The sequence below is a fragment of the Oryx dammah genome, unplaced genomic scaffold, assembly GCF_014754425.2.
Source record: "Oryx dammah isolate SB20612 unplaced genomic scaffold, SCBI_Odam_1.1 HiC_scaffold_9, whole genome shotgun sequence".
NCBI lineage: Eukaryota > Metazoa > Chordata > Mammalia > Artiodactyla > Bovidae > Oryx > Oryx dammah.
The window spans coordinates 13,381,180-13,452,106 of record NW_024070193.1 but is presented as its reverse complement, the minus strand read 5'-3'; the positions used below and the strand labels follow the sequence as shown (position 1 = coordinate 13,452,106).

Genomic DNA, 70,927 nt, shown 5'->3' with positions numbered 1-70,927 from the left:
CTACAATGCGGGAGACCCAGGTTCAATCCCTGGGTCAGGAAGATCTCCTGGAGAAGGAAATGGCAACCCACTCCAGCATTCTTGCCTGGAAAATCCCATGGACGGAGGAACCTGGTAGGCTACAGTCCATGGAGTCACAAATAATCTGACATGACTGAGCGACTTCACTTTCGCTTTCTTTTTCAAGAGTTAATAACTCTGACATGGATCGTAGTTTAAACTTTGCTAACGTTACATTCTGAGAAAGTTAAAGATGGGACCACCTGATTATTAAAAGAGTGAAACTGGGTAGTCACCAACTAGAGCTATTATACCTGAAGCCTTCCTTCACTGATCAAACTGACTTTCATTGTTGCTTCAAAAAAGAACCTTGCATGTCCTCTAAGCAGCCTGGAGCCTAAACTGTCAGATGTTTGTCCAAGTTGTTTTCCAAGAATTTGGAGTCAGCCCTCTGTGGTGGCTCAGGCAGTAAAGAATCTGTCTACAGTGCAGGAGACCCAGGTTTGATCCCTGGGTTGGGGAAGATCCCCTGGAGAAAGGAATGGCTACCCATTCTGTATTCTTGCCTGGAGAATCCCATGGTCACAGGAGCCTGGCAGACTACAATCCGTGGGGTCGCAAAGAGCTGGACACAACTGAGTAACTAACACTTTTCACTTTCAAGCTTAAGCTGGATAGGGCTGGTTAAGACTGCCGACCTTACAGCTGGGCATGGGCAAATACCCACTTGGTGACCTTTAAACATTAGAGGGCCCAAAACACCACCCTCAAAACATGTGAGCCCACCATTTTCTGAACATGTATCCCACGTAGAAGCTTACAGCTTACTACAATGATTACCTCACCTTTCTCTTATCTCCAGTCACCCTTCCCCACACCTCTTTGTCTCAGACTGCCATGCTTCTTTTTCAAAAAATATTTTTATTTATTTTATTATGTATTTGTCTGTCTTGGGTCTTAGTTCCTGACCAGGGATTGAACCCGGGCCCCCTGAATTGGGCACACTGAGTCTTGGGAAGCCCCTGTGCTGTGCTTAGTTGCTCAGTCGTGCCTGACTCCTTGTGACTCCATGAACTGTAGCCCACCAGGCTCCTGTGTCCATGGGGATTCTCCAGGCAAGAATACTGGAATGGGTTGCCATGCCCTCCTCCAGGGCATCTTCCCAATCCAGAGATTGAACCTGCATCTCTTACATCTCTTGCATTGGCAGGCAGGTTCTTTACCATCTGAACCATCGGGGAAGCTCAAGAATACTGGAATGGGTAGCCTATCCCTTCTCCAGTTGGAATTCGATTCCAACTCAGGGTCTCCCGCATTGCTGACGGATTCTTTACCAGCTGAGCTACTCGGAAAGCCCAGGGAATCCCCTACCTTGCCTCTCTATCCATAAGTATGCAAGCCCTCTTTTCTTCATGGTGGTGGATCTAAGGCTTTTTCTCCTGTCTCCTTGCTGCTGCTGCTGCTAAGTGGCTTCAGTCGTGTCCGACTCAGTGCGACCCCATAGACGGCAGCCCACCAGGGTCCGCCGTCCCTGGGATTCTCCAGGCAAGAACACTGGAGTGGGTTGCCATTTCCTTCTCCAATGCATGAAAGTGAAAAGTGAAAGGGAAGTCGCTCAGTCATGTCCAACTCTTAACGACCCCATGGAATGCAGCCTACCAGGCTCCTCCGTCCATGGGATTTTCCAGGCAAGAGTACTGGAGTGGGGTACCCTGTCTCCTTATTTGGCTGCAAATCTCGGTGTCTCAGCATTTTGGATGGCTGCTCACTGGGCAAAGGGATCTGGTTTATTAAGATGTATGAGAAGGGGAATGTATATATTGCATCAAACTAAATGACGTTGAGAGTTCCTTGTGGGGTTATGACAACCAGCTGGGATCTAGTGTGTGAAAGTCACTCAGTCGTGTCTGACTCTTTGAGACCCCATGGACTGTAGCCTGCCAGTCTCCTCTGTCAATGGAATTCTCCAGGCCAGAATACTAGAATGGGTAGCCATTCCCTTCTCCAGAGTATCGTCCCAAGTCAGGGATTGAACCCAGGTCTCCCACATTGGCAGGCAGGTTCTTTACCATCTGAACCACCCAGGGAAGCCCAAGAATACTGGAGTGGGTAGCCTATCCCTTCTCCAGGGGATCTTCCCAACCCAGGAATCGAACTGGGGTCTCCTTCAATACAGGCAGATTGTTTACCAACTGAGCTACCAGGGAAGAACTGGGATCTAGACCTTGATGAAAATGGAGTAGGTGCAGCTGCAGGGAGAGAATGGATCCTGGAAAGGGAGAGACGGGAAGGAGAGGAAAGGAAGGAGGAACCCGTGATGGTTTTGTCACCTCCAAACCATTTGAACTCCTGATGCTGCTGACCCCTGATAAAGAGTAAAACCACAGGCCTAACTGGGGTCACTTCTGCTAAAGGGCTCAATTCCAAACTTAGGTTTCATGCCTAATTGCAGTTTTAACCTTCGTTGGGAATGTAATCTTAACTGGGATTTTCTGGTCAGCCCACTGAGGTCATCTGCATGATCGCCCCTAAGCCTTCCCCCCAAGTAAGGTGACCAGGCCTGAAACAATCCTTCCTTTTCTTTGCGAATAGCTTCCTTGACACACCCTCCTGCTGCCTCTGCAAACTGTCCATTTTGGACAGCCTGCTCAGTCAGACCACTCTTGTGTTTACTGGACCAGATGCTGCTCGATAAAGGGATTTCTGAATCAAACCAATGAGATCTTCAAATTTACTTGGTTGAATCTTTGGTGTTTGTTTTTTTTTTTTTAACCCACCAAATGTATGATGACTTTTCTAGTGTTTCTTCAACTCTTCAAAACCAGCTGAGCATCCTGCTGTTCACTTTATTTATTTACTTTTTCCATAATTCACTTTAATTCTAACCTTCTACCTGGGGTTAGTCTCAGATCCCACCAGTTTAGCGCTCAATCCTCAAGACTGCCCCCTTCTTCCCAGGTCAGAGTTCCAAGACCTAGGTTGTCACTTCTGACCAACCAGCTGTGCATTTAGGAGGTTCTCACACCCCCACCTGAATGACTCACCAGTCTGACTCAGAACTCAGGAAAGAACTGTACTTACTGTCACCGGTTTATCATAAAGGATATTATAAAGGAAACAAATCAACAGCCAGACAAAGAGGCACGTAGCATGAAGTCCGGACCATAAGAGCTTCTGTCTCACGGGGTTGGGGTGGGGCACCCTCCTGCCACATAGACGTGTGCCCCTATCCAGAGGCTCGCTGAACTGTGCCAGTTCAGGAGTTTTATGAAGGTTGTGTTACAGAGGTGTGATCAGTGGAATCACTGGCTATTGTTGACTGACCTCCACCTCTAGCCCATCTCACCTGCCTAGAGATCAAGGAGGAAGGGTCATGGATTTTTCTCCTTTAATATCTTAATACTGTGAATTACACTGATTAGTTTTTGTGAGGTAAGACAACCTTGCACCTTAAAAGAAGCCATCCTTGATCATAATATATTATTCTTTTCTATATTTTCTCACCCAAATGTGACATGCAATTCACAAGTCCATCCTTCAGATAGTGAGGGCAGGTTTTTCTCTTCTTATAAAAAATTAAGTGACTCAGTTGAGACGTTTGAGAGAGTGGACAATTCTTGCCTGGCCCCTCTGCTGTGGTTCTGCCCCCATCCTAGGAGCCCCCAGCCACCAACCATCTCATTAGCATACAAAAGGCACGCTTCACTCCTGGGATTCCCAGAGCTGTAACACTAGTGGTAAAGAACCTGCCTGCCAACACAGGAGATGTAAGAGATGTGGATTCATTCTCCAGATTGGGAAGATCCCCTGGAGAAGGAAATGGCAACCCACTCCAGTATTTTTGCCTGGAGTACCCCATAGACAGAGCAGCCTGGCAGGTTACAGGCCACGGGGTCCCAAAGAGTCAGACACGACTGAAGCGGCTTAGCACATGCCCATGTCAGGAATTGGGAGATAAGATCAAATAGTTTTATTATAGCACCCACCTTCTCATCTTGCTAAGTTCTGACTTTAGCCTCTCCAGGATAGTTTTTTGTTTTGTTTTGTTTTGTTTTAAAGAAAACCCTCCTCAGTAAACTTTGCCAGGCCCAAATGACTCAACTGAGTCATTTAATTTTTTATGAAAAGAGAAAAACCTGTCCTCACTATCTGAAGGATGGACTTGTGAATTGTATGCCACAGTTGAGTAAGAAAATATAGAAAAGAATAATATATTATGATCAAGGATGGTTTCTTTTAAGGTGCAAGGTTGTCTTACCATACAAAAACTAATCAGTGTAATTCACAATATTTAGATACTCCGGGAGTTGGTGATGGACAGGGAGGCCTGGCGTGCTGCAATTCATGGGGTCGCAAAGAGTCGGACACGACTGAGTGACTGAACTGAACTGAAAGGGAGAAAAATCCATACAACCATTTGAATATATATAGAAAAAAGCACTTGGCAAAATCCAATTCAGGAAATTAGGAGTTAAAGGAAAGCTTCTCAATCTAATAAGAGCATGAAAAACCTACAGCTCACATTTTTCTTAATGGTGAAATGTTTTTTCATCTTTTTATTGAAATATGGTTGACTTACAACATTGTGTAAGTTGCAGTTCTGCAGGCTAAGCTCCCTTGTCCTTGGATTCTCCAGGCAGGAATCTTGGAGTGGGTTGCCATGCCCTCCTCCAGGCGATCTTCCTGACCCAGGGATTAAACCCACGTCTCTTATGTCTCTAGCATTGGCAGGTGGGTTCTTTACGACTAGCACCACCTGGCAAAGTGATTCAGTTATATATATATATTTCAGATTATTTTCCATTATAGGTTATTTTAAGATATTGAATATACTTTCCCTTGTTATATAGCAAATCCTTGTTGCTTGTCTGTTTTATATATAGTATTGTGTATCTGTTCATCCTATACTCCTCATTTATCCTTCCTCTGCCTCCCTTTCCCCTTTGCTAACATAAGTTTGTTTTCCATGTCTGTGGGTCCCTTTCTGTTTTGTAAATAGGTTCATTTGTTTCGGATTCCATGTAGAAGAGCCGTCATAGGATACTTGTCTTTCTCTGTCTGACTTCACTTTAATATGGTATTCTTTCGGTCCATCTACGTTGCTGCAAATGGCAATGTTTCATTTTTTATGACTAATATTCCATTGTGTGTGTATATGTACACCCATGCACTCACACACATACACACACACACATATCTATAGCAACTATATAGCAAATCTTCTTTATCTTAATAGAGATATATGCAATGCTACAATTGTGAACAAAGTACACAGATGTCCCATTTCACCACAAGTATTCGCCAAGGCCTCAGGGGTCCTAGCCAGTGTAATGAGGAAAGGAAAGAGAAATTAAAAGGCATAAATTAAGAAAGAAAAAGTAAAATTATCTCTATTTACAGATGACTTGCTTGTTTATGAAGGAGTTCAGAACACCTCACCCCAAAATATGCTGCTTGATTATTTGGGGCTGAAGGCACTCGAGACTGCAGATACAGAAAGGGCTCTCTGACCTCCGCTTTTTCCAACTGAAAGCAGGTCATAAAACTTCCCTGGTGAAGAGTGCCCTGTCTGCACCAGGAAGAGAACATTCTTATCAACAGAACTGGGATTTGAGGCCAGAGGGGACATGTACAGAAAAACTACTAACAAAGGCCTTATCTCCCATCAGTTTTCAGCAGATATTCCCTAGACACTGTTCCATCGTGTCCTGTGTCTTGATCAAGCCTCTCTATCTTGTTACAGCCCCACAGTTTATTGATTTTGTTTAAAAATATATATAAGCTTTGAGGCCTAGTGGCCTCTTTGGGTCTTTATTTTCCTCCTGAAGACTACTATGTACATGTAAGAACAGTGGGTAAAATGTATATATTTTTCTCCTGTTAATTTGTCTTATGACAGTTTAATTCTTAGGTCTAACACAGAACCTAAAAGAGTAGAAGAAAGTTTCTTCCTTCTACATTTACATAGAAAATCCAAAGAAATCTACAAAGCAACTACTAGAATGAATAAGTGAATTTAGCAAGATGGCAGGATACAGGTTAATATATAAAACTTAATTATATTTTATATGTAAGAGCAAACCATTGGAAGATAGCTGTTTGATTCCATTAGCAGTACTATGAAGAAGAAAAAGATATTTAGGGATAAATTTAACAAAAGAAATGTAAGACCTCTGTACTGAAAACCATGAAACATTCTGAGAGAATTTAAGTAACCTAATTAAATGGAGACCATGTTCATGGAATGGGTGACTCAATATTATTAGCATGTGAATTCTCTCCACATTGATCTGTAGATTCAACACAATTTCTGTCATAATTCCAGCAGCTTTTTTATAGAAAATGTTAAGGTGGTAATGAAATATTTATAGAAATGGAAAGGATCTAGAATATCCAAAAAGTATATATATATATTTTTTTTATAAATTTATTTTAATTGGAGGCTAATTACTTTGCAATATTGTATTCGTTTGGCCATACAGCAACATGAATCAGCCATGGGTGTCCATGTGTTCCCCATCCTGAACCCCCCTCCCACCTCTCTCCCCATACCATCCCTCGAGTCATCCCAGTGCACCAGCCCTGAGCACCCTGTCTCATGCATCAAACCTGGACTGGCGATTCGTTTCACATATGATAATATACATGTTTCAATGCCATTGTCCCAAATCACCCCACCCTTGCCCTCTCCTACAGAGTCCAAAAGACTATTCTATACATCTGTGTCTCTTCTGCTGTCTCGCATACAGGGTTATAATTACCATCTTTCTAAATTCCATATATATGCGTTAGTATACTGTATTGGTGTTTTTCTTTTTGGCTTACTTCACTCTGTATAATAGGCTCCAGTTTCGTCCACCTCATTCGAATTGATAAGTATATTTTAAAAACACTTAGAAGTTTGAAATTAATCCCCAAAATGAATATTAATAGATAAGAAGGTAAAGCAAGTACAATAAACAGGCAAAACTAGGAGGTAGCTATGTGGCTGTTCACTATAAAAGTCTCCAACTTTTCTGTACATTAAAAAAAATTATCATAAAATGTTGGCGAACACTTATATAAGTCTGTCCTGAAGACCGTTTGAAAAGGACAGCTTATGTCACACAGCAGATAGCAAAACCTAAAAATTACCTACTCATTTCCTCAAAGTCTCATATCTAGCTAATCATTATAAATATACATTATTCCTCCGTTCTAGAATGTAAGGAAATGTGTCTTCCCTTTTCAATAAAAAGGAGATCTCAAATGCAGAGAGCAAGGTAGAGGTAAGTGAAAGTACCCAAGGCAAATGACAAATTGCATTCTTACAGGATAATGGCAGCTTGTTTCTGACCCCAGGTGGTAATTTAGGTTTGGTTCCAAGTGACTACAAGGTATTTCCAAAAATCAAATTTACCTTCAAAAGTTGGGATCTTTCCCCACTGAAGAAATTTCAACTAATATTGCCAAGGCTAAGTACAACATTCGTTCATAAGGAAGCATTTCAGACATGTTGTACCAGTAACAGCATTGTTAGAATATTATAATAATCCCGTGAGCTAACTATTTGGAAAAGGACTATATCCTAGTGGAGGTATACATTAAAAGAGCCTTCTAAATAAACTGCATTTTTTTCATGCTCTAGCACAGAACAATAATGGATGTTCACAATGATAAACTTATGTTATCAAGATTAAATTACAAGTAATATACTGTTTACCACAGGCATGATACAGTTCTATCTGAAAGACTTCCAATAGAAAGAATAAGTCATATATAGCTTATATGTGGAATCTTAAAAAAAAAAAAGGTACAAATGAACTTATTTACAAAACAGAATCACAGATGTAAAAAACAAACTTCTGGGTGGGGGTGAGGGGAAGCTGGGGAATGGAATGGGGTGGGGAGAGAAGGCATAAATTGAAAGATTGATATGTACACATTACTATATATAAAATAGATAACGATTAAGAACCCACTATATATGGACACGACTGAGCGACTAAACTGAACTGAACTGATATAGCACAGGGAACTCTACTCAGTACTCTGTGGTGACCTATGTGGGAAAAGAAGCTGCTGCTGCTGCTGCTGCTAAGTCACTTCAGTCGTGTCTGACTCTGCGTGACCCTGTGGACAGAAGCCCACCAGGCTCCTCTGTCCACAGGATTCTCTAGGCAAGAATACTGGGATCGTTGCCATTTCCTTCTCCAGGAAAAGAAGCTAGAAAGGAGTAAATAAATGTATATGTGTAACTGATTCTCTTTGCTGTGCAACAGAAGCTAACCGAACACTATAAATCAACTATATTCCAATAAAAATTTTAAAAAGTAATACACCAGCTATGAAACAAACAAACAAAGAGCAAAGAATAAGTCATTAAAATCTCTGATGCTTGAGTATCAGTTATCTGAAAAATTTACTTCTGTGGGATGGCTCTGTCTCTTTCAGAATATCCGATATTTCTAAATTCACTTATGGATATATCTTGACACTTTGTTTCTTCTTGTCTGGGATGTGACCTTCAAGCCAAAACTCTGAAACGTTAGTTATCTGAACAGATGTACTGAGAGACATTGCACTGTGACCATCAGAGATCTATTCTCTAGCAGCAACAGGATGACTTAAAGAGAAAAAGACAGTTATGTTTATTCCTGCTTGAACAACTCATCAAATTGATAGTAAATCCAATGAAAAGACAGTATCTCTGAGTGTTCTGTGGAGTTTCGTACTTGCAACATATTCCTGAGAATAAAACAGTTGTTGCAGTGGCTGTAGACAATGTCAGTTCTCTAGAGGTTACCTTTTTTCATCCCAAGGATTCTGGTAAGGATTGAAGGGGAAGTGCTCACTTCGGCAGCACATATACTAAAATTGGTAAGGACTGAAGGGGAAGACATTTGTGATACACTTAACACAGTGCCCAACACGTTAGGTCAGTGCTTAGGAAGTGCAGGCTACTGGTACTTTTTATGGATTGTGCAGACAGCATTTTAAAAAGTGTAACATAAGAGTCAGGAAGGAGAAAAGAAAATTATGTTTCTGTTAATCAGTCCACAACCACTTACCATTTTCCAAAAAAAAGCATCAAAACATTTGGTGTTAATTACCCAAGGATTTTGGATTTTGTTTTCAGTTTAGTTCAAAATTTATAGTTTTACTTTCATTGATAAAACGAATACATAAAGGACTCCCGTGGCAGTCCAATGGTTAGGACTCTGTGATTCCACTATAGGGAGCAAGCTGATCCCTGGTTGGGGAACTAAGATCTCACAAGCTATGTGGTGTGGCCAAAAAGAAATAATAATAATATGCAATACAATTATTCTCATTTTCAAAGAAAAACTAAATTGAAACATGTAAGATAAACTGTGACTGTTCCCCTACTGCCTCCTCCTCTTGCTCCATGTCCTCTGGAAAAATGTCAACCTGTATCGGTTTGACTACCTGTGAAACTCTGTTCACATTTATGACATCATCATGGGCATTTCAACATTAGCTTTAGTTGTCTTAGTCATTGCATAACCACTTCAAGTCCTCCCACAAGTAAAGTTCCCTCTGTAGCTTTGATAATCATCTCAAAATATTTGAAGGGTTTTGACAAGGCCACACGCACCTCCATCCTCACAAATACACGTATCTCTGGGTTAATCTAGGGGTTCAGGAGATACAGATATACCAAAAGGTTTTGGAGACCCAGTTCCATCAAAGAGCCTGAGGAGGAGACTTGAAAGCCCCCTGCCATAGCCAACCGGTGAGTCATATAGTCAGTGGGAATCAGTTAATTTCTTCAGGGCCTGCTGTCTGTCTGTCTGTCTGTCTGTTCTGCTCCGAGGACTCTAGTAAAAGGTGGGCTACAATTTAATAAAAACATCCCAGAAAGATTCTGCAAGACTGGGAGGCCTCCCTTTCTCTGTCAATGCAAGTTATCACACAGGCCATTGAAATGTAGAGTGAGTCTTTCTTTCAAAATTCAATGATACCATAGTCAATATGCCACGTAGATGATTAAAACGCAGCAGGTTACATTTGCTGCCATTTTCCAGGTGGTTTTCTAGGCAGTCATTATATTTTGTGGGCTGTCTGTCCTGTAACTTTTGATATTCCAGAAGGATTGACGACATCCATTTCTTTCAAATAGGGCAGTTTTCAATTTAGCTACGATCAGCAACCTACAAATCAGTCTGCAAGGCACTGTGCGGAAGACAGCTTTCAGACCTCGGCTATATTGCAGGTGATCCTGCCAAGAACCGTGAAGTACAGATGCTCTGAAACCTTTGATGAGAACAACATCAAAAGTGAGTTTCCCTTTGAGCAAGATACTTGAAAGCGAAAACTTAGCTGATGGCATCATGTCACAGGGTTCTTTTTAAATAATAAAAAGAAATGAGGCCAGGGCAATATTTATTTCCTCATTGCATGAAATTAGATCTCAACTAAGAATAGCTGCATGACAGAGAAATAATCTGTACATTCTTGCAAACTTGAAAAATCGCAAAGTAAAACAGCCACAAAATACTCCCATTTCTATAGATTTTTGTTGTTGTTGTTGTTATTGTTGTTCAGTTGCTAAGTCATGTCCTACTCTTTTTGACCCCGTGAACTGCAGCACACCAGGCTTCCCTGTCCTTCATTATCTCCTGGAGTTTGCTCAAACTCATGTCCATTGAGTCAATGATGCCATCCAACCATCTCATCCTCTGTAGCTCCTTTCTCCTCTTGCCCTCAATCTTTCCCAGCATCAGGGCCTTTTTACATTTATTTTAAAATATTTCTTTATTTGTTTGGCTGCACTGAGTCTTTGTTGCTGCAAATGAGATCTTTAGTTACAGCACGTGGGATCTAGTTCCCTGACCAGGGATGGAACCTGGGCCCCCTGCACTGGGAGTGCAGGGTCTTAGCCATTGGATCACCAGGGAAGTCCCTGTAGCTTTCTTAAAGAGTTGGCTTTCTTTAAAAAAAAAAAAAAAAGTATGCAAGTAATGTATTCATTTTCTAGGGTCGCTATAACAAAGAATCACAAATTGAGTGGTTTAAACCATAGAAATATATTATCTCACAGTCCTGAAAGCTTAAAGTCCAAAATCAAGGTGTCCTTAGAGTTTGTTCCTTCTGAGAGGTGTGAGAGAAGGATTTGTTCATGCATTCCTTCTAGCTTGTAGATGGCTGTCTTCTCCCTCTCTGTTCACGTTATCTTCCTTTTCTGTGTATCCCTCTGCCCAGCTCTTTTTATAAAGACACCAGTCATAAATGATTAAGGCATGGTAATGACTCACTTCAACTTGGGAACCTCTGTAAAGACCTTATCTCCAAATAACGTTTTGCTTGTGGCCTCCAAGAGTCTCTATTTCCCCAGACCTGTGGAAGTTCTGTAATCAAATCCTGCTGACCGTCAAAGTGAGATTCCCTGGGGATTCTCAGCCCCTTTGCCGGATCCCTAGGTTGGGAAGTCCATTGTGGGGCCTAGAACTTTTGCAACAGTGTGAGAACTTCTTGGGTATAATTGTTCTCCAGTTTGTGTACCACCCATTTTGAGGCTCTGTGGCGGGGCTAACGGCGACCTTCTCCAAGAGGCCTTATGCCACATGCCGCGCCTCCCAGGACTGCTGCTGTCAGAGCCCCCGGCCCTGTGGCAGGCCACTCCTGACTCATGCCTCATAGGAGACCCTCAAACAGTCACAGGTAAGTCTGCTTCAGTCTACTGTGGAGGTCACTTCTTTCCCTGGGTCCTGATGAGCACAAGGTTTTGTTTGTGCCCTCCAAGTGTCTCTGGAGGGTAGGAGGTTTGACTTTAAAAGCGATTGCACCCCTCCTACCATCTTGCTATGGCTTCTCCTTTGCCCTTGAACATGGGGTATCTCTTTTTGGTGGGTTCCAACATTCTCCTGTTAAAATGAAAAGATGCTTGCTCCTTGGAAGAAGAGCTATGACAAACCTAGACAGTGTATTAAAAACCAAAGACATCACTTTGCTGACAAAGGTCCATACAGTCAAAGCCATGCTTTTTCCAGTAGTCATGCATGGATGTCAGAGCTGGACCATAAAGAAGACTGATTGCCGAAGAGTTGATGCTTTTGAACCGTGGTGCTGGAGAAGACTCTTGAGAGTCCCTTGGACAGCAAGAAGATTAAACCAGTCAGTCCTAAAGGAAATCAACCCTGAATATTCATTGGAAGGATTGATGCTGAAGCTGAAGCTCCAATACTTTGGCCAGCTGATGCAAAGAGCCAACTCATTGAAGTAAGCCCTGATGCTGGGAAGGATTGAGGGAAGGAGCAGTAGGGGATGGCAGAGAATGAGATGGTTGAATGGCATCACAGATTCAATAGACATGAGTTTAAGCAAACTCCAGGACATAGTGAAAGACAGGGAAGCCTGGTGTGCTGCAGTACGTGGGGTCGCAAAGAGTCAGACATGGCTGAACTACTGAACAACAGCATATCAGAACCTTAATAATGAATCTGTAAAATAGTGATTGGATCCCGTGGAATCTAGCAGGTTCCAGCTGACTACAAACACTTCATATCTCCCAGCTGTTTGGACTAACATAAATTATTTGGATGCATTGGCCTGTGAACTTTTTTTTTTTTCTGTAGAGTTTGAGGGTTAAATATGGCCATAAATCATCATTTTTTTTCTGCCAAAAAAATTGCATGAGACCAGATGAGAGGTAAATTTTGTTCTGTTAATTGTAGTTGAAAATGTATGGTGCCACTTAAATCATAAAACTTGAGTATGCAAAAGGAAAAAAAAACAACCCTGTTAACGAGTCCAAACTTGGTCTGCTCGCCACACAACAGACCAATTAACTGAGACACAAGGTTTTGAGGCAAGGACTTTATTTGGAAAGCCAACTGACCAAGAAGATGGCAGACTAAAAAATAGTGATACATTTTTTAAAAGGAAAAAAATTTAAAAAGAAGGAAAAAAATAGCAACAAACAAATAAAAATCTGCAATAAAATTGATCACAAAGGAGTTTCTAATCATCAGGAAGGAAGAGGGTGAGGGGAGGAGAAGAAGAGGGTACTAATTAACTGAGCCATGAAGGTTTTTATAGTGGCCAAAAGCCTCCCAAACTTCATAAAAGATACAAATATAAGCATCCAAGAAACGCAAAGAATTCCTAGTTGCTAAAGAATACAGCATCAGGAAGGCTTCCCAGGCGGCAGAGGTGTAGAGAATCAGGCTGCCATACAGGAGATGCAGGAGATTGGAAAGATCCCCTGAAGTACAAGATGGCAACCCGCTCCAGTATTCTTGCCTGGAAAATTCCATGGACAGAGGAGCCTGGCAGGCTATAGGCCATGGGGTTGCAAAGAGTCAGACACGACTGAACGTGCATGCGCACATATACCACACCAGGAAACATTATAATCCAACTGATGAAAGGCAAAGACAAAGAGCATTTTAGAAGCAGTAAAACAGAAGTTACTTGTCATACACAATGCACAATGAATCCTCAAAAAAGATAATCAGATCTCTCCTAAGAAATTTGGAAGCCAGAGGTAGTGGGCTAATGTATTAAGCGTGCTAAAAGAAAAAAAGAAAAAGAAAAAAACTGTTAAGATTCTTCTGATGAGGATTATCTGGCAAAACTGCACTTCAAGAGTGAGAGAGGAAACTCAGACATTTTCAGGTAAACAAAATCGGAGGGTGTTCACATACCACATTTTGTTTATCCGTTCATTAGTTGAGGCACAATTGAGTTGTTTTGCCTTTTTGGTTATTATAAATAATGCTGCCATACACAGTTTTGTATGGACACATGTTTTCAGGTCTTTTGGGTATTTTCCTAGCAGTGAAATTGCTGGGTCATTCTGGGAAATCTGTGTTTAACTGTTCGTGAAACAGAGTGTTTTACAGAGTGGCTACATTGTTGTACATTCTCATCAGCAATGGTGTGTTCCAGTTTCTCCACATCCTCATCAACACTTGTTATTGTCCATTGTTTTATCGTAGCCGTCCTTGTGTGTGGTATCACTCACCTAGTATGAGATATTTCATGTGCTTTTGGTTTGCATTTCCCTGTTATTAAATGATGTTGAGCATCTTCTCGCGTGCTTATTAGCCATTTTTGTATCTTCTTTGAAGAAAGGCCTATTCAGATCATTTGCTCATTTAAAAATTAGGTTATTTGTCTTTTTATTGATGAGTCTTTATATATTCTGAATACTCTCATCAGATATATGAGCTATAAAAAAATTTCTCCATCCTGTGTCTTTTCGTTTTCTTGTAGTATCCTTTGATGCACAAAAGGTTTTAATTTTAATGACATGCAGTTTACCTGATTTATTCTTTGGTTGCCTGTGCCTGAAATATCATGTGTAAGGACATCACTGCTGAGACCAACATCACAATGGTTTACACCTATGTTTTCTTTGAAGAGGTTTATAGTTTTAATGCTTAGATATTTAGAGCTTTGATTCATTTGGGGTTAATTTCTGTCTGGTGTAAGTTATAGGTCCAACATCACTCTTTTACATGTGAATATCTAGCACTGTTATTGGAAAGGCTGTTCTTGGTCTGCATTCAATTTTTGCTCTCTCGTCAAAATCAATTAACAATAGGTATATGGGTTTATTTTTATTTACTTGTTTAGTTGGGTTTATGTTTGGACTATGAATTCTATCCCATTGATCTCTGTGTTTATCTTCATGCCAGTACTGAATTATCTTGATTACTGTTGCTTTATAATACATTCTGAAATCAGGAAGTGTGAGTCCTCCAACATTCAGAAAACGAAGATCATGGCATCCGGTCCCATCACTTCATGGGAAATAGACGGGGAAACAGTGGAAACAGTGTCAGACTTTATTTTTGGGGGCTCCAAAATCACTGCAGATGGTGGTTGCAGCCATGAAATTAAAAGACGCTTACTCCTTGGAAGAAAAGTTATGACCAACCTAGACAGCATATTTAAAAGCAGAGACATTACTTTGCCAACTAAGGTCCATCTAGTCAAGGCTATGGTTTTTCCAGTGGTCAGGTATGGATGTGAGAGCTGGACTGTGAAGAAGGCTGAGCACAGAAGAATTGATGCTTTTGAACTGTGGTGTTGGAGAAGATTCTTGAGAGTCCCTTGGACTGCAAGGAGATCCAACCAGTCCATTCTGAAGGAGATCAACCCTGGGATTTCTTTGAAACTCCAGTACTTTGGCCACCTCATGAGAAGAGTTGACTCATTGGAAAAGATTCTGATGCTGGGAGGGACTGGGGGCAGGAGGAGAAGGGGACGACAGAGGATGAGATGGCTGGATGGCATCACAGACTCGATGGACATGAGTCTGAGTGAACTCTGGAAGATGGTGATGAACAGGGAGGCCTGGCGCGCTGTGATTCATGGGGTCGCAAAGAGTTGGACACGACTGAGCGACTGAACTGAACTGAACTGAAAGGCTATTTTGAGTCCCTTGAATTTCCATATGAATTTTGGGATTATATTGCCAATTTCTATAAAGAAAAACTGTCTGGGATTTTGATCGAAGTTTTGTTGAAAGTATAGATCAATTTGGGAAGTATCAGCACCTTAATATTTAGTCTTACTGTCCATGAACATGATATCTGTACACTTATTTAGGTTTCCCTTAATTTCTCCCAACAATGTTTTAGAAGGTTCAGTTTACAAGCTATGCCCTTTTCTGTGAAATTCATTCCTATTTTATTATTTTTAATGCTATGATAAGTACAATAGTTTTCATGACTTCACTTTTGGATCATTCATTGCTAGCATATAGAAATACAGGGGATTTTTGTGCATTAATCTTGAATCTTGCGGTCCAGCTGAATTCATTTGTTGTCATCTCTAAGTCCGTGTGTGTATGTGTGTGTATGTATACATGCATGTGCGTGAGTGTGTGTTCCTTAGGATTTTCTACATATGAGAACAGGTCATTTGCAAATTAAGGTAGTTTTATTTCTTATTTTTCAATCAGAACTCCTTTTATTTCTTTTTCTTGCCTAATTGTCTTGGCTAGATACTCCAGTATAATGTTAATAGAAATGGTGAGAGTGAACATCTTTGTCTTGTTCCTGATCTTATGAGGAAAACACTTACTCTTTCATCCATTAAATATGCTCTTGGCTGTGCTGTTTGGTTTTGTTTTGTAGAGCCCTTTATCAGGTTGAGGGAGTTCACATCTATTCCTCATTTATTGACTTTTTTATCTTTAAAGGTTTTGGATTTTGTCAAATGCATATTCTGCCAACTATTAAGACGACGTCGTTTATGCCTCTATTCTATTAATATGGTATATTACATTAATTAATTTCAGATGTAACCAAACTTGAATTCCTAGGATAAATTCGTTAGTCGTAGTGTATAATCCCTTAATATGTGGCTGTTCATTTTGTTAATATATTTTCTAAGGATATTTTAATCCCTATCTGTTAGAGATTAGAGAAGGAAATGGCAACCCACTCTAGTATTCTTGCCTGGAGAATTCCATGGACATAGGAGCCTTCTGGGCTACAGTCCATGGGGTTGCAAAGAGTCGGACATGACTGAGTGACTAAAGCATTTGTCAGAGATATTGGTCTGTACCTTTCTTTTGATGTCTTTATCTTGTTTTGGTATCAAGATGGTACTGATTTCAAAGAATGAACTGAGAGGTGTTTCTCCCTCTTCTATTATATTCAAGTTTGTGAAGAATTGGTATTATTTCTTTAAATGTTTGGCAGAATTCACCAGAAAAGCCACCTGCTTCTGGGCTTTTATTTGTAGAAATATTTTTTATTACTAATTCAAGAAGACTGTCCCATTTTTCTTGCCAGTATTGAAAGTGGGATATTAAAGTCTTCTACTATTATTATCGGATTGTCTATTTCTACCTTTGACTTTATGAGTTTTTGCTTAACATATTTTGGGACTCTATTAGGTGCATATATAATTGTTCTATAGTCTTGCTATAGTGACACTGTTATCATTATAAAATGTCCTTCTTTTTCTCTAGTGACAAATTTCTCTTACAGTCTATCATGTCTGATAGTATAGCCATGACAGCTATCTTTTGGTTATGGTTTGCATGGTTTATCTCTTTTCATTCTCTTTTCAACTTATTTGTATATTTAAATCTAAATATGTCTTTTATAGGTAGTATATATCATGAGTTTTTTAAAAAACCCATTCTGCTAAACCATTCTGGTTTTGAGTGTTTAATCCACTTACACTTAATATGATTACTGATAAGGCAGCATCTATGTCTATCATTCTACTTGTTTTCTGTGTCTTATGCCTTTTTTCCTATTCCTCCATGAATAACTTCTCTTGTGTTAAATAGCTATTTTAATTCTATTGGTTTTTTAACACTATATTTTGAGTTATTTTCTAATTGGTTGACATGGGGGTTATAATCAACGTTGGGTAGGCTTCAGTAGTTGCTGGGCTTCCCTGGTTGGACCCGAATGAATAACACCTTCACTTTCTTTCAGTGGTTGTGGCTCGTGGGCTCGATCTGTGGCTCCTGGGTTCCAGAGCACAGGCTCCATAGTTGTGGTGCATGGGCTTAGTTGCTTTGCATGGTATCTTCCTGCATCAGGGATCAAACCTGTGCCTCCTGTATTCTTCACAAGAGGTGGATTCTTCACCACAGAGCCACCAGCGCACAAACCTTGTGCGTACCAGGGCCCAGAGAGCCCACAGAGACTGAGTCAGAACTGTGTTTGAGCGTCTCCTCCGGAGGCACAGGACAGCAGTGGGCTGCTGCAGGGGCAGGGGCTCTGGGTGCAGCAGACCTGGGTCTGGCATAAGCCCCCCTGGAGGAGGCCTCCATTCACCCCAGCATCGAGCCACCAGAGCCTACACAAGACTGCGGAAACAGACTGGGAGCCACAAACAAAAACTCCTGTGCACCAGGACCCAAGAGAAAGGAGCAGGGACCCCACAAGAGACTGACCCAGACTCGCCCGCGAGTCTCCAGGAGTCTTCGTCAGAGGCGTGGGTTGGCAGGGGCCTGCTGCAGGCTGGGGGCACTGAGTGCAGCAGTGCGTGGCTGAGGCCTTTTGAAGGAGGTCGCCAAAATCTCACGGACAGAGGAGCCTGGTGGGCTGCAGTCCATGGAGTACATCCAGGAGTCAGACAGGACTGAGTGACTAACACTAACACCATTATCTTCATTACCTCCACCATAGTTTAGCCTCAGGTCAAACAACAGACAGGGAACACAGCCCCGCCCATCAACAGAAAATTGGATTAAAGATTTACTGAGCATGGCCCACCCCATGAGAACAAGACCCAGTTTCCCCCTCAGTCTCTCTCATCAGGAAGCTTCCATAAGCCTCTTATCCTTCTCCATCAGAGGGCAGACAGAATAAAAACCACAACCATAGAAAACTAACCAATCTATTCACACGGACCACAGCCTTGTCTAACTCAGTGAAACCATGAGCCATGCCACGTAGGGCCACCCAAGATGGACAGGTCATAGTGGAGAGTTCTGACAAAACATGGTCCACTGGAGAGGGGAATGGGAAATCATTCAGTATTTTTGCCTTGAGAACCCCATGAACAGTGTGAAAAGGCAAAAAGATAGGACACTGAAAGATGAACTCCCCAGGTGGGTAGATGCCCAATATGCTACTGGAGATCCGTGGAGAAATAACTCCAGAAAGAATGGAGACAGAGCCAAAGCAAAAACAACACCCGGTTGTGGATGGAAGTAAAGCCCGATGCTGTAAAGAGCAATATTGCATAGGAACCTGGAATGTTAGGTCCATGAATCAAGGCAAACTGGAAGTGGTCAAACAGGAGATGGCAAGAGTGAACATTGACATTTTAGGAATCAGTGAACTAAAATGGACTGGAATGGGTGAATTTAACTCAGATGACCATTATATCTACTACAGAGGGCAAAAATCCCTTAGAAGAAATGGAGTAGCCCTCATAGTCAACAAGAGTCCGAAATGCAGTACTTGGATGCAATCTCAAAAACAACAGAATGATCTCTGTTCATTTCCAAGACAAACCATTCAATATCACAGTAATCCAAGTCTATGCCCCGACCAGTAATGTGGAAGAAACTGAAGTTGAACGGTTCTATGAAGACCTACAAGACCTTTTAGAACTAACACCCCAGAAAGATATCCTTTTCATTATAGGGGACTGGAATGCAAAAGTAGGAAGTCAAGAAACACCTGGGGTAACAGGCAAATTTGGCCTTGGAATACAGAAAGAATCAGGGCAAAGGTTAACAGAGTTTTGCCAAGAGAACGCACTGGTCATAGAAAACACCCTCTTCCAACAACACAAGAGAGGACTCTACACATGGACATAATCAGATGGTCAATACCAAAATCAGATTGATTATATCCTTTGCAGCCAAAGATGGAGAAGCTTATACAGTCAGCAAAAACAAGACAGAGCTGACTGTGGCTAAGATCATGAACTTCTTATTGCCAAATGCAGATTTAAATTGAAGAAAGTAGGGAAAACCACTAGACCATTAGGATATGACCTAAATCAAATCTCTTATGATTATAAAGTGGAAGTGATACATAGATTCAAGGGTTTAGATCTGATAGAGTTCCTGATGAACTATGGATGGAGGTTCATGACATTGTACAAGAGGCAGGGATCAAGACCATCCCCAAGAAAAAGAATGCAAAAAGGCAAAATGGTTGTCTGAGTAGGCCTTACAAATAGCTGAGAAAAGAAGAGAAGCTAAAGGCAAAGGAGAAAAGGAAAGATATACTCATTTGAATGCAGAGTTCCAAAGAATAGCAAGGAGAGATAAGAAAGCCTTCTTCAGTGATCAGTGCAAAGAAATAAGAGGAAAACAATAGAATGGGAAAGACTAGAGATCTCTTCAAGAAAATTAGAGATACCAAGGGAACATTTCATGCAAAGATGGGCACAATAAAGGACAGAAATGGTATGTACCTAAGAAAAGCAGCAGAAGATATTAAGAAGAGGTGGCAAGAATACACAGAAGGACTATACAAAAAAAGATCTTGATGACCCAGATAACCACAATGGTGTGATCACTCACCTAGAGCCAGACATCCTGAAACGTGAAGTCAAGTGGGCCTTAGGAAGCATCACTATGAACAAAGCTAGTAGAGGTGATGGAAATTCCAGTTGAGCTATTTCAAATCTTAAAAGATGATGCTGTGAAAGTGCTGCACTCAATATGCCAGCAAATTTGGAAAACTCAGCAGTGGCCACAGGACTGGAAAGGGTCAGTTTTCATTCCAATCCCAAAGAAAGGCAATGCCAAAGAATGCTCAAACTACCACACAATTGCACTCATCTCAAACACCAGCAAAGTAATGCTGAAAATTCTCCTAGCCAGGCTTCAATAGTACTTGAACTGTGAACTTCCAGGTGTTCAAGTTGGATTTAGAAAAGGCAGAGGAACCAAATATCATTGCCAACATCTGCTGGATCATCAAAAATGCAAGAGAACACCAGAAAACATCTACTTCTGCTTTATTGACTACGTCAAAGACTTTGACTATGAGAGTCACAATAAACTGTGGAAAATTCTGAAAGAGACGGGAATACCAGACCACCTGACCTGCCTCTTGAGAAATCTGTATGCAGGTCAGGAAGCAACAGTTAGAACTGGACATGGAACAACAGTCTGGTTCCAAATTGGGAAAGGAGTATGTCAAAGCTGTATATAGTCACCCTGCTTATTTAACTTATATGCAGAGTACATCATGAGAAACACTGGGCTGGATGAAGCACAAGCTGGAATCAAGATTGCCGGGAGAAATATCAGTAACCTCAGATATGCAGATGACACCACCCTTATGGCAGAAAGTGAAGAACTAAAGAGCCTCTTGATGAAAGTGAAAGAGGAGAGTGAAAAAGTTGGCTTAAAGCTCAACATTCAGAAAACAAAGATCATGACATCCAGTCCCATTACTTCATGGCAAATAGATGGGGAAACAGTGGAAACAGTGATAGACTTTATTTTGGGGGGCTCCAAAATCACTGCAGATGGTGACTGCCGCCATGAAGTAAAAGACGCTTGTTCCTTGGAAGAAAAGTTTTGACCAACCTAGACAGCATGTTAAAAAGCAGAGACATTACTTTGCCAACAAAGGTCCATCTAGTCAAGGCTATGATTTTTCCAGTAGTCATGTATGGATGTGAGAGTTGGACTATAAAGAATGCAGAGCACTGAAGAATTGATGCTTTTGAACTATGGTGTTGGAGAAGACTCTTGAGAGTCCCTTGGACTGCGAGGGGATCCAACCAGTCAATCCTGAAGGAAATCAGTCCTGAATATTCATTGGGAGGACTTATGTTGAAGCTGCAACCGCAATACTTTGGCCACTTGATGTGAAGAACTGACCCATTGGAAAAGACCCTGATGCTGGGAAAGATTGAAGGCGGGAGGAGAAGAGGACGACAGAGGATGAGATGGTTGTATGGCATCAATCACTCAATGGACATGAGTTTGAGTAAACTCCGGGAGTTGGTGATGGACAGGGAAGCCTGGCATGCTGCGGTTCATAGGGTAGCAGAGTCGGACACAACTGAGCGACTGAACTCAATTGAACTGAACATTAAAATAGTGGGAAATTCAGTTCAGTTCAGTTCAATTCAGTCGCAAAGGAGTAAGCATCTTTTAATTTAACCATCTTTTTAATTTCATGGCTGCAATATTTTAATATACCATATACTATATATTCAAAACTTAGCCAATCCCTCATTGTTGCAATTATATGACTTTCACTTTTTCTTTTCATTTCAAATAACACCGGGGTAAATATTCTTGTACCTATGTCTACATCTCTCATTGTTGCTTTAGACTGAAATCTGGAATGGAAATGTTGGATTAAGGATCTGAACATTTTCAAGGCTTATGATAGACAATGTTCTTTAGTGGGATTTTTAAAAAATTTATATTTCTAAAAACAGCGACTCAGTTGAAATGGCTAGAGTCCTATTCTGCGTGGCACCCCAGCCCCTGGCTACCTTATAAATGCCGGTGTGAGCTGTTCCTGCTGTCAGCACCACTGAAGCAGTCAGCCTGAGCCAGGCTTATGCGGCTGCCCTTTTGGCGGCCTCTGAACCTGCACCCCTCCCTTGCCAGCTGGCTGATTATGGCACAAGAACTAGAGAGACCAAACAGGTCAGCAACCCAAGGTGACTCTAGCCATTTCCACTCGCTTTTCCGCTTTTCTGCACATATGGTCTTCAACACACTTGTGAAATGTCTCAGTCTCAATGTGAAAGACTGGGTGCCACTAAGGAGTAGCTAAATCCATTCCAAATGAAAAGAAAATAACAGCAAGCAACACTTTGTCTGCTGCCAGATTCCATTTTCAGAGTCTCCACTTCATACTTCTCATCAAAACCAAGTTAGAGTGTGACAGCAAAAGAGATGGATTACTGATAATTGTGAAAGATGATTTTTTTGAAATTAAGAACCATATTTGATCTTGGGCAATATTCACCAGGTCACTAACTGTACGCTTGTGTCATACAGTTCGTAAGAAAAAATAAGGTGATGTTTAGGCAACAGCAGCAGCACATCTTACTACCTAGCTGAGGCAATGGCAGCCCCGTTTAGAGCCTTGGAACAATCTTTCCAAGGACCATTCATCACTGGACCATAAAGAACTTTCCTGAGGAGACTACAAAATGAATCTGTTTTCATTGAGCCTTTAATTAACAGGACCAAGAATATCAAACCAAAGTCAGGTTTTATTCATCTACTTGGTTGTAGAAAGATTAAAAGCAGAATGTTTATTTGTAAAATATATTTTAAATTCACTCGCAGTTTTTAATTTACCATTGTTTGCATCAATATCATACTATTTTTAGTAAATTACTTACAATTTACTATTTGTAATATTTATTTACAATACTATTATTACATATTACAATACTATTATTTATAGTACTAATACTGACAATAATCTTTCTGTTCATAAGTAATAATGTGTTTTGACTTCATTTGAAACACTAGGAGTTGTTCTGGAAATTTTGTACACAAATAACATAATTGCTCAAGTGAAAGGCAAAATAGTACTTAATCTAAGACATAATCTAAATGGCCATGTTGATTTGGTTAAATAGATACATCAACTTCCACTTCATTACAAAGGAGGAAGTAATTTGCACTAACTCTTCCTCTGAGCACAACTTTAAGAACCTGGATAAAGTCAGGGAGAAAACATTTTAAGTGCATTAAAGATGACAGTAAGTGAGGAATTGCTTGGCCATGATCCCAGAGAAGATGGGACTTCAGGGAGGTGAGTCTGTCATTGAGGTTACTGTTGCCCAAGAGGAACTTGCCAGGCAGGGCTGGTAATGGCCTCACTAAGTGAGGGATGGACATTTAGAATCCTGGCTTAAGGGGAGACAATGAGAAGGCAGGAGACTTGTTCTTCATGGGATATTATTTGTATCTTTTGACTTTTATATTCTATACAGGCACCACATTAAAACAAAAAGACCTAAAGGACTATGAAATTCTCTGCTCCAAACCATTTAGAGAGTAAGACTAATCGTATGTTTCTTAAAGTTAACAGGCAAATATCTATATTCTAGTTTTTCAAAATGTAAAAATCAATGTTACTTGAGACTTCACACAGCAATAGAATGTACACTTCTGTTACATTTCTTTACTGCATTTTTTAGGAATCTAGACTTAAGGCTTTAAAGCAATAATTTTTTGGTACTATAGAATATAATTCTAAAAATAATAAGTGTGTTTTTAATAATAAGTTAATGCCCCCCAGATATAACACAACCAACACCTAAGTCTCTAATGGTTTTACTTTACAAATCTGTACAGGTATTTTCTTCCATTTACCATTGTACCATTATAGTACCACATTACTAAAATCTGATCATGAGTTTAAAAGGTTAGAAATTATAATTGAAATAGTATTTCTCTTCCTGTAACAGAATTACAGGTAGACTCTAGATATACCTTATTCATTTAAAGAGATGTGTTTAAATTTAACCACACAGGCTCACTAATGAAACTGATAATATAATTAATTTTGTGATAAGGCAAAAGGAGAAGGGGGCAACAGAGGATAAAGTGGTTGGATAGCATCACCGACTCAATAAACATGAATTTGAGCAAACTCCAGGAGATAGAGAAGGATTGGGAAGCCTGGTGTGCTGCGGTGGATGGGGCCACAAAGAGTCGGACATGACTTAGCAACTGAACAGTAACAGTAACATACTTTAGAGACTAAAGCTGAAATCCCCAACTTTTTAATCCACCAAATTCTCCCAAGAAGTTAGTATTGTGAATTTCTAGTATTTTTTTCCATTTTTGATGCAGAAAATGAGTTCAAATAGTTTAAGAAAGTGACTGGTAGAGCAGTAAAACCATCAGTTCAACTGAAAGGATAAAGTGCTTATACTGGTTCAAAACAGTAAGCCCCTGATTTTCACAGCATGTCCAGTCTGAGACTATATAACTTAAAAGGAATTTAAAAAAAGTTACTGTGTAAACATCAGTGAAGAATATACGTAGAAAAAAAAGACAAAGAGCTGAGACATCTGAGCCCTAATGAAATAAAGAATACAAAGACAGTAATTAGAACAAACTCATAAAAAAGTTAATGAAGAATATAAATGCCATCTGTTTCCCATGTTCCTTAAAGGCAGTACTGAAGGCATCTTACTGTTTTGATGTTACACAGCATTCCTTCACTGTTGCTGTTTAGTTGCTAAGTTGTGTCTGACTCTTTTTCGACCCCAAGGACTATAGCCCCCCAGCAACTCTGTCCATAGGATTTTCCAGGCAAGAATACTGGAGTGGGTTGCCATTTCCTTCTCCAGGGGATCTCCCCAATCCAGGGATTGAACCTGCATTGATAGGTGGATTCTTTACCACTGAGCCACCAGGAAAACCCATTCCTTCACTATATTGTAGTAAATATCACCTTTGTTTACCCATGTGGTTTAAGTGGGATTGACTCCAGTCCCAGCTCCAGAGGTATTTGTCATTCAGAATAGCCCTTCCCTCTGGCCAAGGGATTGGAACAGTGAAGCCTAGGTCATCGATTTAGAGATTCTTAGGTTTCCCTGGTGGCTCAGCTGGTAAAGAATCTACCTGCAAGGGAGGAGATCTGGGTTCAATCCCTGGGTTGGGAAGATCCCCTGGAGAAAGGCATGACAACACACTCCAGTGTATTTGCCTGGAGAATCCCTATGGACAGAGGAGTCTGGCAGGCTGCAGTCCATGCGGGTCTCAAAGAGTTGGACACAACTGAGCCACTAAGCACGGCACAGCACAGGGGGCTTTTACACTTAGGGTGTCTAGAAAAGAAAAAGTATGTGAAGCTATTCTGTAAATTTGAGAAAACTGAGATGCATTTAGGCTTCAGAGACCACCTCCCATTCCGTGAGTACCACACTGGATTATATCCTCCTCTTCTCAATACAGTTCCTCTACCTGTGTGTGCAGAGGCAGTAGAGCCCAGGAGTTTGCTTTATTTGGGGGCGGGGGGTGGTGTTGGCTGTACCATGCAGCTTGTGGGACGTTAGTTCCCTGACCAGGGGTTGAACCCAGCCCTCAGCAGTGAGAGTGGAGAACTGCCAGGGAATTCCCTAGCATAGGAGTTAAGCACATAAACTATAGAGCCAAACTCTTAGTCTTAATCTCAGCTGTTTCTTGCTAGCTGTGTGACCCTGGACAAGTCATTTGGGCTCTTTATGACTCAGTTTCCCTATCTGTAAAATGAGAAAAACTGTAGAGCTCAATAAGGTTGAGGTCTAAATGAATTAATACATCAAAGCACTTAGAACATTGCTTAGTACAGGGTAGTGAAAGTCGCTCAGTCGTGTCCGACTCTTTGCGACCCATGGACTGAATTCTCCGGGCCAGAATACTGGAATGGGTTGCCTTTCCCTTCTCCAGGGGATCTTCCCAACCCAGGGATCAAACCCAGGTCTCTCACATTGCAGGCGGATTCTTTACCAGCTGAGCCACAAGGGAAGATCAAGTCTAGACTGGAGTGGGGAGCCTAGCCCTTCTCCAGCAGATCTTCCCAACCCAGGAATCAAACCAGGGTCTCCTGCATTGCAGGCAGATTCTTTACCAACTGAGCTATGAGGGAAGCCCCAGTAAGTACTATATAAATGTTAGCTATTATTGTTGTTGTTATAAGGATTAAACTAATGAGTAAAACATGCTTAGAACAGTGCCTGACACATAGTAAATTGTGCATAAATATTAGTCATCATATGGACATCACCAGATGGTCAACACCGAAATCAGATTGATTATATTCTTTGCAGCCAAAGATGGAGAAGCTCTATACAGTCAGAAAGAACAAGACTAAGACCAGGAGCTGACTGTGGCTCAGATCATGAACTCCTTATTGCCAAATTCAGACTCAAATTGAAGAAAGTAGGGAAAACCGCTAGACCATTCAGGTATGACCTAAATCAAATCACTAATGACTATACAGTGGAAGTGAGAAATAGATTTAAGGGTCTAGAACTGATAGATAGAGTGCCTGATGAACTATGAAATGAGGTTCGTGACATTGTATAGGAGACAGGGATCAAGACCATCCCCATGGAAAAGAAATGCAAAAAACCAAAATGGCTGTCTGGGGAGGCCTTACAAATAGCTGTGAAAAGAAGAGAGGCGAAAAGCAAAGATATAAGCATCTGAATGCAGAGTTCCAAAGAACAGCAAGAAGAGATAAGAAAGCCTTCTTCAGCGATCAATGCAAAGAAAGAGGAAAACAACAGAATGGGAAAGACTAGAGATCTCTTCAAGAAAATTAGAGATACCAAGGGAACATTTCATGCAAAGATGGGTTCGATAAAGGACAGAAATGGTATGGACCTAACAGAAGCAGAAGATATTAAGAAGAGGTGGCAAGAATACACAGAAGAACTGTACAAAAAAGATCTTCACGACCCAGATAATCATGATAATGTGATCACTAATCTAGAGCCAGACATCTTGGAATATGAGGTTCCAAATAGGAAAAGGAATGTCAAGGCTGTACATTGTCACCCTGCTTATTTAACTTATATGCAGAGTACATCATGAGAAACGCTGGACTGGAAGAAACACAAGTTGGAATCAAGATTGCTGGGAGAAATATCAATAACCTCAGATATGCAGATGACACCACCCTTATGGCAGAAAGTGAAGAGGAGCTAAAAAGCCTCTTGATGAAAGGGAAAGAGGAGAGCGAAAAAGTTGGCTTAAAGCTCAACATTCAGAAAACGAAGATCATGGCATCTGGTCCCATCACTTCATGGGAAATAGATGGGGAAACAGTGGAAACAGTGTCAGACTTTATTTTGGGGGGCTCCAAAATCACTGCAGATGGTGACTGCAGCCATGAAATTAAAAGACGCTTACCCCTTGGAAGAAAAGTTATGACCAACCTAGATGGTATATTGAAAAGCAGAGACATTACTTTGCCGACTAAGGTCCGTCTAGTCAAGGCTATGGTTTTTCCACTGGTCATTTATGGATGTGAGAGTTGGACTGTGAAGAAAGCTGAGCACCGAAGAATAGAGGCATTTGAACTGTGGTGTTGGAGAAGACTCTTGAGAGTCCCTTGGACTGCAAGGAGATCCAACCAGTCCATTCTGAAGGAGATCAGCCCTGGGATTTCTTTGGAAGGAATGATGCTAAAGCTGAAACTCCAGTACTTTGGCCATCTCATGTGAAGAGTTGACTCATTGGAAAAGACTTTGATGCTGGGAGGGATTGGGGGCAGGAGGAGAAGGGGACGACCGAGGATGAGATGGCTGGATGGCATCACTGACTAGATGGACGTGAGTCTGAGTGAACTCCGTGAGATGGTGATGGACAGGGAGGCCTGGCGTGCTGTGGTTCATGGGGTCGCAAAGAGTCGGACACGACTGAGTGATTGCACTGAACTGAACTGAAGATCATTCATTCATTCATTCATTCAGCTCTTCAACAAATATTTACTGAGTTCCTTTTCTGTGCCAGGCTAATAACATCTTCACTCTAGCCCAGTGGTGTCCAAAAGGAATATGTGAAACATAAATGTGAGCCAAGTATGTAAAGTTTTCTAGCAGTCCCATTTAAAAAGTAAAAAGAAACAGGCAAAATTACTTTAAGTAAAATATTTCAATCCAATATCCAAAATATTATTTCAACATGTAATCAATATTGGGCTTCCCATGTGGTGGTGGTAAAGAACCTGCCTGCCAATGCAGGAGACTCAAGAGATATGGGTTTGATCCCTGGGTCGGGAAGATCTCCTGGAGAAGGAAATGGCAACCCACTCCAGTATTCTTGCCTGGAGAATCCCAGGGACAGAGGAGCCTGACCAGCTACAGTCGTGGGGTTGCAAAAAGTCAGACATGACTGAGGCAACTTAGCATGTGTAATCAATATTAAAAACTGAGATATTTGGCATTATTTCATTTTATATCTCTCATCTATTGTGATTTTGCACATACAGCACATCTCAGTTCAGACTAAAGCATATTTCAACTACTCAACTGCCACATGTGGCTGGTAACTAACATGCAATTAATTATTTACATGAAAGGTTAGGGAAAGGGGGGAAATGTTCTTTGTCCCCAGCTCATCTTGCTACTAGTTATCTATATCTATCTACCTACCTATATGAAATATTTATTTTTTCAGTTTGCAAAGTCGTTTCACATTTGCTATTCAGTATTTCATTTAATAAGAACATGCCTCACCTCAAGGATGAATTAGATTTTAAGAGGCGGGGAAGATTCCCATCAACAGGAAACAAATCAGCAGAAGCAACAAGGAGGGAAAAGTTCCATTAGGAAAGTAATCATGGAGATAAACCTAAGAAGATACATCTAGGAAGGCCTCAATGCCAGACCAGGGAAGCTGAGGTGTTCATTGTCAGCTGGTGGGAAGAAACCAAAGGAGTGAGCAGAAAAGAGGCAAAACTGGATTAAGCGAGTGGCTAAACAGCATGAAATGGAGTGGAAAAGGCTAAAGGTAGTTGATTAGGGAATCACAGCATTAAAATCTGAGGAAGAAATAATCTAGATGGAGGGATAGGGGGACAGAGCCATTTGTCTAGTACCTGGGAGATCCTAATATTAGTTCCCTTCCACCTTTCGGGACTGGGGAGATTTTTAGGGGCCTTTTAGATCGCTCCCTCTTTCTCTCCCTCCCTCTCTACCAACAAATACCTGAATACCTACTACCTGCCAAGGACTATGACAGACTTTGAAGATGTAAGAGGGAACAAGGCAGGTAAGATTCTGGACCTCTTACATCTTGTTTTCTGGAAAGAAACAAGCCAGTTATGACATAAAATATTTTCACATTGTGACAAGTACTATGAAGAAAATAATCATGGAGATGACAGGCCTGGAGAAGGAATTCAGAAGTGGTGACTTAAGCCCTAAGACCTAAAAGATGAAAGGAGCTGGCTGTGCAAGAAGTCAGGGTAAGAGTGCCCCAGGTAGAAGGAAAAGCACATGCAGTCTTGCAGACAGCAAAGAACTTGGGTGCTTGAGACTAAATGAACAATGCTGCTACAGCAAAATTTCAGTGGGATTGTGGCAGGAGGTGTAGTGAAGGGGGAATCAAGTGGATGGGTCGGGAAGGGCCCGTAGACGCTGACAAGGAACTGGATCTTAGGACCAATAGGAAATCATTAAATTTTAGTATCTAAAAGATTGCAGGAAATTACTTCCTCTGTAAGATCACTCTTGCTGCAGTGTGAAAAACTCTATAAGGCTGGTCTTGCTGCAGTGTGAAAAGCTGCTTAAGGCTGGTAAGGGTGGAAGCTGGGATTTCAGGTAGACGACAACTAGACAAGCAGGTAAGAGATGATGATGGCACGGCTTGTGTTAAGAAAGGTCCTTGGGAAAACTAATGACCCCATGTCAATATTTGTGCAGACAGAAACCTCTGATTGCGATGCAAAAACTTCAGATGAAGGATATTGTCTTGTCTTAGTATGCACTTTCGGGGGGAAACTGCTGTTGAAGAAGTCAACATGAAAATAAATATTTGTTTATTCTAGATATTGGAACATACAATCTTAGCACACATCGTTAAATGCAAAATATTATTTCCAAAATGTAATTTTCAATTTCATTTTAGTTAAGATGATTAGGGACTTTCTGAGGATACCACACACATGGCTTGACAATTGGAGGAAAAAAAAAAAATAATGGAGTCCACGCAGAAAGAACAGCCAAGGACAAAAGCAAAGGGACAAGAATGAGATTGCCAAGGTAAAGCACCAGAAAGTAGCCCAGTGACTGGAGGAGTAAGTAGCCATCAGCACAAGATATGTGGTCCATTTTTAATCAATGACCAGGAGATGGCTTCTCATTCATCTGTCACCTCCACACTGCTGGTGTATCACACAATGACGGTGTGCTGTCTCAGTCGCGTCTAACCATGGGATTTCCCAGGCAAGAATACTGGAGTGGGATGCCATTTCCTTCTAAAGCGGATCTTCCCCACCCAGGGATAGAACCCGCATTTCCTGCGTTGGCAGGCGTGAGCCACCAGGGAAGCCCTATAAGAATAAAATAAAAACTAGCAGAGTAAGGTATAGATACCTCGCGCTACAGTATTTTTCAGCTATCTCACAAGAGCTGATAAGAACTCCATCCACTTCCAGCGAACCAGGAGTAGAAACACGAGTTCTAAAGAGAATTAGCCCCTCGTCTAGAGAGTGCCTGTGTATTCCCGACGGCTTCACGATAACGTTCTTTTCGGTTTGATCACCGTCTCTTCCCTTAAGGCCCCTCCCGGCACACCCTCAAAGATCCACAATTTTGGAAAATTCTCAGGAACTTCCTCCTGCGAACGGTTCTTCAAGCCACTGCACACGTAGCCTTGACTCCCCAGCCTTCGGCCCTCCAAACTAGAAAGCAGCGCCTCTTCTCCAGCCGGAGCAAACCAGCTCTCTTAGAAAAAGCGAACGTTCACAGACTAATTCCGCAACATCACATCCGATCCCCGGCCCCAGCCGCCGCTTTACACCGGAAGTCGCAGGCATGACGTGGCCAAAACGCACGTCGGGGGGGCGTGTCCCCGTAGAGGGGGCGTGTCCCCGTAGAGCCAATGAGCTCTGCCCACCTCCCTTCTCGGTCACTGTTTTGTCTATTCACCGCCTGTGAAGTCAGAGGGAGGCGCGGAGGGAGATAAGGTATCCAAGAGGGGCCAGGTGTCGCCGTCGCCCTGAAGGCGGAGGAGAGGCAAAATGGTTTACATCTCGAATGGTGAGTTGAAGGGGCAACGTGGGCGACCTCCGTGCTGGAAAGCCGGACCCCGGGTTTCTTCCGTGCTCGTCCGCCGGCCAGGCTCCGGTTTCCTGTGCACGCCCCCCGGCCAAATGGAGCTGGGGGCGAAGTCGCCCCGGCCTGCAGCTCCTCAGCCGATCGTCGCTGAGCAGGCGGCGGGGGCTGAGGTCCCCTTGACGACTGCTGTGCCGAGCGTCCGGCGATCTCGCCCTCCTGGAGCTTCTGCTTGTGGGTCTTGAAAAGTGGTCTTTCCTTTTCGGGCGTCAGTGTCCTTAAGTGTTAATAGTGAAGACCACAGTGTTTACACCATCTGCGTTGCGCTATGCCTCGGACACTTTTAAAAGAGTCGCTCGTGTGTCCACGCATTCAGTCTCTAAATCGCCTTATCCGGGTGAAAAGTATTGTCTGTTTTGCGGGTGGAGACAGCCGCAGCCGGATTAATTAGTTTGCCCAGGATCACAGATGTAGTTCTGATGGTTTATTTGGGTTTCTAACGCCGGTAGGCTGACGTCACCTTCCTTGCGGTTGTCTACTAGGCTGCCTCTTGTAAGAGCCTGGACTAGAAGCTTTGGATAGACTTTTCCCCCCCAGGTGAGAGGGAGCACGTCACGCAGGTAATTTTCTGTCCTAATTTCAAGGGGCATAGGGAGAAACAGCACTCCCTGTGGGAACAAGCTGATTGTTCCTGGAATGGAGAAGCTGAGAGAGACTTAATTCAGTGGTTCCCCAAAGACAGTGGATGGAAAGAAAGACACAGTATGACTGTGGGGAAAAGTCAGAACTGCCTGCCCACTTGTTTGACTCAGGTGACACAAATGTCTTCTTGGTGCCCTTTTAACTAGTTCTTGGATCACAGGAGCCAGATCCTGGTTCCGTTTGAATCATCTGTTTATCTTAAGAGGCTATGAAGATACTGTAGTCTGAAGTCTTCTGGCTAAGCACACTGCACTTCTTTGCTTTTCAAAATCTCTCTTCTCCTCCAAAACTCAAAAGTTTCGTCTTGGTTTTAGGCACTTGCAGACCTTGTGTTACATCCTTTGTGGTTAAGGCTGGCAGCTTCTATTATTTACTGACTACTTATATATATTTGTAGCGTGTCTTGTGTATTCCTTGTTGTTTTTTATCTGCATAAATAAAGTCTTATTAGGGCCTATAATCTCACCTGTGTAGTTGAGAAAAGCCAGTTGCATTCAGGCCACTTATTTCTATCTGAGGGAGGAGAAGTTTCTGCCTTCAGAAACTGGGAGAAAAAGCACAAGAAACTGAGTGGTACAAATGCATTCAATAAGGCTCCTTAGAACTGCATAGGAAGAAATTGACCAGTTCTAGTTAGATCTGTTTTCTAAGAAGGACTGTATCAGTATTTCATAGATGACAAAAATTTTCTCTTACTGTCAGATGACTTTTTCTTTTTCCAACAAATGTATATGATGACTAGTCTTGTGATGCTTTTTCTTAGAGAAGGAAAATGTCTCAATGGTGCCGAACTAGTAAGAGGCAGAACCAAGCCAATCACATACTATTGTTCAGTTGTTCAGTCATGTCGGTGTCAGACTCTTTTCAGCCCCACGGACTGTAGCCCACCAGGCTCCTCTGTCCATGGCATTTGCCAGGCAAGAATACGAGAGTGGGTTGCCGTTTCCTTCTCCAGGGGATCCTCCCAACCCGGGGATCTTCCAGACCCAGGGATCGAACCCATGTCTCCTGCATTGCAGGTGGATTCTTTACCACTGAGCCACCTGGGAAGCCCTCACACTCTGTAGTAGCCCCTTTTTCTCAATAGCTGTGTAGGAGCTCAGATCCAAGTGGATACTGAAAGTAAGCTGGTCTGTGAAAGAGGAAAAGTAAGCTGTAGGTGGCGGGGGGCGAGGGTGGCAGTGAGTGTGGTGAAGCCCTTGGGAAAATGGAGAGAACAGGTAGTTGACAGATGGCTCTTCTCTCAAGATATTCTGACCTGTTGATTTATAAGATTGAAACTCTATAGAGTATTCACTTTTCCTGATATAGCTTCTATTATTTAAAGTGGTTTGAAAAGTAGATGCATTTTTCTGTAAGATAAAACTGGAATCTGTAATTAGGATCAACAGCATTCTGTTAAAGAAATAGCTGTAAGCCAAATTCTCTTCAGTACTTAGAGCACACAAATTTTTTGACTTATAGGAATTTTAACATAACAACTGTTACGTGGCTATGAAGATTTTAAGAGTATGTATAAACAGTCTTTTTATCTAGGCAAGAGACTTTGCAAGTGAAAGAGATACTCCAAACACATCTAGGAAATGGAAGTGGTGTGAGCATTCTTTATACTCATTCATCTCATTTGTTTCCTCAAAATGCTTGAATAAACAGATACTTGTACACCTATGTTCTTAGTAGCATGTTCACAGTAGCCAAAACGTAGAAGCAACCCAAGTGCCCATCAATAGATGAATGGATAAACAAAATGTAGTATATTCATACAGTGGAATATTCATCAGCCTAAAAAAGGAAGGATATTTTGACATATTCTACAATATGGATGAATCCTGAAGATATTGTACTAAGTGAAATAGCCAGTTGTTAAAGTACAAATAGTGTATGATTCCTCATACAAGTTTCCTAGAGCAGTCAAGTTCATAGGGACACAAAGTAGAATGGTGGTTTTCAGAGTCTGGGGAGCAGAGAAATGGGGAGTTAGTCTTTAAGGGGTGTGGAGTTGTAGTTGGGGAAGATGAAAAAGCTCTGGAAGTAGCTGATGATGATGGTTTATGGTAATGTACTTAATGCCATAGAATTGTACACTTAAAATGATTAAAGTGATAAAATTTTCTGTTATATTTTATGTCATTAAAAAAGAAAAAGAAAAATCTTGAGATATCACCCACCAAAAATTACAAACTATAGGAGGCATTATTTGACATATGAAGGGAATGACCTCTAGATCACAGAGCTTCACTTCCCCAAACCTTTCCTTAGGACCATGTACACATAACAGACTTCTCCTTGCATAGACCGTTTGGAATAGCGAACATGTTGAAAATTGAGCTTATGATTGTTACCCGACTGATTTAAGTGTAATGTGTCTTGTGTCAGGGATTTGTAGCACTAACCAAAGTTTCTTCATTCTTATCTGCAGGACAGGTGTTGGACAGCAGGAGTCAGTCCCCATGGAGATTATCTTTTATAACAGATTTCTTCTGGGGAATAGCTGAGTTCGTGGTTTTGTTGTAAGTATGGTAGTGCTGTTAATAGCCCTGATATTTAAGTTGACAGAGGTACATTAGAGACATTATGTTGGTATCTTAAACAAGCTCAGCTTTCCTGAAGCAGTTTTCAATTGTGAATTTTATTAATAGTTTTTCTAAGAGAGATAAAGACCTGTATACTGGGAAAACTCCCCTCAAACACCTTGTATGATTATAAATATCTTCTTGAGTTAGTAAGGTTGACCATGACTTAGCCCTCGTGGTAACCATTTCAGCCTGCAGCTATGGGGCCAGACCAACTCTTTCTCTTGCCCAATGACATACCTCACTTTATGTTATTTCCACCTTTCATGTGTACGTGCAACTTTTATTGCACAGTATACATTGAGTAAACAAGGGGAATTAGATCTTGAATTTTAAAAGCTCCCAAGCCATAAACTTTTTTTCTTAAATGAAGGATTAGCATCAATACACAGGATACACATAATTCACCATAATTTCAAGCAATTCTTAGTTAAATTCTTTCTTTTTTGTTTTTTTTGGTCTCTCATATTCTGTTTTATGAAAATTTTTCATCAACTACTAAAAAGTCTTACTCATCCAAAATTTAAACATACATTTGAGTGTCTCATGGCCCAAGAACTCAACATGTGGAAGATAGTTTCTTCATTGACTTTAATGTCAGTAAATACTTTGATTTTACAAGGGGCCTTGGGGAGGGCATGATGGTGGGAGGTAGACATCAGAGGAGGTTATTCCAGGTGGGAGAGACACAAGAAAGATGGCAGAGAAGTTTGAAAATCAGCCTATGATATTTATACTTAATTTGATGGTAGCTCTGGCATATAAAGTTTAATCTGATGTCTGCATGTAGCATAAATGAAAAGGGGTAAAATAGAAGAGACTACCATAGAGAAATATAACAGGAGATAGAAAGGCCTAAGTTTGGTACTCACTGCAAAACTTCTTTGCAATCTCTTAGAAATTTCACCTCCATATTGTTTGTTTAATTAATTTAGTTAAATTTTAATTTTATTTAGTTAAATCCTTTCCCCTTGACAAATAAAGAAAATTCCATTTAAATGAATTCCCAGAAAGCCCTGTGCCTCTGGCATACCACCTCAATCCCTCCTTCCCCAAGGTAACATTAGGTAAGCTTTTGGCACAGAAATATACATGCGGTACTTTAAAAGCAGTCTCTGGGGCTTGACAATCAAGACCGAGCAGAGGAAGAAAGTTGGAGTTGACTCTGGTTTCAGAGTCATTCGTAGACTCTGTCTAGAAGAGTTACAGCAAATAAGAAAGACAAAGGATGGAAGCTTGCACAGAACACAGCATACTGTGTTGAAACCTGTGTTTGTGATAGATGGTGTTGTCTAGCTAGCCTCAAGAAAGGGGGCTTTGGAGCTAAGTTAGTTTAGTCTTCCTCCCACAGAGATGATAGTTGAAGCCATGGAAAGTTTTCAGTGTTGAAAGTGGATCTTCTGTTGTTTCCTGCCCCTTTCAGTTTCAGAACTCTGCTTCAACAAGATGTGAAAAAGAGAAGAGGCTACGGAAGCTCATCTGATTCCAGATATGATGACGGAAGAGGGTATAACTTTTTAAATTAATAAAAGATGTTTTTACCCCTCTGTGTAATTTATTAAAAATAGGCAGACAGACATAGTTAGGCTCATTTAAAGGCTTAAATTCTGTTTTACAAAATTAATGCATTATTGTAACTCAAACAAGTTGCCTCTGATTTGATAATCTGAGTTAATCTGACAAAGCTAAATACATCAAATATCCTATGGGAAAAGTCTAAACTAGAGAATGAAAAGCGATGGTCAACATTAAAATCTAGAGATTTCACTTTAGAGTCTATAGATTTCCAGCTGCTAATGGAAATCTCAAGGTCCAGCAGCACTGGGTGAGGCTTGTGTTTCCATATGGCTAAAATAAACTGGAGTTGGGTTTCAGGTAGGCATTTATAGGAGCTATTGTTCAGTTTATCATAATTCTTGCTTGACTCACTTTTCCTCATGTGTGTAATGTATCTGGTCTCTTTCAGTATTTGAATTTTCAACTCAGATCTAAATGGTAGTTCCTATTTTAAATTAAGAAAAGGATCTATTTGAGTGTTTGAAAAGAACCTACTAAACAGTAAAAATTAACTTTTCTTATCTTAGGCCACCAGGAAACGCCCCCAGAAGAAGAATGGGTCGAATTAATCATCTGCAGGGCCCTAATCCTCCTCCAATGGCCGGTGGATGAGGAAGGTAACTTACAGTCTGCAGTTCTCCAGAGATTTCATTTTGAAAATGTCTCCTTAGGAAGGCTTTCCTTAGGAAAATAGAAGTCATAGCATTTTATACTCAAATGTCTTATTTGGAAAAATATTTATATCTTAACCCTTGAAAAATTATCTTTTGAATCAAAATGTCTTTTGCAGAAGGTTTTATAACATGCAAAGTTTTTCATACAGATCCAAATTACCAATGAGTAACTATTATAATGTTCTCTTTTAGGTAAATGTCTGCTCTAAGAAGCAGACAACTGGACGTGCACATTAATAGCAGAAGGAAACCATCAAGAAATGGAGTGCTGACCATGCTGGACAAGTTAGATGAACGTGTACGTCTAAACTAGGACTGCTCTGTGTCCTCACAGACAAATGAGGTCATGCTGGGAATTCCCTCTGCAGGGATCTGGCATGACTGACAAGGCAGTTCTATAAATGCACATTTGTCTCATCTGTTTTGTATCGTCTGTGAAAGTGTTAATATAGTTTTAATAAGTAAAATTTTTAGGTTACAAAGCTGACTTCTCAACTTCTCATCTTTATAAAATTAAAACTCAAAAAGCTGCAAATTTGAAGGAAAATAAAAGACTGTGTATTGATTACTATTAGTGTCACCTTTTTCAACTTATGAAATATTGTTCATTGTTGGGTTTTTTGTTCTCATTTATAAATAAATCACTGTGCTTATTTCAGTAGTATGCATATGATATCTATTCTCTTGAATTAATTTTTAATCTTAAAACCTATCTGTCCCATGGATCTTTAATACAGTATGTCTTATTTGCTACCAAATGTAGTTAGCAGGGTACAGAATGTTCCCTGAGCTACAGAATGTTCGTTTGATAAGTGGTCTTTAAAATTATGGGCTTCAGTCTATCTGCCAATTTTAGTTCTAGAGGTGCTACCTGTTGGCTTTAACCCCATCTGAATGCAGGTAACTCTTCTTTCACTAGAATGAAAGCTCTATTTGGTTAGGGATTTTTCTTCTTTATCCCAGTGCTTTGAACAGTGAAGTGAAATGAAAGTCACTCAGTCATGTCTGACTCTTTGTGACCCCATGTACTATCCAGTCCATGGAATTCTCCAGGCCAGAATACTGGAGTGGGTAGCCTTCCCCTACTCCAGGGGATTTTCCCAACCCAGGGATTGAACCCAGGTCTCCTTCATTGCAGGCAGATTCTGTACAAGCTGAGCCACAAGGGAAGCCTGCTTTGAACAGTAATAGAATTGTCTGTACTATTCATTTTTTTCATAACTATTTCAGTGCCTATTACACGTAGCTTTGAACAGTGGCTACATGTAATAGGCACTGAAGAAGTGAAGTGAAGTTGCTCAGTCGTGTCCGACTGTTTGTGACCCCATGGACTGTAGCCTATCAGGCTCCGTCCATGGGATTTTCCAGGCAAGAATACTGGAGTGGGTTGCCATTTCCTTCTCCAGGGGATCTTCGTGACCCAGGGATCAAACCCGGGTCTCCTGCATTGTAGGCAGAGGCTTTACCGTCTGAGCTACCAGGGAAGTCACAATAGGCACTAAAACAGTTATGAAAAAATGAATAGTACAGACAATTCTATTTTGTGTTTAACAGTCTTTGGATCCAAGGTGTTCAGGTAAAAGTGTTTTTGTATCCATTTGTAAGCATTTATTCAACTCTGCCTGGAAATAGGAGTGGAGAGGCATTAATACACTGGTTTGTATGAAGACCAGATCACAGGAGGACAGACTGGAAGCAGGGAAATGCATTCAGAGGATGTTGTGTTCTAAGTGAGACAGTAGATTGGACTAGGTAATGGTGGTAGGAATGGAGAGGTGGTTGCATTGAAGGCATATTTGAGAGACTGGGATTTGCTGATGGATTTGGCTGTAGAAGATGTGGATGACTGAAGAAACAAAGTGAAACTTGCTGAGGATGGTTTAAGTGAGAGTAGATATGGGGGATCAGGAGTTCCATTTTGTACATAAGTTTGCAATGCCTTGTAGACATCTAAGTGGAGATACTAAAGAGTTGGTTATCAGGGAGAGATCCAAACTGGAAATACATATTTGGGAGTTATCTTCATATTTAAAGCCATGAAACTGGATCAAGTCCTCCAAGTAGTTTGTAGAGAGATGCCCTAAACTCTCCAGGGAACACTAACATCCGAGGCCAGACTGAGCACAGCCAGTGAAGTACGAGGAGAACTAAAATTACGTACGTTATCTGAGAAGCCAGAGGAAACACGTGTGAGGTTTAAGCGACAGGCTAGGTATCTCGGATTCAACAGCAAGTACGCAAAACAAAACACAAAGTAGCTGGCCGGCACGCGGCAGCCCTGACCAATCGCATCCGCATCCGCCCAATCCGCCCCCCACCCCGCCCGCTCCGGGCAGCTCGGCCTCCGCCCTTCCGCCTTCCCGGAAGCCTCTGGGCCGACGCCTGGCGGCCGCCTTGTCTGTAAGCGAAGGTATCGTCTGCGCTGAGACCAGTTCTCTGGCGTTCGCGTCGCGTCACTGAAGCTAGACTGGAGGGGCGTCGGCGGCCGACATGACCCAGGCGGAGAAGGGAGAGGCGGAGAACGGGAAGGAGAAGGGCGGGGAGAAGGAGAAGGAGCAGCGCGGGGTGAAGCGACCTATCGTGCCCGCGCTGGTGCCGGAGTCGCTGCAGGAGGTGAGGCGGCGGGGGCCGGGCCTCGGACTCGGCTTCCGGGCGCGGGCGGCGAGGGGAGGAGACTGGCGAGCGACCCGGGGCTTTGGGCCCTCACCCGGGTGGGTGGTGCAAGGCGGGCATTTCCCGTTCGCTCCGAGGGCACTGGGCAGCTGGCCCGGTCACTGCGTCCCCGCCGGTCGCCCCCAACTGCTGTACGAGCCCCTTCCGGACCGTGAGGCCGGGACAGGGCTGTCACTTTACTGTCGTGTAGTTGAGGGAGCAGACTGGCTGGTGTGTAGGGGCCAGGACAGTTCCCACTCTCTAGGATGCTCCCACTTGGAGAGGAGGCGGGAGGAGAAAGCTCCAGTTGAGCTGGGGCAGTAGGTAACAAGGCCTGATGTCGGTAACAAGGCCTGATGCGGGTTCGCTAATGCAGAGCACCATTGTTGCTCAGTCGCTAAGTCGTGTCCGATTCCTTGCGACCGCATGGACTGCAGCACACCAGGCCGCCTTGTCCTTTATCTCCCAGAGTTTGCTCAAAATCAGGTGCACTGAGTTGGTGATGCCACATCTCCTCCTCTGTCATCCTCTTCTCCTCCTTTCTTCAATCTTTCCCAGCATCAGGGTTCTTTTCCAGTGAGTCGGCCCTTCACATCAGGTGGCCAAAGTATTGGAACTTCAGCTTCAGTATCAGTGCCTTCAATGAATATTCAGGGTTGATTTCCCTTAGGATTGACTGGTTTGATCTTGCAGTCCAAGGGACTCTCAAGAGTCGTCTCAAGCACCACAGTTCAAAAGCATCAATTCTTCAGTGCTCAACTTTCTTTGTGGTCCAACTCTCAAGTCCATGCCTAACTACTGGAAAAACCATAGCTTTGATTATATGGACCTTTGTTGTCCAACCAAAAGTGATGTCTCTGCTTTTTAACATGCTCTTTAGGTTAGTCATAACTTTTCTTCCAAGGAGCAAGCAAGTGTCTTTTAATTTCATGGCTGCAGTCACTGTCTGCAGTGATGCTGAAGCCCAAGAAAATAAATTCTGTCACTTTTTCCACTTTTTTCGCCATTTGTGCAGCTGATACCTAGACAAAGACCTAAAGGATATTTAGGAGTTAGCCATGGGGAGTGTGAGGACAGGAGAACATTGTGGAGGAGACCTGGGCCAAGAGAGCCTGGGAAAGCGTTGGAGGTGAGAATATCTGAAATCAGGGAAGAAGAGAGAGCAAGAAATGAGACTGGAGATCTTAAGAGGGGTGTCATCATGAGAGTGGTATAAGGCAGAGCCTGGCCTCTTCTGAAGGGGAACTTTGGAAGAGCTAGCCAGACTCCGAGCTGCATGATCAACTCTTTTAATCCTCATAGTAGCTCTCTCAGGTAGGAACTTCAGTCAGAGCCAAGAAGTGGCACAGTCTGAATTTGAAGCCATATCTGTGAATTCAGAGCCTGAGCCCTTAACCACTGTTGGAATTTTGCTTAACATCAGTCAGTCATGTAGCACCTTTTGGTTTTTCCATATCCTCTGTGGCACCTCTACTGTTATTTGCTGAATGCCTTTTTTTTTTAACTTCTGAATCTTTTCTTAAGCAATAATATCCAGGAAATGATATGTAAGATTCACTGGCTAGTTACTCTAATATGTTAAAATAAATTTGTAATTAATAAAAAGTCCTTGTCCAGACTTTGGAAAACTGTATTTACTCCCAGAGCTTCCCAATCAGTGTCCTGCAGCCTGTGTGCCATTGATGGGGTACAGGTGTCCCTGACAGCAGGCTTCCCAGGTAACTCATTGGTAAAGAATCCACCTGCCAAGCAGAAGATGCCAGTTTGATCCCTGGGTCTGGAAGATCCCCTGGAGAAGGAGATGGCAACCCACTCCAGTATTCTTGCCTTGGAAACCCCATGGACAGAGGAGCCTGGGGGACTGCAATCCATGGGATTGCGGAAGAGTCAGACACGACTTAGCAACTAAACCATCACCACCCTGTCCCAGATGGCAAGCAGCCTCGTCGGTTTAACTCAGTCGCCTAGATGTGTGTTGTCGGCCATAACACACAAAAGCTTGAGGAGTCTGCTGAATAGCACCAGGCCTTGTGAGAATGGTGCCATCACCATTCAACAGATGACCTCTGTGCCATGCGCTGGGCATAGAGTAGTGAAGGAGACAGTAACAGTCCCCTCTTACATGAAGGTTTTGTCTTCTGGGAGAGCAGTCAGTAAATCATGGTAAGAATGACAAGTGTCATGAAAAGGAGGGGTGCCATAAGATTTTATTACAGCAGGACAAACACACCCGGTGTAATGACATTTAACTTAAGACCTGAAGGGAAGAGTAAGATTTAAAAGGGAGGAAGAACACTGCAGACAAAGGGAAGTGCCTTTGTGCAGGCCTGAAGGTCAGCACTGTAAGCTAAGAAATCAGGAGAAATCTGGATTTGGAAGACCAAAGAGACTGAGAAGGAAGTAGTTCTAGAGTAAAGCTAGAGAAATAAGCAGGGTCCTGGTCTTGGAGGTTCTGAACTGTTTCTTATCAGCAAGTTACAGAAATGTTTCGAAAGGGGGCAGGCCAGGAAGACACAACTGAAGCTAACGGGTGGAACGGAGTAGGTGCTGGCTGCGGAGTCGTGCTGGAAAGGCCATTCTCAGCGGAGGCATCCATTTGTCAGAAGGACTGTTGGAGTCTCTCTGAGTCCCTCAGCGTGTTTCCATGGTAATGGTTCCCCAGTCACTCAGGTTATATTCTCCATTGAGAATTATGGCTCTAAAAGCCCACTGTCTTGATTTGTGCTCCTTTGTCAGTCCTTGTGGACTGTCTCCCAAGAGCGGGTGGTGAAAGGCAGACATACGAGGATAGAATTGTGAACTCTGGCCTTTAACTCCAGACTCTTACCAGATTAGGTAAATAGCACAGACTCAATAAGGGTAAAGTATTTAAAAACCAGTGACCAGAATACAGTTTATGCTCCTTCTCGAAAGTGGTCCCTGTATGGAGCCTTACTTTCCAGCATTGGAAAACAGCGATTCTGTTCTAATACTACATTTCTTCCCTCACCTACTCAGCCAATGTGGTCAGAGCTGAGCGATGATACTGGTTACGTCAGGAGCTTTGGTAAATTGCAGATTCCTAGGCTTTCTCTCCCAGGAGATTCTGAATCAGAAAGTTTGTAGTGAAGCCTTAGGGTCTTTTTATTTATTTATTTTTTTAACAAAGATCTTTAGGTGTTCGGATTTAGGGAACCCAGCACTTCACGAGTCGTAGTACTCCCCACACTCTTATTCCTTATTTAACTGTCTTCTTTAGTAAATGGAAAGTTCTCTAGTGGCTGGGACTTGGTCCTTGTCAGCACTGTACCTGTAGTGCTTGGCACAGAAACACCTTCAAGTCATAGCTTGATTTGCACTGGGTGCTTAGGATTTCATTCATTTAAGCAAAGATTTGTTGACTTTTGTGCCATGAGTCAGATCCTCGAAACACAGATACAAAATGTGTTTGATAGTCATTACAGGAAGCTAGCTTCTTTAAGCCTGTTAACCATCTATATTATTTTCTAAAGTCACACTCCTTTGTTTTATATTTACAGCAAATCCAGAGCAACTTCATTGTTGTCATACATCCAGGTTCCACAACTCTGAGGATTGGTCGAGCTACAGACACACTTCCTGCCAGCATTCCTCACATCATTGCACGAAGACACAAGCAACAGGGGCAGCCGCTGTACAAGGACAGCTGGCTGCTAAGAGAGGGACTAAACGTAAGTCAGGATGAGCACCTGGAGGGGGGTTCCCTGGCACTCCAGGGGTTAAGACTCTGCTTTTGCTGCCAAGGGGCCAAGTTCAGCCCCTGGTCAGGGAACTAAGATCCCACAAGTCACGCTGTGTGGACAAAAAAAAACAGCACACACACACAAAATGGAGGACCTGGAGAGAAAGCCCAAGGTTGTCACCTTGGGAGGGCTTAGATACTCAGTGTATGGCGTCATCTTGAACAACATCTTCATAGCTTTAATGTATCTTAAAATAATGACATTGTTCAGGGTTACAAATATAATTTTTTATCAGAGCTAGGAATTTTAGATTGTATAGAAATAATTGTAACAAAAGAAAATTAATTTTTATAACCCATCAGGAAGAATTGGGTATCGAAGAAGCTGATTTTTAGTGGAGGATACAGAATTGTCAGTTTCTTAAAATGATGCATCCAGGTGTCTGTTAACTGGCTGCCATATTTTTTCTTCCAGATATTTAGAGTTTATATTGAGCTTATTTTTTCAATCTGTAGCAAATTGAATTCCTCCAATAAGCACTTGTTATAATCTTAGGATAAATCATAATTTTAAGGCAAAAAATAATATGTTCTTGGGGTCATTTACTTAGGATGCAGTAAATGTCCTATTTTGCAGGTGATAATTAACAGGAAAAATTTTCATGATAGGTATTAAATATGTATATAACATTATAATACACTTTTAAGCTTTAAATCAAGGATAGTTTTAGGAACTTACAGTTTCTATAACTCTGATAGTAGGCCTTAGGGTTTCATTTTCTAGCATAACTAGCAAACCATCCTTAAGTTCATTTCTAAACTTAACTATAACTTGACAATGTAAGGGTTTAAAACTCACTTATACCTTTGGATCTTCTAATTCTATCTTAGGGACTAAATCTCAGGAGTAAAAATAGAAAGAAAATAAAATAATCTTTTCAAAAGTACTTATGGAATGTTCTTTGCAATATCACAATAACTTGAATACTCATTAACTAAGTGAAATAACACATGTAGGAAAAATATTGCTATAAAATTGTAAGCATGAAAGTAATATCGATATATGGAAGAGTCTAGAAATACTTGGTAAGTTTAAAGTGTGCTATGCTCTGATATTAAGTCAGAAGTCCCTTGAGGTTATAGATAATTGCAACAGTTGGTTTATGTGATGGTGCTTTTCTGTTTTTGTTTTTTTTTAATAAATAATAAAAAGGTTACTTTGAATTCTTAGGGTTAACATACGTGATATAAGTGAAGGACACGCTTGTTGATGAGGGAGCATTTCCTCTTGCTAGGTTAAATTAGTATTTTGTCGTTACTTTCTCTTTTTCACTAAATCATTTATACTGTTCATCACTGTTTCTTTTCTGCCAGAAACCTGAAAGTAACGAACAAAGGCAAAATGGCCTTAAAATGGTGGATCAAGCAATATGGTCTAAAAAGATGTCGAATGGTACAAGACGGATTCCTGTGTCCCCTGAGCAGGTTGGGTCTCAGCTCTTTCTTCAGATTCATCCCTTGACCAGTGCTATTATGTCATAACCATTCGTGTGCACTCCCTGTTTCATTATGCAAATTATTAAAGATGGGATTTTCTTTAAAAAGGAAAGAAAACCATTTATAACCACCTGCAGAATGCCTAAATTGGTGTTACAAATGTCTAGGCACGCCAGTTTGTAAGGTAGCGTTTCTTATGTCAAGTTGATGAACATTTAGTTTGCCTGAGAGTCTTGAGTGTATTATTCCAGCATCTTGATGAGAAGCTGTATTCTTACTATGTTTGTCCTTTTAGTGTGATAAACCAGTACTGCTGGGGATGGACATGAGTCTATGTCCAAAAAGTTCCTTCAGTTTTTAAGTAAAAATAAAAGACAAATTTTTCATTTTTACCAAGAACTTTATTGAACAGTGTGTTCACTGTTTTGTTCCACTGCCTTCTACTGCTTTTCAGGCAACTTCATAATTCTGTCTTCCCAAAACTTTTTATGTTTTTGAGCAAAGAACTGTTCCGAGTGCCTTTTACAGACTTTCGGGGATCTGAAATATTTTCCACTAAAACTTTTGTGAATAAAATAAATGGAAATCGAAAGGTGTGGTGTCTGGTGAAAACAGTGGATGAATCAGAAATTCCCATCCAAGCTATAGTAGTTTTTCCATATAGACAAACATGTGGTCTTACGTTATCCTGATAGAAGATTATGCATTTTCTGTTGACTAATTCTGGATGCTTTTCAACGAGCTTCTTTCAGTTGGTCTAATTGGGAGCAGTACTTGTTGGAATGAATCTTTGTGGTTTTCCAGGAGACCATAATACAGGACTCCTTTCAATCCTACATCAAAGCAATTAACATAACCTAGCTGGTACAAATATTACTCATTGCTCGATTGGGATATTTTCAGTGTGTTGGCTATCTCTTGCATGGTATAATGTTGATTATTCTCAAGTAATGTCTCGATTTGATCACTGTCAACTTCACTGGTCTACTGGACCAGGGAGCATTGTCCAGTGAGGAATCTCCAGTGCGAAACTTTGCAGACCACTTTGGACACGTTTGATAAGTCACAGCACCTTCTCCATATTACTGCACATATCTTTCTGTGCATTTCAGTTGCATTTTTACCTTTTTTGAAATAACAAAGCATACGATGCAGAAAATGTTGCCTTTTTCCCCCCATCATCAATATTAAGATGGCTACACAAAAATTCACCCGTTTTGACAAGTTTTTGTTTGAAATGCACACTGATGTTACAGCTATCACAACATAATCTAACAGTTGTTTTGAATAAAGTTAAAGACAGCTAACTGCTACTTGAGACATCTTACAGAAAAAATGAACTGTTTGGTTAACCAAATATATAAATTTATATTCAAGTTTCAGCAGAGTGCAATATTCATTTTAGACTGGCTGTGAATCACAGCCTGACTGTTAACATGAGGGGAATAATCAAGGTTGTGGAAAAGGGCAGGAGAATCCACTTGTGACCAATCCCTATTTTGTCACCAATCTTGGATTCGTTATTAAAATTTGCCACTGTATCTCCTTTTTTCCTTGCATAGACTCAGAATTTTCTGATGTTCCTTTGTTTCAGGCACGTTCCTACAACAAGCAGATGCGACCTGCGATTTTAGATCACTGCTCTGGAAATAAGTGGACAAACACATCTCATCACCCTGAGTTTTTGGTGGGAGAAGAGGTAGGAGACTTGTTTACAGTGAAATGGAAGAAAACATAGGTCCTATTTATAAAATTAATGTGCTTTGCCACCCAGTTCTGGTTGTTCCCAAGCATTCTGTAATCTACCCTGAGGAAGAGACAGTCACACTGGCTCCTGAGATATTAGACACTCCATCCCCAACAGGAGAACAGTCAGCAAATGTTACTGATAACTTCTGGCCTTTGGTTTTTGAATGTGAATCTGGGAAACCCTGAGAGAAGAGTTCTAACAATGTATTCATCTCCCCATTGTTTCTAGGCCCTGTATGTTAATCCTTTGGACTGTTATAATATTCACTGGCCTATCAGAAGAGGTCAGTTAAATATTCACCCAGGACCTGGGGGCTCTCTTACAGCTGTTCTGGCAGATATTGAAGTAATATGGTCTCATGCAATACAAAAATACTTGGAAATCCCACTGAAAGATTTAAAGGTAAACAGAAATTCCCAGTTACTGAATTGTCTTTAGAGATTCTTGGTCAATAAAAGTACACCATTCTTTGTAAGACAGTGTCCTTGAAGCCGTCTCCAATTTAAGGTGTTAAGAATATCCTTTTTTCCTTCACTAAATTCCCATCTGGTGCTTTCTTTTTTTTCCCTCATTTTGTTTGGTTCTTGGTATTTCTATTGCTCTGCAATCAGCAAACTTGCTCGTGTTTATATGTTCTCTCTGGACCTTTTTTGGACACATCAGTTGTCATATTTTTTCATTTTACAAGTTTTAAATAATTCAAAAGGAAAAAAAGGTCCACAAAACTTCAACTTTTTTTAAAATATAAAACCTAAAAGATAGCAGAGAGCTTGAGCTTTTACTTTGGGCCTCTAGCCATTGCTGCTGCTTCTTTAGAGAGAATCCTCTCTGAGTAAAATTTGTTTTGACCTGACTTGAATATTAACCATTTTATCTTTTTCTCCTTTGTTCTTCTTTTTAGTATTACAGATGTATCTTATTAATTCCTGATATCTATAATAAACAGCATGTGAAAGAATTAGTGAATATGATCCTAATGAAGATGGGTTTTTCAGGTATGTCTGTTATTCCAGGGAAACCTGCCTGAAATGAGATTGTTTTGTTTTTTCCTGACACAGTTGATTTAATTCACTGCTTGACTGAAATGCTTATTCTGGGAGGGTCAGTGATGCTTGCCTGGGGGTTCCTAGACTTTAATTAGATATTTGTTACAGGATCTTTTCTGCTCCCTAGCTGATCACTGTCTGCCTTTTGTTTTTTAGGGATTGTGGTCCATCAGGAGTCTGTGTGCGCCACCTTTGGCAGTGGCTTAAGCAGCACGTGTATTGTAGATGTCGGAGACCAGAAGACAAGCGTGTGCTGTGTGGAGGATGGAGTCTCTCATCGGAACACTCGGTGAGGAGCTTCGGAGGAGGTTTTCTCTGCTTCCTCTTCCTTTACAGCCTATTCAACTAAAAGCATCTTGAGTTAGAAGTTTTTATAGGAATTATATGTAGCCCATCAGGCTCCTCCGTCTGTGTGATTCTCCAGGCAAGAATACTGGAGTGGGTTACCATTTCCTTCTCCAGGGGATCTTCCCGACCCAGGGATCAAACCCAGGTCTCCCGCATTTCGGGCAGACACTTTTTGACCTCTGAGCCATCAGGGAAGCCTCTGATGCCTAGGAATTATGTATTCACATTTTTTTTATGAAGCCAGCGAGATTGTGGAAGTGCAGATTTGAACAAGGCTATATACTGGTGATTCTAGGGTATAACAAGGCTCTAAACTGGTTCCGTTGGAACCCTCTGATATGAGCCCAGGCTTCCTGGGTAGCTCAATGGTGAAGAACCTGCCTGCCAGTGCAGGAAACACAGGTTCAGTTCCTGGGTCAGGAAGATCCCCTGGTAAAGGAAATGGCAACCCACTCTCATTTTCTTGCCTGGGGAATGCCATGGACAGAGGAGCCTGGCAGGCTATAGGCTATGGGACCGCAGAGAGTTGGGACACGACTTACGAACTAAAAACAACAACAGTGTGAGCTCACATCATTGAGTTCATGGAAGCCCTAGTGTGTGCTGTGTGCTTTCCCATAGGAGAAGTGTGTGTGTTAGCTCTGTGTCTCTCACTGGTGTGGCAGTCACTCACAGCAAAGCTTTATATAGGCAAGTCATTTAGGAGACAGTAGGTTTTTAGGTCTAAATTGTCTAGCTAGCATTTTGAGTATCTGCTTTTCTCTCTCTTTCTTTTTTTTTGGCCACACTGCATAGCTTGCAGGATCTCAGTTCCCCGACCAGGGATTGAACCTAGGCCGCTGCAGTGAAAGCTCAGAATCCTAACCACTAGGCCACCAGGGTCTCCTGAGTATTTGCTTTTCTTGTCAGGTTATTTTTGTTGAGTGAAGAGTAACTTGGTGGTGGTCCAATCCCTTCATTACATTATCACTGACAGAAGAATTAATAAAGTAACTAGCCTGAGCAGGTTTGCAGCTTGCTTATCTGAGACAAGCCCAGCACAGGTGAGCATACCAGGTAGTGCATATACCCAGTTCTCTGCAGCGTTTTGTGCTTCCAGGATGGCTTCTTCAGGCTGATTTTATTCTTCCTGTCACTCACATAGGTAGTTTTGACTTTTAAGGCATAGAAACAAACCTAAAAGAGGGCCTAAGCTGTCCTTGAGAAAAGTTAAGCTGTTACCTCCTAGGTTACAGTGCATTCTCAAACCCTGATTGAGTCGTTTGAGCTCCTCCATTTGTATTACTTAATGCCATTGCTTCTTAAAGTACAGAGAGAACACTGGACCCCAGGTCTTCTACCACTGAAACAGCACAGCAGTGATCCCTCCAGATGGTAGAAATGTTCAGCTAGTGGCTAGTAGTCTCAGAGTTCTTCTCCCACAAGAGAGATTTGTGTTTTGATGTTATTCCCTGTCATCTCTATATGCCGGTAAGTGTAGATAGGCAAACAGCTGTCATATGCTATACATATGGACTTGGCAATGAGCTGGACTTAATGTGTATTCTGTCTCTTGGATTTTTTTGCAAGTAGCATTTTTACTTCTTGATGCTCACCACTGGTTTTTCCTAGTTTCCTTCTCTCTCCTTTACATCCATTATGCCCTTTCTTTAACTTATCCTTACATTTCTTGAAACTTGCTGTTTCACTGTGCCTGATTGAGTTTTTGGAACACCCTTTGCATCTTTTTAGCTGCCCTTTTCTCTTAACTCCAGGCTCTGTCTGGCATATGGTGGATCTGATGTGTCAAGATGCTTTTACTGGCTGATGCAGCGAGCTGGTTTCCCTTACAGAGAATGCCAGTTAACAAATAAAATGGATTGCCTTCTTCTGCAGCACCTTAAAGAAACTTTTTGTCATTTGGATCAGGTGAGAGCAAAATCAAAATTGCTGATTATTTTTGTTTTCAGGGAAAATTGAAGATATTTAAGGATAATTACAAAATTAACAGTTCTGTGCTACTCATTCAACCCGAGTTGATAAAACCTTGAGGCTGAAGCTCTTAAGAAGTGAGAGATTTTTGGTAAGGTCAGACCCATACAGCAGTATCTCATACTCAGGAAAACACAGCTAGTTTTTTTTTTAAGAGAGTAGATTTCTCTCTTCTTAGGATCTGTGATCATTCTAAGGATAAAGATCAACCTTTAGATGTAATGAACAGTAGCAGGTAAATACATAGTTACAGACAGTTAATAAAATGGAATTTTATTAAGTTTTTTATTAGTAAGAAGTACTTTCTTACTATTGTGAACAGTCAGCATTTAATCATTGCTGTATGTGAATTGCTACCTTATTATACTGTTCGTTTTAGACTTTTTTAAAAAACCTTGTTCGAGTAATAAAATTCTGAGTAAAAATTTTTTTGAGAAATGTAAAACAGGGTAACATTTCCCAGTTATTGAGGGAATTTACTTGTTGGTTTGGACATTGTTTGTATTCGTGTATATTGATAATGAAAGAAACCAGAAATTCAGGTAGTGTCAATTTCAGAAATGTTGAAAGAGAAACAAGGTACAGTTGAAGTCCTGTTTTTTAAGTTCCAGTGGAAGTGTTAGAAAGTTGTAGAGCAACCCTTTCGTGGGTGAGATTTAGACCACAGAGAGGCTTGTCATTTGTAGAGTTTGCGTGCACTTTTCCTGATTGACTGACAGCGTCTTTCCCCGGATTCAGGACATCTCTGGGCTTCAGGACCATGAGTTTCAGATTCGACATCCAGATTCCCCTGCCCTTCTTTACCAGTTTCGATTGGGAGATGAAAAACTCCAGGTAACATATGGGTGTGTATTTCCCATGGGTAGAAAGAAAGGCAGCCAGGTTCAGTCAGACTGAGAGAATGTGTATTTGCTGGAAACCTCATGAAGTCAGAATGCCAACTAGGTGTAAATGAGCTGCTAGCCCAACGTTTAAACCACTGATACAGAATAGATCAGAAGAGATCTGAGCCATCTTTTTAATTAGGCACTGTGTGAGGAGTTGCTATTTAGAGAGAGACACCATTCTAGGAAATTATAAAGTAGTTTACTAGGCACTCATTTTGCATTCACTTTGAGATTTCTCTGTCAGGTGTTATATCACCCATTCATTTTGATGATGAAGCCCATTACACACTGAGGAAATAATGCTCCTTCCAAGAGACAATGCTTACTCAATCCGACTTACAGGATCTGACCTGCCAGTTTTGTTTTTGGAAGGACATGATTTATTTAATGGGTCAGTTTTTTCAGGAGGCAGTAGCCTTGATTGGTCGTTCTTTTTCTTCCCTGCCCAGGCTCCAATGGCTTTGTTTTATCCAGCAACTTTTGGAATCGTTGGACAGAAAATGACAACTTTACAGCACAGATCCCAGGGTGACCCTGAGGATCCTCATGATGAGCAGTACCTGCTGGCCACGCAGAGCAAGCAGGAGCAGGTCTGTGGTAACTCGGGGTGAGAGGAGATAGTTTTGTGCATGAGAGAGAAGTTTGCCCACACTTAATGGATTGTTGCAATGACTGCAGTCTGACAGTATGCTAAAGCTGATACTATTTTTAGGACCATAGATGAAGTCTACATTTAAAATCCAGATGGCACATTTCTTTGTTCAGCAAACATCTATTTTCAGAATACTACTCCACACATGTGAAAGTTAATTTAATGATGATGCTTCCCTTTTGGTGTGTATTATTTCTGAACTTTTCCTCTTTTGAATATTTTTCCAGTAGTATTTTCAGTAAAATCTCACCTGTTTTTTTTCTGACCTGTTTTTAAATTATCACATGAAAGGTGGGTAGGCATAGGCAAGGAACTGAATTCCTTTGTTCAGAGCCTATCGTAGTTGTAGGATGTCTGCTGCAGGGGCACAAATTAAAGCTGTTACCTGCCAGTGAAACAGCAGTTCATGGTGGAGAGAAGAGGGCTGTAAACCTGCTCTGGTCTTTGTTCCTGTCCCCAAACTGAGCATGAGATTGCATAGATAAGGTCTGAAAATGAGGACCCATGACAGCCACTGGCCCAAGAATTCCACTGAAGTAACTATACTCAAAAGCTCAGGAGGGAATAGTTCATCAGCGTCAACATTTCAGTCTTAAAATCCCGCCAATGTTCGGAAAGTTCTGTGGTTTGCGCTGCCAGCCTGGGGTTGCCTTGGTTTGTTAGCATGTCCTCGTCTTCTGCACCACCCCACCCAGTGATGCGGGGGCGGGGACTGGGTGCTAGGTTGCGTGCTGTGGGGTGTTTCCTGTCTGCGGCACAGAGACAGGGCTTTGTTTTATAGTGTCCAGCAGGGGGGTGGGGAGGGGACATCCAGCTGGAGAACACTGACCACTGTCATAGTCGGACCATCCATTCGACTCTCCTTTTGCTTGATTTAAAGTCTGCAAAAGCTACTGCTGACCGGAAGTCTGCATCCAAACCCATTGGATTCGAAGGGGACCTTCGTGGCCAGTCCTCTGACCTTCCAGAAAGACTGCATTCCCAGGAGGTGGATCTGGGACCCTCCCAGGGAGACTGTTTGATGGCTGGCAATGATTCTGAGGAGGCTCTCACCGCACTGATGTCCAGGAAGACTGCCATCTCGCTGTTTGAAGGGAAAGCCCTGGGCCTGGACAAAGCCATCCTCCATAGCATAGACTGCTGTTGTAAGCACATCTGGGGAGCCGGGAGCGAGCAGTTCCAGGGTTCAGGCTAGGGTGTAGTTTTATCCTGCAGCATGTTCATTCAAAAACTATCGAGGACCTACTTTGTGCCACCATTGTCAGGTATTAGAATCTGATTCCTGGCCTTCTTGAACATAGAACCAAGTACCAAAGGCCAAAACAAGTCAAATTACCACATAAAGGCATTCTAGGTAGAAGAAGCAGCCTATGTACAGGCCAGTGTGACTGGGAAGCAGGGTGAGGCTGTGGGAGGCATGGGTACACACCACACTGGGCTTTGTAGCCCCCTTAGAGGTTGAGGTCCTGATCCTGCTAGTAGCAGGGTTGGGGGCGGGGCATATGTGGGGACAGCAACTTGCTCATGTTTTGAGCTTTGCAAGGTTCCTCTGGCTGTATTGTAGCATTGTTGAAGATAGGTGGGGGAGAGCACTTTGAGGGGCTCCTGCCTTTACCAAGCAATAAATGATGATGACTTGGCCTAGGGTGATGGTAGATACGGAGAAAAAGCGTGAAAGGGATTTCACTGTCTTTTCAGCATCTGATGAAACCAAAAAGAAGATGTACAGCTCCATCCTGGTGGTGGGAGGTGGTTTGATGTTTCATAAAGCCCAAGAATTTCTGCAGCACAGAATTCTCAATAAAATGCCACCTTCATTCAGGCGAATTATTGAAAATGTAGATGTGATCACAAGGCCCAAGGTATGTTGTACATGGTGCAGGTCAGACTCTTTTTCCGGTGAAACAGCATTATTTGTAGTTGTATGTGGACAGAGAAAATCCTGGGAGGCATGAGGCTGTGTAGGGGGTGTTCTCGGGGGCTTGGGGCAAGTAGAAAAATTACCTTCAGCAGGTCACACAGATGTGGTGGAAGGAGCTCTGGACTCAGGGACTGGATTACTGGCTTTCAGTCCCTGCTGTGTTCTCCAGATTAGCATGACCGACTTCTGACTTGTCAAAGGATGGGGTGGGCAAGGAGAAGACTGACTGTACTCACACTGTCAACTAGAACAGGTCCATTTTCATCTCGTTCATATTGAGAATCTCCTGCTGGTCCCTAGACCAGGTGATCTTCAAGGATCTTTTTGGTTTGAACTGTCATGGAAACCATAAACAGCAATTTAGAAACAGATTGTGTCTGTATTTTATCATTCTCACTGACAGTTCCGGGGAATATTTCTGTTTAATTTTCATTCAGAGGGAGAGGTTATGGGATATATTTATTCCACTGAAATTTCAAAATAAGTTATTTCCTTAGAAATGGTCCGGCTTATAGGGACTATTAGTGGAATAATAGGAAGTAGTGAATAATAGCATCTTCAGTAATAAAAACCGAAAAATTTTCTTGTGAACTAGAATAGAAAATGTCTGTGGTTAGTTCATAGGTCCTGCATGAGTCTGCCCCTAAATTCCAGTAAATGATTAAGTATATATCTTGTCCGTTTTCATTGAAATATCTTTGTCATTTCTTCTCTAGGACATGGATCCCCGGCTGATTGCCTGGAAAGGAGGGGCAGTGTTGGCTTGTTTGGATACCACACAGGAACTGTGGATTTATCAGAGAGAGTGGCAGCGCTTTGGCGTCCGCATGCTACGAGAGCGAGCTGCTTTTGTGTGGTGAAATGGACAGAAAAGTCGCTGTTGGAGATCAGCACAAACCTTGTGGTATAAAAGACTTAGTATAATTTATTGACTTAGGTGCTTTTAAGTTTCATGAAAAGAAATGAATCTTAATTTTTTTTTTGTTGAACACATTACATTAGTGTAAAAAAATAAGCTGCTTTTGTAGTCAGGACATTTGAGAATAAATATGAACTTAGTCTTCCGTGGTGAATTTTCCTGCTCTTCCTTAGCATCTCAGACTCCCGATGATGTCCATTGCTGCAGTAGAGTGGTTCTCAGGTGGTGAAGCCCTTCCTTTAGGTTGACTTCTGAGTGTTAGGCAGTCTCAGGTACCCATGAGGGGTGGGTATGTGACTGTGTACCTGAATTGTGAGAAATGTCTGTTACACATTTTCCCTCTTGTATAGCATAAACGTATGTCATGACTTCTGTATGCTGCTAAAATTCCTTAGGAAAAAAAAAAAAGGTGTTTTGTTGTTGTTTTGTTTCATTTTTAAAATTTTCCCTTGGATTACAAAAAATAACAGGGCCCATCCAGGTCTAGATTTCCAGAAGCAAAGATTTAAGGTTGGGCTGGTTGGCTTTTGTTACCCACATGATCTGGGGTGGGCTTGGGAAAGGAAACCAGTCACAATTTGACCAGAACAGAAACAGAAAAGGCAAACTCATTTTCTTCCTAAAGCCAAGTAGAAATGGTTTATATATAATTTAGACAAAGGTACCTGTCATAGTTACTAAATTAATCATTAGCTCCCCAGTCTTCCTTTACCTGAAAAGCAAAGTGAAAGCTCTCAGAGTACTTCTTGTTCACTGTGATCTCTAGAACTGGGGCTGGGGGTGGGTCTGGCGGAAAGAAAAGTAGGTGAAGGTAAGAGACAGGCAAGTGGAATATAAAAACAGGCGTGGTTGGGAGCCTTCCCTGGCGGTCCACTGGTTAGGACTCAGTGCATTCACTGCTGTGATCATAGGTTCGATCCTTGGTCAGGAAGTAAGACCCCGTAAACATTGGGGCCAAAAAAAAGGATGGCTGGAAGTTTAGGACATGGAGAAATACTAGAGTATTTTAAATAAATAGGATTATCTTGAGTGTGTGCTCAGTAGGTTGGAAACAAAGAAGAGCCTGCCAGTGTAACAAAATTTTAACTTGCTTGTCTTCTTTGGGATGCTTGCCTTCAATCTGAAAACTGTATGCTTTTTTTTAAGTTTTTAATTAAGTTTATACACTTAGGATTTTACGTTTCTGGGTTGTTTCAACACAATTTAATACTAGCTACCTAGTTCTAAAAGCATAAGGAATTCTGTTTATAATAGCTTTTCACATAATAGCAATTTGCTATTAAAACTGGTAGAGGTTGATTCAGAGGAAGTTGGTTTCTGGTCCATGTTTTGACATAGGTCATGTCCATTTTTTATTATCAGCACTTAAAAGCACCATGCAAACTGAACACAACAAGTAAGTGAGCTTTACCACATTAACTGTATTGCCTCAGGCATTACTAATTATTTGCTTGTGAAGCTGTACACTCTATGCTTCTTTATTTTGGTCTTTGTAAGACATGTATCTGGAGAAGGCAGTGGCACCCCACTCCAGTACTCTTGCCTGGAAAATCCCATGGAGGAGGAGCCTGGTGGGCTGCAGTCCATGGGGTTGCTAAGAGTCAGACACAACTGAGCAATTCCACTTTCACTTTTCACTTTCATGCATTGGAGAAGGAAATGGCAGCCCACTCCAGTGTTCTTGCCTGGAGAATCCCAGGGACAGGGGAGCCTGGTAGGCTGCCGTCTGTGGGGTCACATAGAGTCAGACACAACTGAAGCGACTTAGCATCAGCAGCAGCAAGGCGTGTATCAGAGGAGTGGCATGGCCCTTTAGGGATACTCTACAAAAACATTTTAACAGTCATCCACCTGAAACTGATCCACATTCTAGAGCAGATGCAGTCTTGCACTGTGTGAAAGAGACAGGCTTTCCTAGAAAAATACAAATGCTAATATAACCAACTTTTGGTGACTTCTGCATTAAGGAAAAGATGCTTTGAGAAAAGTAAAAAATTTGGAAGACTTAAAATGCCACCCATCTCTATGTTCTGTAATGCCAAGGTAGATTCTGTTTTTCTTACTTAAGTAAAACAGTATAATAACTCATTTATAAAAAATTACTTCAGGAGGGCTAACTTCAATATAGGAATTATTTTTGTTTTGAACATGAAAAGTTATGTAATAATCAACAAACTCTGAATTCTGACAGTTACTTCTAATGGGTAACTTTGGGCAAAGGTAGACATCAGCTCTGTAAGTGATATATTTTGTTGATGTTAAAAATCCCCTGCCCTAGAGTCAGGTAGGACATGAAGCTAGTTCAGCTGGTTCAGAGGGAGGGTCCTATGCAAATACCAGGTATAGAAGTGTTTCCACACAGAGTAGGGCATATGTCAGTGAAGATCGGCACAGCCTGATATTCCCTATGTTTGTTATAAAGGTTTTTGTGTGTTACAGAGGGTTTTTCACCTAAGAAGTTATTGAACTAGTGAGGACTCTTTTTTGGCATTCATTAATTAAACTTAGTTACAGAGCTAAACAGTTCTACCTACTCTGCAGGGCATGCCCTGTTCAGGACTGGATGTTCAGGTGGGAAATGCTTTATTACTGATTATCACAGTGGTTATAATTTTACAGTGTAAGTGTTCCTGATTTTTAGATATGAAATTGAACTTTATAGTTACAAATTTAGTTCCCGTTCTTTAATGCCACAGTCTTTAGTAATATTTATAACAATTTTATTGGTATAACATTTAATTAATAGATTAAGGTATATGTATTCATCTGGTCCCATCACTTCATGGGAAATAGATGGGGAAACAGTGGAAATAGTGTCAGACTTTATTTTGGGGGGCTCCAAAATCACTGCAGATGGTGACTGCAGCCATGAAATTAAAAGACGCTTACTCTTTCGAAGAAAAGTTATGACCAACCTAGATAGCATATTGAAAAGCAGAGACATTACTTTGCCGACTAAGGTCCGTCTAGTCAAGGCTATGGTTTTCCCAGTGGTCATGTATGGATGTGCGAGTTGGACTGTGAAGAAGGCAGAGTGCCGAAGAATTGATGCTTTTGAACTGTGGTGTTGGAGAAGACTCTTGAGAGTCCCTTGGACTGCAAGGAGATCCAACCAGTCCATTCTGAAGGAGATCAGCCCTGGGATTTCTTTGGAGGGAATGATGCTGACGCTGAAGCTCCAGTACTTTGGCCACCTCATGCGAAGAGTTGACTCATTGGAAAGACTCTGATGCTGGGAGGGATTGGGGGCAGGAGGAGAATGGGGACTATAGAGGATGAGATGGCTGGATGGCATCACTGACTCGATGGACGTGAGTCTGAGTGAACTCCAGGAGTTGGTGATGGACAGGGAGGCCTGGCGTGCTGCGATTCATGGGGTTGCAAAGAGTCGTACAGGACTGAGTGACTGAACTGAACTGATTCCTTTGTAAATTATCCTGTTGTAAATCTTCCCTATTCCTTTTGCTCAAGCAGATATACATATGGTTGACTCTTGAACAATATAAGTCTGAGCTGGGCAGATACACTTATGTGCAGTTTTTTCAGTAAGTAACGCACTACACATCTGCAGATGGTTGAACCATGGATACAGATGATGGACTGTGCAGTTCTCCCTGGATTTTCAGCTGCAGAGGGGTCAGCACCCTTGGGTTGTTCAAGGTTCAGCTGTAATCCTCCCTGCAAGTAGCCTATATGGTAAACTTCAGATTCTCACAGATTCTTTTTTCCCTGTGATTGGAGGGGTCAGAAGGCTTTAGGGTCTCCTGCTTCGTGGCTGGCCTACAGGGAGAGGCAGCTGTAGTGACAAGCGCGTGACCTTCTCCCCACCGACACATGCTGCTTGGCATGGAGAAGCTCTGCACAGAAATCTGTAGCGTCCTTCGTGAGGCGGTACGTGGGGCAGACACTGAGCGCACTGTAGCTGTCTTTGATGTCACCCTCTCTGAAGTAGACCACCACATATTTGCGCAGATGAGTCTGGCTTCTCAGATCACTGCAGAAGAGGTTAAAGGCGAGGTGGAACAGGTCTTGGGAGTTCTCACAGGGGCCGCCCTCCTTTTTGTCACAGGTACCATCACACATGGTGTTATCATTGGAAAGAAGGAAAATGACCTTATCTGCTGCTTGCTTCTGAGTGGTAAGCCACTGCACGGGACCCATCTCGGCTATTTTCTTTTTCTGCCACTTTTCAAGGATAACTTCACTTCTGCAGCGGTTTTGAAGAAATTCAGTGAAGTAACAAACTGTGTGATGGAAGCATATTTCAGAAGGGTAAACCACAAGAACCTTAAGAGAGGGCAGTAGCATGGTAGTTGAGAAGGAAGTCTTCTTGATCCTTTCTGTGGGGGAGAGAAGCGTTATGTCATCTCTGCACAGCAAATAGCAGGCTTTCACGCCAATCGAAACCATGGCAGATAAATGACCCCTTGCTAGGGCACACTGGCTGAGCATGAGAGGTGTTACTACTGCCAGAGAGGAAAATAGCCCTAAAGTTCCTTTCGTACACATCACCTGAAATATACCAGTACTCAAACCTTAAAGGTGCTGTGAAAGATTTATTTTCTAAGTCCCTGTCACTGAGTTAGTCCTCTTGATCAAGCCCATCCCTTTTCAGATAAATTCACAGAAACTATTTAGGTTCACAGTACTCTGTTTCAGGTGGGTGGTTCTAACTGTAGGATTTTCAGTGCCAAACATAAAGCCCTTTCATATCATGTTTTGAGTTGGGTCAACTCAGTAGTAATTCCATCTTCTACCTGTAGGTGGTAGGGTTTCTTTACAGTTACATAAGGTTAAGTGGTAGCTCATTTCAGCTGGAACTCAACTGGAATTCTGTCCTATACGCGCTACAGAATGGAAGCTAGGTGTGAAACTACTGTAATGGATAGAACAGGTCAAACAATTCCCATTAATATAAGTATTTCTAAGGTCAGAGTTTGATACGGCTTGCTTACGTAAGAAAGAACACGGGATTAATCTTGTTCTATCTGTAACATCACAAACAACTCAAAAGGCTGCATTTCCATGTCTATGTGTGGAGGGGAGGGGAAAGCAGAGGTTATCAGTGGGCCTCCCCCTAGCAGTTTATAAATACTGATACTCTGATTTCTCATTCAGGTGTTCAGTGTTTTTGGGTTGGCAAGATCCTTGTTCAGTCACTCAATCGTGTCCAATTCTTCGCTACCCCCATGGACTGTAGCATGCCAGGCTTCCCTGCCCATCACCAACTTCCGGAGTTTGCTCAAACTCATGTCAATTGAGTCAGTGTTGCCATCCAACCATCTCGTCCTCTGTCATCCCCTTCTCCTCCCGCCTTCAATCTTTCCCAGCATCAGGGTCTTTTCAAATGAGTCAGCTCTTCCCATCAGGTGGCCAAAGTATTGGAGCTTCAGCTTCAGCATCAGTCCTTCCAATGAATATTCAGGACTGATTTCCTTTAGGATTGACTGGTTTGATCTCCTTGCAGTCCAAGGGACTCTCAAGAGTCTTTTCCAATACCACAGTTCAAAAGCATCAATCTTTGGTGCTTACCCTTCTTTATGGTCCAATTTTGACATCCCTACATGACTACTGGAAAAACCATAGCTTTGACTATACGTTTGTCCCAGCATCAGGGTCTTTTCAAATGAGTCAGTAAAGTTTGTCAGCAAAGTAATGTCTCTGCTTTTTGTATGGACGGAGGAGCCTGGTGGGCTGCAGTCCATGGGGTCTCGAAGAGACGGACACGACTGAGCGACTTCACTTTCACTTTTCACTTTCATGCATTGGAGAAGGAAATGGCAACCCACTCCAGTGTTCTTGCCTGGAGAATCCCAGGGACGGGGGAGCCTGGTGGGCTGCCATCTATGGGGTCGCACAGAGTTGGACACGACTGAAGCGACTTAGCAGCAGCAGGTTTGTTACTGCTTTTCTTCCAGGGAGCAAGCATCTTAATTTCATGGCCGCAGTCACCATCTGCATTTATTTTGGAGCCCAAGAAAAGAAAGTCTGTCACTGTTTCCATTGTTTCCCCATCTCTTTGCTATGAAGTGATGGGACCAGATGCCATGATCTTCATTTTTAAATGTTGAGTTTTAAGCCAGCTTTTTCGCTTTTCTCTTTCACTTTCATCAAGAGGCTCTTTAGTTTTTCACTTTCTGCCATAAGGTGTCATCTGCATATCTGAGGTTATTGATATTTCTTCCAGTGATCTTGATTCCAGCTTGCACTCATCCAGCCTGGCATTTCACATGATGTACTCTGCATATAAGTTAAACAATCAGGGTGACAATATACAGCCTTGATGTACTCCTTTCCCAATTTGGAACCAGTCTGTTGTTCCATATCCAGTTCTAACTGTTGCTTCTTGACCTGCATACAGGTTTCACAGGAGGCAGGTATGGTCATCTGGTATTCCCATCTCTGTAAGAATTTTCCAGTTTGTTGTGATCCACAGAGTCAGAGGATTTAGCATAGTCAATGAAGCAGATGTTTTTTCTGGAATTCTCTTGCTTTTTCTGTGATCCAATGGATGTCGGCAATTTGATCTCTGGTTCCTCTGCCTTTTCTAAATCCGTCTTGAACATCTGGAAGTTCTAGGTTCGTATACTGTTAAAGCCTAGCTAGGAGAACTTAGAGTATTACTTTGCTAGCATGTGAAATGAATACAGTTGTGCGGTAGTTTGAACATTCTTTGGCATTGCCCTTCTTTGGGATTAGAATGAAAACTGACCTTTTCCAGTCCTGTGTTCACTGCCGAGTTTTCCAAATTTGCTGGCATACTGAGTGCAGCACTTTCACAACATCATCTTTTAGGATTTGAAATAGCTTAGCTAGAATTGCATCACCTCCACTAGCTTTGTTCGTTGTATGCTTCCTAAGGCCCACTTGACTTCACACTCCAAGATGTCTGGCTTTAGGTGAGTGATCACACCATTGTGGTTATCTGGGTCATGAAGATCTTTTTTGTATAGTTCTGTGTATTCTTGCCACAGTGTTTTTCTTATGCCTTGGAAGAATTTATTTTAAAAAAGTAGGAACTAGCATAGATTAGCTATTTCGAGTAAGGGGCAATTTGTTACTAGCTATCTTTGGACCATTTCAGTGTTTGTAGATGCTTCAGTGATTTAAAGAAAAAGGTGACTTTAAAAGGTGAGTGCAGATCCTGAGTCCCAACCTTTGCTTTACCCTTGCAGGGGTGATCAGTCTTTAGGAGAGCTCTAAGGTATCAAATAAATGTTGTCTGACTCTATTCTGATGCCAAAATGTGATTGCCTCTGGAGGAAGCGCATTTAAAAGAAAAAATCAGCGTCATTCTTTATAAAGAGCTGAATCATAACCCTTACCGTGCCTCCAGATCAGATAGATGCCAGCCACCAGCACCCATGTGGCCACAAGGAGAGCGGACAGGAGAGGCAGCCAGCCACCCAGCACACTTCTGTCTGGGGAGAACAGAACTTACTTATCTTTAGCAGCACACAACCAGATTTCTCTCTTATTTGAAGACTAAAATTTTTATTCGACACTTTGTAGACAAGTTTGGGTTCCTTCAAAGCCAACAGTCAGTAGATCTCTGCAGATCAGTATTTTTTTAATAGAGTGTCCAGGTCTTTCACTAGATGCTCAAAAAGGAGAGGGGGCCCAGGAGTTTAGGAATGGTCCTTCAAAAGCACTTTGGCCTTTTACTCCACATTTTCACTGTGGCAACCAGAGTTTACATTCAGTTTTTTTTGTTGTTGTTGTTCTTTGATGAATTAATGTTATTCTGGGTGCAGTTACTTCATATAATGCATGGAGGGCATCTATAAAGGCTGTTCTGTCAGACTGACAAATGTGAGGGTAATGCCACCCGGTCACAGGAATGCTGAGAGTCAGTTAAGCTCCAGCGTGTGAAAGTGCTCAGGAATCCGTCGGCACTATGCCCACACAGCAGGATTGTCAGGAGGTTGGGTTTCTAAAAACGGCACCTTCCAACTTTTGACCCTATGCCGGGCTAGTTCCGGAAGCATTTAATTTGAAAGAACTAACATCATTAAATCCAGAGAGACATTCTCCAGAACAGGCTGCTCTCAGGCACCAACGAGGTGTGTCTCTCGGTGCCACTATTCCTAATTTGTTATCCAAATGTCTGTGTGGCCGTGTCGAGTTACAGTAACAGCCGGCCCTGGGCCACTGAGACACATAAGAAAGTCACAACGCAGTAAAATGCATGTTCCTTCATACACTCAGTCCTTTTACCCCACTGACGTTTTTCAGCAGACCCTTGGAGCATTCTGAACATCTATTTTGCACCACTGATTTTTTTTCTTTCCCTTCTTCTGTATGTCCTGCTTGGTCAGGATCTTGATCTCATAAATGAAGCCTCATTCCTATTCATATTATAGCTGTTGGGCACAGAACCACTGTCTTTCCCTGCACCCTGTTCAGCACCCACAGGCCAGGACCCTCTCACTCTCCCCCCACACCCCCAGCGTGTTGCATTCTGAATGGGGTAGGGTTGGGGTCCTTCCTGTCCTGAGGCTCTGTGCTGGGCACCTACCATGATCCTGAGGAGAGACTCCCGTTTGTGGGCACCGCCCCACGGTTCCTCTTTGTCGGATGCAGTCGTTGCCACAGGTATGGAAGTACGGAGTCAACTAAGGAGAAGCACGGGGCTTAGCATTATTCCTACTTTTCACCAGAACTTCTCATCCCTTTTCTCTAGTGTCAACACCTCTCTGGCATTGTAGTAAGGCGTTCTTTTTTTTTTCCCTTGGTCATACTTCTGTTATAAAGCCCTAAAATCCAGACCAGTGACCCAAGACCAGACACCTTCTACAACTCCTGGGTTGTGGATCTAAACTTTGTACACGTTGCTAAGAGGTTTTGCATGCTCAGTTGTGTCCGACTGCAACCCCGTGCACTGTATGTAGCCCACCAAGCTTCTCTATCCATGGGATTTCCCCGGCAAGAATACTGGAGTGGGTTGCTGCTTCCTTCTCCAGGGAAATCTCCCTGACTCGGATCAAGCCCACATCTCTTGCACTGGCAGGCGAGTTCTTTACCACTGAGCCACATGGGAGGCCCACTAAGAGGTTAGTTTCCTTATCTAAAAGGGTTAGGTCACATCCTAATAGATAAATATGTCCTCAAAAAATAGGGCAGTGGGATGCCTCGACCTAACTCAGCACTTTTCGGTCCCTTGGGGCTGGGAGAGTCTGGTTCCTTGGAAAAGGGGTGCAGTTCTAACATGCAGGTGGGTATTTGCTCCCCTGGGTATGTCTGCTTGCTGCCTCTATGTCCCAGGAATGAAGAACAAGAGTCTTACATCTTGGGTGTGGCTCTGTTCCAGTGGGACCCTCAGTAACATGAACGCGGAGCAGAAAGAGCCCTGAGAGCATCTGCCGGCCTGACTTCCGTTCTCCAGCGGACTAATCATGGGCCCCGAGAGGACAGAGTTGCCCTTCAAAGTTCATAAACCGATCAGGAACCCAAACCTTCTAAATTCAAATCCTTTTTAACTTCATTTTGCAGTGGAAATGGAGGCTTGGGATAACAAAATGGTATTCCTGTCTCAGAATTCCTTCGTGGCTCTGTGACAGCAAATGGGAATAAAAGCATGTTGGAAAGTCAACAGCCATTCACAGAAGCCAAAGGGACCGTGACAATAAGTTCACCTTCCTGACCTCATGGATTCCCTATCAACATCACGTAATGCCAGAGAGGCTGCTGGCAGAAGCGAGCCGAGGGCAGAATGCATCTGCTCCAGCCAGAACGGACCGCTCAAAAGCAGCGAGTGGCGGTGCAGTGGGTCTTCAGTGAGCCCCGTTCTGTGCCCGCCAGAGCATCTTGTTCAGCTTTACCTGGACCACAGCACCTTCACTTTCCCCAGTCACGTGAACCACCACGGAAGTTCGAGTTAGTTCCTTCTGGTGCAGGTGAGAGACAAAATCAAGAATTAGGAGCATAGGAGGGAGTAGGTTAAAGACTGCCAGTGAACCCACTGCTCTTCCCAAACTGACTGGAACTCGTTAATTTGCGTGAGTCAGATTCACTGTACTTCTGACACCTCTGCCTTTGGTGGGTTTTAGATTCACAGGGATGTTTCCAAAGATGCCCCCAGGGGGCTTGGTTTTTTTTTGTTTTGTTTGTTTAATTAATCAAAATAGCCCAGCACATTTGTACAGCAGTCAGTCCTGCCTGTTGCTTTTTAAAATGAGTCTGTCCAGGGAAGTTCTCCAACAAGGGAAGGAGAGCTGGAGGTGGGGGACAGGATGGTGTTGAGGACATGAAGGGGAAGAAAGTACCTCTGACACATAGGAAGTCCCAATCACGGAGGTATTTTGGATGAGCGCCATGTATCTGTCTCCAAGGGGACTGGTGGTAAAATTCACTTCCACCGTGTTCGCGCTCTTCTTGCAAGCGGTGATGTTTGGCTTCCACAGGCTTCCTGTGAGTCAGAAGAATCACAAGGATGGAGCTGCAAACTGAGCCCTCAGTTAAGTCCCCAGAAGGGCTTGACCAAAACAGATGTCTGTTCTGAGGCACACCTCCACGAGATACAAACTACTGCACAGTAGTCTTTTATTTATCACCTCAGAGTAACCTGCTGCCCAAGAAGGTTTAGTGACCCCATGTCACTGCTTTGCTGAAAACAGCTTCCCTGGGCTGCAGGTGATGGGAGGCACAGGCCGGGTTCTACCACTCTCTTCTACTCTCGGCATCCATTTGGAGTGAAGGGCTGGGGGTCAGGATTTCCCCCTTTCCCGGATGGGGAGCAAGAGCCACAGCTTAGGAGATGTGCCTGAGTTTATAGAGCGAGTGAATTCAGCTAGAGCTGGAATACTTTGGCGGAGAAGGCAATGGCACCCCACTCCAGTACTCTTGCCTGGAAAAATCCCATGGACGGAGGAGCCTGGTAGGCTACAGTCCATGGGGTTGCTACGAGTCGGAAACAACTGAGCGACTTCACTTTCACTTTTCACTTTCATGCATTGGAGAAGGAAATGGCAACCCACTCCAGTGTTCTTGCCTGGAGAATCCCAGGGACGGGGGAGCCTGGTGGGCTGCCGTCTATGGGGTCACACAGAGTCAGACACGACTGAAGTGACTTCGCAGCAGCAGAATACTCTGGATTCCAGAACTCCAACCATCAGCCTGCTCTGCCCCAGCTTAACCGAATGTCAGGAAATAAGGAAGTGCCTTATGGCTTAAAAGAATACCCTGACAGGTCTACTCTGTGAGAAAAGCCCATTGTTTCAATCATGTGCCTTGCAAATCGGCACTTGGTTCAATTCCAGGAACATGACATAGAAGAACATGCATTATTTTCTCCACCCGGGAGGCCATTTCAAGCCCTCACTCCAACTGTCTTTAGGAGTTGGGGCCTAGGACTGATTCAAGGCCCTTGGGCCCCCTCGACCCCCACAGGTCCCCCGCTCCAGATGCTCCCAGCAGAAGGTCACAAGGAGGCACGAAGCTCCAAGTCCACCTTCAGCAGGAGACACGTGCTATGTCTGCTGGGGTTCACAAGGATGCCTGTGGGCTGGGGGTGCCTAAAAGACAGACTGGTCCCCCCAAACCATTAGCCTCAGTAGCACCCTAAGACTGTCATTACCCAGAAATGCACAGAAACCCTTGTAAACACCTTGGAAATTGGATGGTTGGGACTGATTAACCTGAAGGGGCTTATTTCAAAAATCAGCGGGTAGGGGCAGTTTCTAACAGTCTGCCTGTGAGATGTGACCCCTGTGAGGTTACAGGTTGGGAGCATGCTTCTAGGTCATTACTTTAGCTAATGCTGCCACCTTGAATGTTTGCAAATCCAGGTAGGTCCCTGTGGCCACAGCTCAGTGGTGCTGGTGTCTGAGCGGGTGGAGGACTTTAATAATAGAGTCCCATCCAGGCAGAGAGGGCCTTTGTTTGGGGCTAAAATGTTACTTTAATCAAGAGAATGGGGTGTTTTTCCTGTGACTTGCTCACTGCATAAACCTACCAAGAGTGTCAGGTTGGGGATCAGCCTTCACTGAGCAGTTTGGATACGTAACAGGCCTACTTGAGGCCTCAGTTCCTTCATCATAAAAAGTCTGATTGAGCTGTGCTGGCTCAAGGTATGGATTTCTTCTCATAACAAAAGCAAATACTGAATTTACTTACCTGCCTCGACGCATTTTTTTTTATATTTCATTAAGTGGTCCAGGCACCCTGGAAATTTGAAAGTTTTCACATTTTAGAAAAAAGTAAGCCTGCTCCACCCCAGTGCCAACAAGTGTGCACACAACACGTGCTTACCACACCTGTAATGAATTCCAGAACATTTCAGATATGAGGTCAGATAGCAGATGTAAATAAGATGCTAACATACTATTAAACAGAAGATTATCTACCTGCGAAGTGATAACCAGAATCTAATTTGAATACAGCCTTTATCAGAATGGTATCTGATCCCCAAGAGAAGACCTCGAAACCAGCCATTCTTGAAAAACGAGGTTCGGTATTACATGTAGATACTGCCCCTTCCAAGAGGTGGAGCTTAATCTTACTCTGTACCCCTCCGCCCCAGGGCGGGGTAGACTTGGTGATTTGCTTCCAAAAACTAGAACTGGGGAAGGGAAAGATACTAGATTACACGGAGAATCCTGGCAAGATGCCACTTCACAGTGACAAAGGTGAGCATTACCTGTGACACCCTGTGCACGTCACCCACCCCAACAGGTGCCACAAGAAGAGCGCTTCGCCTGTGTGGAACTCTCACCAAACTCCTACATCCCCAGGCTGATCATGAGACAGACCCCTGACAAACCCAGACTGGGGGAGCATCCTGCAGGAAGCACGGCCGTCACTCCTCAAGACTCACGGTCGTGAAACGGAAACACTAAGAGACTGTCACAGACCAGATGAGATGAAGGAGACACCGGGGACTACATGCCACTGGGACAGAAAGACAACATTAGTGGAGAAGCAGATGAGATCCAAATAAAGTCTGGACTTTAGTTCATAGAAATACCAGTGCTGGACTCTTAGTTTTGACTAATAGATTGTGGTAACGTAGGATGTTAACGGTAAAAGAAACTGGATGAGCACTATATGGGAACTCTTTGTACTAGCTTTGCAACTTTTCTATAAAAGTATTCCAAATATTTTTAAAATGAGATCTGGTCTCACCAAGAAACCTGGGAACTGCTGTGTAGTAAATGATGTGATGCTGAGAATACACTAGACCAGAACCAAAGAATGCAAACAGATCAGAAATTGCCCCTATTTGGCTTCAGTGCCACAGGGCAGAAGGCCACAGCTGGCACAGGGACAGGCGTGGGGACAGAACAGATGACCCAGCCTGAGCCGGAGTGATGAGGGAGCTGCTGGGGCCAGGCACTGTGCTGGGCCCTCCTCACTGGAGACCTCGTCTCATCCTCACACTGACCTCGTGTGTGATCGTGCAGGTGTGACACCAGAGGGCTGAGCGTGTGTCACAGAGCAAGGGAAAGAACCAGCGCTCACCTCAGTGTCACCGGCCTCTCCTCCCAGCTCAGGGGACAGACCCACTGGAGTCTGTACATCCTCAGAGACCAGCCACACATGGTCAGACTACACATCCTGCCCGGAAGCTGAGACTGGAACAAGCGTTTGGCGTCGATCGCAGAGAATGGCAAATGTGCGTCAGTCAGGAAGGACCAGAGTTTGGCCGGCAGCTTCACTTCGCTGCATGTGTAACCAGGGCAACTTTCTTAAGCTGCCAGTTTCTTTTATCTGTAAATCAGGGCTGTCCCAACCGTGGGGTTTTTGGCAGCCCAAGTGAGACGGTGGGTGTCAAGGGCTCAGTCAGTGCCCAAGGCACAGGAATGGGCTCTCCCCTCCGCTTCACCCGACTCAGTCCTCTCCTTGTGAGTGAGATGCGGTTGCTGTTGTGTCCCTGGTACTCATGAGGAAACCGAGACTCAGCGAGGCCAAGCATCTCATTCAGGGGCCCTGGCCTCTCTCTACCAAACCACACACCAGATCAGGTGTCCCGGCAAGACAGAGAATAAGACAGGAGTGAGGATGTGTACCTGGGGAGGTGAAGTTCACAGCCATGGAGGGGCCGTCCTCATTCATATTTGCATTGGGGATGTTATGGGCTCCAATGAAATAGACTGTGTTCAGCTCGACAGGAAAACCAACATAGGAAAACGTCCACTGCAAAGCAAAGCAGGAACCCTCGAATTGCCACGTCCTTTTCATGTATAATTTCATTCCTTAACCCACTGCTAAAATTTACGTTTCTAGCCAATGTCTACTAAGGAAATTGACCCCACACAGTTTGCCAGTGTAATCCACAGAATCAGAGAAGTGTAAAATTCTAGAGCCAGGATATAATCTAGGGTCAGTTTTCCTCACTTGGGCTCCCCTGCTGGCTCGAACAGTTAAAGAATTTGCCCACAATGTGGGAGACCTGGGTTCAATCCCTGGGTCAGGAAGATTCCCTAGAAAAGGGAATGGCAACCCACTCCAGTATTCTTGCCTGGAGAATTCCATGAACAGAGGAGCCTGGCGGGCTACAGTCCATAGAGTCGCAGAGTTGGACACGACTGAGCGACTAACACGTCCCTCACTTTCCTGATGGGGAAATTGAGGCCCAAGGATGCTGAATTGACATAGCAGAGAAATGGCCCCAAGTGGGATTTGAACCCGGACATCCAGGTTCCAGGTTGTAGCTGTCAGCAGCCCATATGTGAATACAAATCCACACCCCCAACAAAGGGCCCAGATTAGTGACAGCCCTCCCAAGTGTCTCCAAGTGCTTACTTTGCCACCAGAGGGTCTGGTCTGAGTTTGGAACGCCTGGGTGTAGTTGCACCTGATGCAGCTGTGGGACTGGAAGTGGCTTTTGCCCATCACGCAGATCTTGGTGGCCTTCAGCAAGCGGATGCTGGCTGCCAAGGTGGGTAAGAGGGCAGTTGGGTATAGTGCTTCCTCTGTAGCTGATTTGATGCTGGACAGCCTACCTGCGTTCACATTCACCGTGGCCCTCAGAGGGAGGCACTATGATTGCCCCCGGTTTACAGGAGGGGTGAGCAAGGCTTAGGGAATTTCAGGGAGCTGTGCCATAGCTTACAGAGTTCATCAGCGACAATATGGATTCAGATTCCAAAGCCTTTCCTCCTCACAGGTGAGCCTGAGCTTCACAGGCACCTGCAAAGAGGAGGATACCTTTACACTACCCTGGACCTCTTGTAAGAGGAACAGGCGTGCTGTGTGGAGCAGAGGCCTCTCAGAGTGTCCTCAGCAGCCAAACCTGTTCTGTCTGTACCTTTATCCATGCTGATCCTTCTCCCTGCAATGCCTTTTCCTCCTGTTCTTTGCCTCACCAATTCTTTCTCCTTCAAGGCCCAACTCATGCACCACCATCTACAATGATAGCTAACAAACACAGGAGCTCACTCTGCCAGGGATGAAGCCAAATGCCATCTAATTTAATGTGGTCTCACCTGGGCCCGCTCCTCCTCCTCCTCTCCCCTCAACCCCCCCAAAGATGAAGTACATGTCCCTCCAGGATTCCCCTGACTGTCTGCCCCCCTCCCGGCCCCTGAGAACCTGACTGAGCAGGAACTGGAGCTCACTCACTTCTCCATGGTTGGCACTCCCAGATTATGACCATATGGAATTTAGCTGAATTTAGTGAGGGGACTCTACAGACATGGGCTTTAGGCCCCCAGTATTGGTTCATCCAAAGTGCCTCAGAGAAATGCTAGGACTTCCATGATGTACTTTGGGAGATGGAAAAGTTATCTACCCAAGAGAATGTTTTCCTAAACCTGCAAGATCATCTCTGGCCTTATCCCATTTCCTTCCATGAAGAGCAGCGTAACATAGAAAAGCACACCAACACCAGCACACCACCTGATGAGTTTTCACACTTGTGCAGCCAGTACCCAGGTCAAGGAACACCCCAGGAGGGCCCCTCAGGCCTCCTTTCCGTCACTCCCCACCAAGAATGGGCTTCTCTGGTGGTTCAGATGGTAAAGAATCTACCTGCAATGCAGGAGACCTGGGTTCAATCCCTGGGTTTGGAAGATCCCCTGGAGAAGGGCATGGCTACTCATTCCAGTATTCTTGCCTGAGAATCCCATGGACAGAGTAGCCTGGCAGGCTACAGTGAGTGCATGGGGTCACAAATAATCAGACATAACTGAGCAACTTTTACCCAAGAATAGCCACTGTCCTGACTTCTAACTACATAGAGTAGTTTTGGCTGTCTTGCACTTTTTGTTAATGGAATCCTCTGGTGGGTAGGACCGCAGGCCTGCGTGCAGAGGTGAAAGTATGAACTCCCGAATCTGGCTGCTTTTGTTTGTGAGATTCATCCACACATAGCTATAAATCGTTCATGCTAATTGATATACTGGATTCTGTTTGTGAATCTAAGTCTACTGTCAGGCCTTGAAGAAGTTTTACTTTTGGCTGTTTTGAATACTGCTCCTATGAGCATTCTAGTCTGTGACTTTGGTGTATGTATGGCATGTATCTGGTGTATCTGTGGCATGCGTGTATGTGTTCTGTTGGGTATGTGCCGGGAAGGGAAGTCATGGGTCGTAGAGTCTGCCCATTTCTGCTTTAGTAGACATGTCAGGCTTTACCATTGATTGATGCAAACTTACCATCTGCCCGGAGTATCCAGCTTATGTTCATCAAAATTGAAGAGTCCTCCAGGTCAACACTGCTTTTAATAGGTTCCACTCGGAGGTCCCTCAAGTCTCCTGGGGTCAGGGTGTGTCGGACCATCCACTCTGGAGATGGTCCTGGGAGAAGGCGAAACTGCCCATGACACCCCTCCCCCAGCCCAGTCCAAGCCACTTACTCTGCATGACCCAGTGTGACCACCCCTCACTCACAACTCATCTCTTCTTTCAGCTAAGGCAGGCCAGACATTTCTCAGCGCTGGCTGATGTGCAGCCAAGGTGATGCTGAACCTCCTGGGCCCAACCT

At 42.8% G+C, this 70,927-nt stretch overlaps 3 protein-coding genes and 1 long non-coding RNA gene across 8 annotated transcripts in view; 3 read left to right on the top strand and 1 right to left on the bottom strand.

Moving 5' to 3' along the window:
- Positions 1–30,959: 30,959 nt before the first annotated feature.
- On the top strand, positions 30,960–37,325 carry SELENOK (selenoprotein K). Of its 2 annotated transcripts, XM_040247218.1 has the most exons (5): positions 30,960–31,140; positions 34,277–34,367; positions 35,854–35,937; positions 36,515–36,604; positions 36,854–37,325. In XM_040247218.1, exons 1-5 carry the CDS (start codon positions 31,122–31,124, stop codon positions 36,855–36,857), a joined length of 288 nt encoding a protein of 95 aa, XP_040103152.1. In that variant the 5' UTR covers positions 30,960–31,121; the 3' UTR covers positions 36,858–37,325. The 2 variants fall into 2 exon arrangements, with proteins under 2 accessions (XP_040103152.1, XP_040103153.1); XM_040247219.1 differs by lacking the exon at positions 36,854–37,325 and having other exon boundaries at positions 31,020–31,140; positions 36,515–36,608.
- Positions 37,326–39,012: 1,687 nt separating this feature from the next.
- On the top strand, positions 39,013–54,149 carry ACTR8 (actin related protein 8). Of its 2 annotated transcripts, XM_040247216.1 has the most exons (13): positions 39,013–39,274; positions 42,832–43,002; positions 44,388–44,498; positions 46,105–46,209; positions 46,489–46,662; positions 47,162–47,255; positions 47,463–47,595; positions 49,409–49,562; positions 50,364–50,459; positions 50,962–51,102; positions 52,045–52,309; positions 52,863–53,026; positions 53,802–54,064. In XM_040247216.1, the coding sequence occupies exons 1-13, from the start codon at positions 39,152–39,154 to the stop codon at positions 53,943–53,945; spliced, it is 1,875 nt and encodes a 624-aa protein (XP_040103150.1). In that variant the 5' UTR covers positions 39,013–39,151; the 3' UTR covers positions 53,946–54,064. The 2 variants fall into 2 exon arrangements, with proteins under 2 accessions (XP_040103150.1, XP_040103151.1); XM_040247217.1 differs by lacking the exon at positions 42,832–43,002 and having other exon boundaries at positions 53,802–54,149.
- Positions 54,150–57,699: 3,550 nt separating this feature from the next.
- Positions 57,700–70,927, bottom strand: part of IL17RB (interleukin 17 receptor B) — a 15,549-nt gene continuing 2,321 nt past the window's right edge. Inside the window, exons 3-11 of the mRNA XM_040247215.1 lie at positions 70,600–70,740; positions 68,747–68,874; positions 68,011–68,137; positions 66,119–66,166; positions 64,270–64,412; positions 63,826–63,891; positions 62,523–62,619; positions 61,330–61,425; positions 57,700–58,344 (exon numbers count right to left, since the gene is read on the bottom strand). Of these exons, the coding sequence (XP_040103149.1) occupies positions 57,785–58,344; positions 61,330–61,425; positions 62,523–62,619; positions 63,826–63,891; positions 64,270–64,412; positions 66,119–66,166; positions 68,011–68,137; positions 68,747–68,874; positions 70,600–70,740 (1,406 nt within the window). The 3' untranslated portion in view covers positions 57,700–57,784. The remainder of the gene's footprint in view (positions 58,345–61,329; positions 61,426–62,522; positions 62,620–63,825; positions 63,892–64,269; positions 64,413–66,118; positions 66,167–68,010; positions 68,138–68,746; positions 68,875–70,599; positions 70,741–70,927) is intronic.
- The window catches only part of LOC120868402, a 9,355-nt gene continuing 1,045 nt past the window's right edge, over positions 62,618–70,927 (top strand). The window contains exons 1-2 of one of the 3 annotated variants that reach the window (XR_005722217.1): positions 62,618–63,057; positions 63,497–63,900. This is a non-coding gene — a long non-coding RNA (uncharacterized LOC120868402). The other 2 variants (XR_005722216.1, XR_005722215.1) reach the window with 2 other exon arrangements.

Excerpts from the sequence above, each read along its gene's own strand:
- ACTR8 (XM_040247216.1), top strand. The coding sequence starts at position 39,152 with ATGACCCAGGCGGAGAAGGGAGAGGCGGAGAACGGGAAGGAGAAGGGC. Across the intron at positions 39,275-42,831 it reads TGCCGGAGTCGCTGCAGGAG|CAAATCCAGAGCAACTTCAT; the intron begins GTGAGGCGGCGG and ends TTATATTTACAG. Across the intron at positions 46,663-47,161 it reads TCCCACTGAAAGATTTAAAG|TATTACAGATGTATCTTATT; the intron begins GTAAACAGAAAT and ends TCTTCTTTTTAG.